Source organism: Marmota monax, unplaced genomic scaffold, assembly GCF_021218885.2.
Source record: "Marmota monax isolate L192 unplaced genomic scaffold, Marmota_monax_Labrador192_F-V1.1 WCK01_AAM20220418_F8-fsc00087, whole genome shotgun sequence".
NCBI classification, from domain to species: domain Eukaryota; kingdom Metazoa; phylum Chordata; class Mammalia; order Rodentia; family Sciuridae; genus Marmota; species Marmota monax.
In genome coordinates this window covers 88,589-160,677 of record NW_026693476.1, presented here as the reverse complement: position 1 = coordinate 160,677, position 72,089 = coordinate 88,589, and the positions used below count along the sequence as shown (strand labels likewise).

General features: G+C 38.7%; 3 pseudogenes; 1 reads left to right on the top strand and 2 right to left on the bottom strand.

The window, feature by feature from the left end:
* The first annotated feature begins 14,380 nt into the window (after window positions 1-14,380).
* LOC124101976 (ras-related protein Ral-A-like) lies at window positions 14,381-14,918 on the top strand (annotated as a pseudogene).
* A 3,861-nt stretch (window positions 14,919-18,779) lies between these two features.
* Window positions 18,780-18,872, bottom strand: LOC124102058 (U6 spliceosomal RNA; annotated as a pseudogene).
* Window positions 18,873-31,913: 13,041 nt separating this feature from the next.
* LOC124101975 (autophagy-related protein 16-1-like) lies at window positions 31,914-49,114 on the bottom strand (annotated as a pseudogene).
* Window positions 49,115-72,089: the final 22,975 nt, after the last annotated feature.

The following is a 72,089-nucleotide window of genomic DNA, read 5'->3' as shown; positions in this document are numbered from 1 at the left end:
ACACATAAATATATGGGTATGTTTATGTGTATATAAAGTATACACGTGTATATATATATATATATATATATATATACTTTATATAAACACATATATACACATATGTACATATATATGCGTATATGTGTGTATGTTTTAAAAGATTTTTTTAAACTCTAAATGCCTTTTCTTTTTATTTCTGGTAACTTTTCCTAGTGACATTGACTGAAGAAGATATGTCAGCTGTCTTTTTCAGTGGTCTACATTTTGCAGTTGTCTGATAATTTTGTGCTTGAATTCAGGCTAAACATTCAGCAAAAACACTCATGTCTGTGCCTATCTGGAGGCAGAGTGTCCATCTAGAATTGTGGTCTCCTTCCAGTTTCTCATGTCTTTAGTTTTATGCAGGTTGAGATTGGAGACAACAAGAATTAAGATTGGTCAACAGAATATGTAGATCTAGGCTTTGGAATTCTTATGTCACAATTAATGGCTAAGGGAGTGGAATAACTAAAACTGGACATTTGGAGAAAAAAAGCTGTATACATCTGAGAAATCCATTGTTCATAAATGATCCCTCCAGTGTTCACTTTGGCCTTTAACTTAGTTTGCTGTCTATCTTTTTTATCAAGTGGAAAACTACATTTGGCAGTGCAGTTTTGTTCAAATCAGCAATATCTTTTCTTAGTTCCAGCAGTACTTAGCCTCTGAGGAAAAGAGAAATCAAATGAGAGCTTTGGTCAGGCCAGCTGACAGTTACTCAAGAGGTATGGCTCAGTGGCAGTAACAGTCAGGGGTCCCCTAAGCTCCCCTGGAAAGATAAGCTAAAGGGCTGGGCCAGCAGCTGGCTGGTGGAAATGTGAACGTGCACTTTAGCATGGGCTACAGGATATTGGGCACCTGCACTGCCCCACCCATCAGCACTGATACCAAACACCTTCCTCCTGTTCCTCTTTGACCCAACTGAGGGCTTTTCCCACCTACCAGGGAAGGAGGCTCTTAGTACCACTATTGCAGGTTTAGAATAGACTGGTGCAGGAGGAAGAAGTTCATGCTCTTAGAAATCTGTGACCAAGGTTCTAATGGCAATAGGTGGGTAGGAGGGACAATTCTAGAAGGCAAGCCAGCAGGGACCACAGACAACATCCAAGGCCACTACCACATTTTACTGAGAAATCAAAGTTGATGCCACAGGGGTTGAGCTTTAAGCTACATGACCTGTCTTAAGAAGCCTGGATCCAAAACCCAGGCCTCAGGTCCTTTCCATAAATATTGGGGGAGAGGAAGGCTGCAATCTGAAGGCTCCACAGGCACTATGGACTGTTGGGTCACTTTGGCTAGACAGAATCACCCACGGGAAACAGTTCTTCCAATGCAGATCAGGAGTGAAGAGAAAAAGGAGTCAAAGTGCCATGACCCAAGGGAGCGCAGTGGGCTTAACCATAGCCCAAATCCTTTTCTCTAGTTCCCCATAGGTGACTCTGCACCTTGTCTGAAGGTGAATTATTTTGAGGACATTCTGTCTGGACAGTTCAGCACCTCTCTGAAGTTAAAGGATGGCATTGTGGAGGATTTCCATGTTGGTAATCTGAGATCATCGTATACTCCATGCTCTTCTCATTGCTAAAATTATCTGAGAGCTTTTGAAAATTCTGATGCCCAAATTATATCCCAGACCACTTGCTTGAGAATCCCAGGTGTGCTCTCACATTCATCTTAAGGAACATCTTAAGATACCTAATGCATGGCGGCATCATTTAGATATAGTGAATGGCCCCCAACGCCCATCATGTCCTTTCATCTCCCCATCATTTTCATGGTTGGCTCTTTCCCCCTTAGCACTATAGGTGGATCTCTTCTGTCTGAAAATTGCACATAAATCCCTCTTTTGTCATTTGGACAGGTCTGAGGCAACAAGTGTCCTGTGTTCTTGACAATAATATTGGATTTTGATAGAGCCAGTCCCCAAACTTACTTTTGTCAATAACAAAGTCTGATATTCTAAGACTTCAAGATTCAATAAAGTTGCATTTTCAACTTTTAACTGGACATGCAGAGGAGGAAACAGGAATAAAAAGGGAGAACACAGAGCACAAGGAGCTCAGGATCTGAGCTATTTGAAGCACCACTCTGGGGTCTGTTACTAAACTGAAATCCATTTTATAGTGCCATCTAATGTCCTCTAGTTAATGTCAGCTTAAATGAGCCCATGATCTTTAGACACTGAGTCCTGGAAAACCCTGAAGACAAATTGTGCCTCAGGCCAGCATGCTTCTCCCACCTAGAGCCCAGTTTGTAATTTAGTGTTTGTAATCAGGGGTCTTTCTCATCAATTTTAACACTTTTCATTTGCATTTCCAAGAGAACAGGTCCAGGTTGACTCAGTCTTGTTTCTCAAGGCAGGCCCAAGAGAAGGAGCCTTGTGCCAGTGACTTATGAAGGCCATGCTCCCAGAAGAAAGAGACAGTGGAGTCAAGGAAGCTGGAAAAGAAGACCAAAAAAGCCTAGAAAGTGTGTGATTTCAGGGAGGGTAGCACATGTTTAGAAGATGCCCTTCAGAGGTATCTGACCCTAATCTGACTGAGCTTCCCTCTGGGTGCTAAAGGACATAAAGCAGAGACCCCAAGTGCAAACAAGAGATGCAGATTAAAGGGCTTGGCAGGGCAGCAACTCAAGGAAGATAGAGGTAAAACCAGACAGAAAGAAGCTCCATCAGCTCTTAGAAAAAAAAATGAAGTCACAGCATGAGAAGGAATTACAATCTTAAAGAGAGTTAAAAAGAATAAGTGACTCCCAGATCCACAGATATAATCACTGCTGTACCAGAAGGCTGAAGGCCAGGGAATCAGCATGCTATTTTCCACATGCTAAACCATAGCTTTCTTTGTAGAATCATCTGTCTCAGCACAGTTGTGGCATCAATGAAGCCAGGCACTCAAAACCCATGTTTGTTAGCAGTTGAGCCTTCAAGAGGATCACACTTCAGCTTGGGAGGGTTCTTCTTCTCAAGGCAAGCATCCAAGTTCAGTTCTGAAAGGAAAACCATAAACAACAGGATCTATTATCTATGACATTACTGTAATAAACTCTTCCACACAAGATGTTCATTAAATCAAGGAAGCTGTCTTAGACAAGGAAGTCCAGAAATGGGTTAAAGTCTAGAAAGACTTGGATATTTCTATTTTTATTGTTATTTTTACATATCCAGTGATTATAAAGCTTGCCAGGAAGCAAGATTCTCCCATTTTTATAAAAATATTCAAGTAAAATAGGATTGTTAAAAGAGGCTGGGGTTGTGGCTCAGCAGTAGAGCACTCACCTAGCACGTGCGAGGCACTGGGTTTGATCCTCAACACCACATATAAATAAATAAAATAAAGGCATTGGGTCCAACTACAAGCAAAAAATATTTTTTAAAAAAAATGGGTTTATAAGGCAAAGATAAGGAAATCATACTTGGTATAGTTTGCACTATGGGAAGGAAGGAGAAAGTAAATAATCAAGCAAAATCAAAGTAGGAGGACACCACTATTAATGAAAAGTAAACCTATAAATTTCACAAAAGTTGCATAAGAATGATATATTTCATATATAACCATTGTATATGTTACCCACCGTGTAGACATCATGTAGGTACTCATGTTTGTCTGAACAAGTATAATATAGGAATAAAGGAGAGAGACATTATATAATTATTATTACGGTCACTTGAAAAGAGAAAACCTTTAGAAATATGAGAGAGAGATGTCATGAAAAGCAGATGCCCTATTAGACAGCAGCAAGAAATCAGTGTGAAAGTATGTGGGCTAAACAGAGGGCTCAAACTATCCTTTTCACAAAATCTTGACTGGAGCTGGTTTCATGCTCTTGGCTTCTGTGGAAGTTGTGCAGGAGAGCAAAAACTCAGCCACAGGCTGAATCTTGACAGAGATTGTGGGAAACCATGGAGAAGTAGAAGGCTAATGGGAAGAAAAGGTGTTCACCACTGTATGTTATCATGTGTGTGTCAGGAACAATGCACCCTGAGGTTTACTGAGCACTTTCAAGGGAGCTGTCCTTGTGCAAGGCAGGTGCTCCTTATCTGGCGTGACCCTTGCCTCCTTCTGCAAAGAGGGTCTCATCTCTTCAGATGAGGGCACCATCTTAGGTAAACACAAGAGGCTCCAGGAGGTGATATTGAGAGTGACAGAGAGTAAGATGAACATGACCCAGATGAAGTGGGCTTGAGGAGCTGAAAGCTCAATCTTCACATCTGAGCAAAGTGGACCCTTGTGAGAAGGACACTGAGGACATGGCCATGGAGACAGATGGATGGAGAGGATGGACTCAGTGCAGAATCATCATGGAGACCAATTTGTGCACTTTCTATGTGAAGGTTGAACTTTATTTCAAAGAGAGGGGGAAAGGAGAAAAATGAGCTGATATGTCAGAACACAGAGTCGTGGGCCCAGGATTTATACTGTTACTGAAAAATCACTCTGTATTAGATGAAAAATTTCCTAGAAATTATTTTGTTTTATATTGCCAGAAAGACCTAAGGACTTGATATTACATAGTCAAGGCTTTTATTGGACAATTTTATTTACTGAATTGTCACTATGAAAATTATTTTAATTCATGATACCACAAATGTATAAATTTAGATATTATTTATCAGGACTCTGGATAAGGGAATTGAGATGTAAACACTTAGAAACTCCACCTGGCCAAGGACAGTCCAGGACCTGAGAGCAGGCCTGGTACTAAACCCAATCCTGCTCACCTTGTCATATCAGAGAATCTCAGATGTTAGTCTGACCCTGAGGGAACATGGAGAGGCCCATTATCTCCTCCATCTACAACACCCTGACAACTTCTAATTGGATTTGGGCTTCCTCTTCCCCTTTCCTTCCCTACCTTGGAAGAGTATCCATTGTTTTGCAGAATTAGTATTGGCCGAAAAGATGTTGTTGGTATAGGAAAGGCTCAGCCTGTTTGCTTTCACCTTACTCACCCAGTTGCATTCCCAGACATGTCCAACTTTGGATTCTTGATTCCATGTGTGCATGTGATGCTTGCACATCTGGCATTTTGGGGCTCACCTCTACACTCAAAGGTCTTTGGGGACAGGCCTCCTGGGAAGGAACTGAAAGAGGAAGAGGGTTCCAATCCCTGTTCTTCCTTTTCTGAGCATTTTCAGAACATCCATTTCTGATGTCTCCACCTGTCAGTGAAACCATCTGGTGACCCAGACACAAAGGCAGACATCAGGTATCTGATGTGTATGTCAAGGGATGCTTAGATGGCAAGTGCTGAGACAAAATGTTTTCTGAAGTCATCCTCTTGAGTACAGAAAGGTTTAAAGAAGCAAACTATTAATACTATCTCTATATTGTTAACCTTAGTTGACATCCCTAGATAGAACATGCTATTCAGGTTCCAGAGCATGGAAAGAACAAGATGTCTACTCACAGGGATCAAAGAAATAGAACCTCCAGGTTTGGGGATACCATGAAGTGAGGAGTTGAGTAACTGCATAACACATTCCTATTCAGGGGAACTTTTCATGATTTTAAAGCCTGTGAATTCCCTGTTGACTATGGGTCACCCATACATACACACATAGAGTCTGTTACCATCTGGAGGGTATTACCTGCTCTAAGAAAGGTAGCAGAGGGGCCTGTCCCTTATTGTAACTAAGGGATAGATGTGCTACAGATTCTCAGTGTATAGTTCTTCAGAGATTTAACAGGTGCATAATCCTTATATTATCACCACCTGCTTAGAAGGGTGTTCTCAGTTCTCCCTAATAAAAATGATTTGAATTTACAGATAGAAAAGAAAAGACGTCCTCAGAACATGGGCTAAGCAAAGGCTTCCAGTAGCCTTATGTCAATCCTCACGGGCCCAGGAAGGTACTGGGCCAGTACATTGCTGTGGGCCCGACACTTTCCTCTCCTCTTTTCTTCCTCATTCTCACTTTTCTTACACTATCTTCCATAAACCTGATCTTCATCTTCCTGAAATGACAGCACATCCAATTCTCATCACTGGTATCTAGATTTATCCACTCTCCTCACTTTCTTTTCTAATTGTGAGGTCCCCAAAACATCAGTTGTCTCGCCAGTTTTGTTTTATTGTTTTGTTTTTAGATGGGCTCTCACTTGCTTGCCCAGTTTGGCCTCAAACTCATGGGCTCAGGCCACCCTCCTGCCTCAGCCTACCAATTAGCTGGCTTGACAGCCATGTTCCACCTTCCCAGATCCATTACTATTCTCGTTCAACGTCTTCTTCTTATCATGTTATTATTCTCCTTATGATAACCTTTTCAACTGTACACTAAATAATTCTAACTCCTCACCTTGCCTTTGTATTCCCAATAACTAGCTCCCACTGGCTAACTTCCTTTCAATTCCCTTCACTTCTTTATGCAAATCCTCCCCTAGAATCAGAATGACCCTTTTCTGACTCCAGAAAAGAAAAAAATGTCTTCCAGCCTCCAGTTTTTTTTTCTACAAAGTGATGCTCTCAGCCTGGTATTCTTCCAGGCTTCCTCAAGTCTCAGTTTACACATCAATAATCATCAGTCACAACTATTTTTTGGATCTGAGGTGTTTCCCCAAATCTCCTATGTTAATGTAGAAGTGCTGGCAGAAGTGCTGACATCTATTCTTTTCTGTCTGGAAATACAAATCATTTTTATTAGGGAGAACTGACTGGATTGTGGGAGCTGCAAACTAAACAGTCCATCCTATTTTGAATGGGCTAAGTGGGACTGTAGGCAAGTGGGCAGGCTGGAAGAAGTGGTCACAGCAGGGGGTGATTGCTCCAGAGGGTTCATATTCCCTTTGGCCTCTCCCTCTTTCTCTTTGCTTTCAGCTGCCATAAGGTGAACAGCATTCTTCTACCACAACCTCCCGCCATGATATTCTGCCTCACATTAGACCCAGAGCAATGGAGTTGGATCATGTGTCACCATGGTCTGAATCCCTGAAACCATGAGTTAAAATAAACCTAGCTGCTCTCCAAGTTGTCCTTTTCAGGTATTTGGGTTGCAGCAACAAAGAGCTGAAAAACAATCACTGAAGATGCTTAGTAAGGTTTTGAGATAAACCCTATTGGGCTGAAGGGTAAACATCTGGAACCAATATTCTTACTCTTGCAAAAACTTGACAAGCTCAGATAAAAGGATCTTAGTGTTGCAAGAATTGAAACAGCTACTAACACAAGAATCTCTTTAAGGACTCTTGGCACATCAGGCAGTTTCTTCTCAAATGTCCTGTGACGTAAGTTATTCACAACCAGTCAACCATCCCATCATTTGACAACTCTCAAGGCCAGGAAACCTCCTTGGATATGGCCAACCCATGATGTCCTGAACTCTTCCTTCACATGTTCTCCTTGTATATACCCATAATGCCACAAAACAAATCTGTTCTCATCTCCTCCAGTTTCTTTAAATATTTGAAGCTGGATCTCAGTTCTCTATGATTTCTCAATCGTTAATGTTGACTTCAATTCTGGCCAAATTTCTGGCCCACCATCTTACACTGTCTATTAATAAAAGTGTCCAAATCAACCAAGATCCTGGGGAGTTTGTACTCCCATAAGGACATTCCCTATAAAAAGACCACAGGCCTTTCAGGCATTTTTGTCTCAAGGGTGGCATCTATTCCCTGTGGAATCACTCTCTGTGGCCTCCCATGCCACAGACTAAGAAAGTTATTCAGTCCCATGCAGGACTAAGAAAGCTATTCAGGTGTTCTGCCATAGATATTTTAAATCAAGGTGAGGGTTGTGTCACATTTTCTGTTGCTTGCTTTTTGTTGCTCTTCCTCCCTGCAAATATTTCACAAGACTAACCTTAGCAGACACTCTGCTATTCTGGGAGACACAGAAGATGTGTGTCAACTCCCGAACTACTGACATGGTACTAATTGAGCAAGGGGAATGCTCTCAATAAAAGTTCATGTGAGAGCTTGGGTTATATTTATGCTGTTTCTCCTGCTTTTTTTTTGTGTGTGTGTGTGTGTGCACAGGGAGGATGGGATTGAGCAGACTGTGTGGCAGGACTGCTGCGGTTGCAGCTGTGGTCTGTACATACTATTTACATGTGAGTGCTGGTGGACATGCATGGGGTCAATCCTCATTCAACTAAGATGATCTTTTTATCATTAACAGCAACTGTATCCTATTCTGGCTTTTCTATCAATGTTCTGGCAGAAATTGTCATATCATACACATCTTCTGAGACATGTCTTCACACTTCTAATCCTCCTCATTGGATTCAGTCCTCCCTGTGGGGTTTTATGAGACACAGCCCCCAATTTTTAAAAAGGCTCTAAGACAGTCAAACTCAAGGACTCACTGGGACCCTGAGATAGAGCAGAAAGCCTGGATGCAAGTGTTGAGTCAAAGCCCTTTCAGCACAGGATTGATTTTCCATAGAGACCCTCACTAATCTGCATTTCCTCCTGAAAGCATTTGATAAGGTGCTGGCTCTGCTCATAGGCAAAGTGCACTCATACTTTAATGTCTTGACATCTGTATCATGGGTCATAGGACCTCTTTGTATCTGGAAGATAAAGTTAATGCCTAAGTTTAAAATTATCTCTTAATAATTCTTTGAAAAAATAAGGAAGAAATGTTGTTAGTTTTTAACAGGTCAGGATTCAGAACAGTAGGCCCACATTAACTTTGGAGTAGGCAGACATGAGGCCCATGTTCCCACCACACACCAGTTGGGGATTCTTGGGCAGGTTTAGTGACCTTGCTCAGTCTCAGCTCCTACAAAAAGATACTACCAGATACATGAAAGGGTCTGTGGAGGATTTACTAGACTACAGTGAAGAGAGAACTTGCTTGGTACTCACTGGTCATTGTGCACAGCAGATGCAAGTAAACATGGATTTCATTATAGCCTGGTGAATTGCTGTAACATCAGTGCACCTATGCAGAATTGGGATCAGGAAACATCATGGTCACATTACAAAATGGTACTAAACAAAGGACTGGGGGAAAAATTTTCTCATGGCCAATTTCACAATAATAAATTTAGGTATAGTAAAAGACTAGTTAGAGTTTTGCTTTTCCTCCAAGTTGATTTACTGAGAAAAGAAATCTTCAGAATTCCAAAGGTTTCTCTCTTAGGAAAATTTCAACACTATCTTGAATTGGTAGATAGGAGAACTGATTTTTTTTCTCCATGAAGCTGCCATTCCATGAGATCCTTGCTCAACAAGCAGACATTTCTGGAATTTATGAAGAGAAGTGTTCTGATGGCCCATATACTAGGTAAGGGCTTCATCAACTACACTGGTTGTTGACATTTTGCATGAAAATAGAATTCTTGAGGCTAAATGCATATTTGGAACCATGAACCCAGATGGGGAAAAACCACTGGTGTTGCCCAGTGATGTATGGAGGAAAGTGAACTAGATTGTTTAATTGGAGGAAAGACACCTTAGAGGAAACAGAGAATCTGAGCTGGGACTCAGGAATCATAAGACCTCCAAGTAATTGGGCAAATGTTTTGCTAGCATATGTAGCTGTCTAGAGTGGAGGGTAGGGTCAATAAATGCAATTCACTAGAACACTGTGGGAGAGATAAGAAAACCCTTTGAAGACAGATGTTGACAGAACTCTGCTGGGAAGACAGGCTCACAGACAGGCTGTAGTGGTGACTGTGAGAATCTCATGATCCCCTCCCGCCTAACTTCATCCTACCTGTAAACCTATGGCCTGCACAGTGAGGACCAGGCTCAACAAGATCTAGGCAGATAGTAGGAAGAAGGCAAAGCTGGGGATTTCCAGTCCTCTGAAACTTCTCTAAAACAAAATGGGTCTTTTGGACCTACAGGCACATCTATCAGCTTATACTACAGAGAATTTGGAGGTTACTTGGGAGACCTGTTGGATTCTTGTGCATTATGATTAGAATACTCACTGCTTCCAGCAGGGCTGACTCTAGGCTCATCTAATGGGAAGTCTGTACTTCTGAGACCTTCTTGTGAGTCAGAAGAATCAGGATGACCAGAGGGTACATAATACTGTTCATCTGGCAGGAGTTTATTCTCTTTCTTCTCCTGCAGTGCACTGTTGAGACTAGTGAGATCAGGAAAAACAACAGATGAAATCAAGATGGATTAGAATACTAGCATCCCATCTGGTCATGGTCAGAACAACATGGACTCCTTTCTTCAAAAAGGAAGAAGAAAGCATGCTGCACTGATGCCCATAGCTTGGATGCCATGAGAACAGAGATGAGAAATAAAGAAATAGGCATGAGTACCAGTGAACTGGGAAGATCACTAGCTGATGAGGAAGGAGGCTTAAGTTCACCTCTAAGGTACAGTCACAAGAGGGAGCATGCAATGAGAAGCATAGGAGGGTTCAACCTTGTGCATAACCAAATTCAACCAAAGTTGAATTTTACACTCACCTGCCCAGTGAATCAGCTCAGCATTGTAGAGAGCTAGAGACCTTGTAACTTATATATCTTTTACTATCAATATTATGACAAGTTTCTTTTCTATCTGCTATGCTTGCTGTGACATATATATATATATATATATATATATATATATATATATATATATATCAATAACCTTGGGCAATAGTCCATAAGGAACAGACTCATCTCATTCTTATTTTAGTCCCCTTGGACAGACCCACTCCAAAATTAACAAAGAAAACCAATTATCTGGCTAAATGACTACGTCATCTTTGGGTGAGTGAACAACATCACAGCAATCAGAAGCTTTTTTCACCTTTGATTATGGAATCTGCAGCTAATTTTGACCTGGTGTATATTTCAGGACACTAAAACCCTATTACATTGCCTTTGCTTATTATCCCTGATCATTCATTGTTACCTGGAATCCAGTGACTCTCGTTCTTCTTCATCATTCTCATCATCATTATATTCTGCAAACAAATTCAGAAATATATAGAAGTTGTTAAATAGGTATATTTTACACATTTCAATACAGTGGCCACCTGAGCATGGGGACATTCTATTATGTGTGCATGAATTTAAGATGCACATATAGGATTGTACTGAATGATCTCATACAGTGACTTCAAAGAAATGAATGGTCTGTGTTAATGTGCTAATCCTTCATGCAAAATGTCACTAGTTGCTTGGATCATTATTATGACATGCTCTGAGTTAAATGTGTAAAGTTAAAGTGCATTTTGGTCTTCTGAACACTAGATACTTGGCCAGGTTCTTCTAGATATCTCTAGTTACATCTCTCTTCTTTCTACAAAACTCATTCCCAGGCATGGTGGTTCTGTGTTCCCTAACAATCTTCAAATGGAACCTATTCCCTATTTCTTATTCCTTTCCATATTGTGACTTTTGCACTGATTTCCATATTAGCTTTGATGATGTACTAGAGCCATTTTTTTCTTTGGAATCTGTTGGAGTATGAAGTGAATTTCTACCTCCTGATTCTACTCATTGTTTTTGGATTCTACTCTTTTAACTGAACCATCACCAAAAACTTATGGATTATATTCCTTCTTAAAGTGAGTTTATGAATAATCTTTCGCTCAGTAGAGCTAAAAGGAATACCCTATTTGGTTTATTTTATAGAATCAGGAAGGTATAAGTGAGCCACATCCCTACAGGTAATAAAAGCCAATGCTCAGGAAGAACTTGGGAGACTGTCATTCCTAGCCAAGGCTCTCTGACTACTGTCCTGCAGCACTGGCAAATGTTGCCTCTTGCTCCAGAGTTTGTGCACCACCAGGGAGCACAAAAACAGCAGAAATACGGTGACCTCCAATACAGTACATTTCTCCTTAGTGCTCCAGCTATTACTGTGCTTATATTGTAATGGCCTCAATTGACATGTGGAATCCAAGACAGCTGGTGAAATGTTACTGGTGAAAGTGTGGAGTGTCCTATGAGCCAGGGACTTTGGAGCATTTCAGTGTAATCAAGGTCTGTGCCACCTCACCATAGTTGAGTCTGCAGAGAAGCCAACTGGTTCTGCTGAAGTTTCAGCTGTGACTTCAGAAATGGACATATTGTCCCATTCCATAAAATAACAATGGTACCTTCTCCCAATTAAAACTATTTTTTATCCCAGTGATCAGGAATAACTTGAAGACTGGCTTCTAGAATACTTTTCAAGACTCAGAACTAACTCCATAAGATATGATGGTGCTTCTTGATAGATTTGAGATTAGATGGTGAGAATAAACTTATACATGGAATCTATACATTGTCCAAGTGAAAAGAGCTTTTGTCATAAGAAGGGAATAGGATACTTTTTATTAAAGGAGGCATAGGTGTCCAGGAATAATTTCAGGCACATGCATGAGGGTCCATGCAAATGGTATCTCCAAAGACACAGTAAAGAGTAGTAACCTATCTGAACAGTCACTAACACTCGAAGTACACTGAGTGTTCAGGATCAAAAATTTGCAAGAAAAAAAATTAGCAAGAACTTTTAGGAAAGATCAGCTGGCCTAGTTTAGCAGACAGGACTCATGTAGTCCCCTGCTATACACATGCGTCAGTAGTGCCTGTGAGTTTGGTATAATCTCTGGAACCTCCCCTTTCTGGTTAGTCCTATGTTCGCCACCCTGAATTTCTCACTGAACACCCAGAAATATGACTATTGAATTCAGTTCTCTTTTTAATGGCATACTCACGAGTTGCAACCAGAGAAGAAGTGACTTCACGTTCACCCAACAGGTCAGCACTATTTTGGGGAGGATGGTGGACAACAGGCAGTTCACACCGACTGCAGGAAGTTTTATGGCCCTCATCCTATGAGTCTGGCAAGGGTTCTCTTACTTCTTCCTCTTCCTCCTGTTCCTCTTTTCTCAGCCTGGTGGGATAAAGAGTATGATTAAACAAGAAGGATTGGATGCAAGAGTCCCAGGAGTTGATGATAGAGGCCTAAGGGAGTGGTCACAGAAGGTCAGGGGTACTCCCTTTAAAGAGAAAGAAAAGGGTACTCCTAGGATGAAGGCAGAGTATAGCTGCCTTCGTGACATGAGACCCGAGAAGAGGTTCTTTACACTGGCTGGACAATTAGCTGAGGGAGTAGGTGTCTCAACTCTCTTTGTATGCTACCACCATGACCCACAGCACACAGAGAACATAACACGAGTTCAAACTTTTCTATATGTGTTAACATACAACAGTTAAAAATGCTTCAGAGACATTGTAAAGTCCAAGACATCATAAATCTCCATTATACAATTTCATGGCTATGAAAGGCCTGCCAACAAATTAAGGTCAACCACAACAAAACAGATATACATCTCATCCTCAATTGATCAATACCCTATATATTAGTCTCATCCTCAATTGATCCAAATGTATATTCTGTGAGTTAAAAATAAAAACTTTAGTGAGATTGATTACTTCTACCTGGATGCAGACCAGAACCAGTACAATGGGTACCTTGTTAAAAGATGGACTTCTTCATTGGTTGAGGAATGTAGTCATACGAGCAGTTTTTGTTTCCCTTTGCATGTGAAATATGTGGATACTTGAACCTCTTGGTTTCCTCATGGGGGACCCTTGTCATATTCTACCTATCCTTTCCTAGGTCCTTAATATTCATTGTTATCGGGGAGCCTGTGATTCCTGCTCTTTTCCATCTTCACAATTCTCTGAAATCAAATTCAGAAATGTCCAGTCAGGCATTGAGTAGTTCCACATCACTCATTACAAACTCATGGGAGCCTCGGAGCATGGAGCCATAAGTATCAATGTGTGACCTTTGTATGGGCATAACGTTCTCCTCTAGACGCAGCTCATGAGGACTCCACTGAAAGAACTTCAATTCTACCAATCACATACTGGGGATCCACTGCAATTCATGATGGTGTACATAGGACTAACCAGATTGCAGAGGTAAGAAAAACACAAGAGTAGTTGGGAAGGTCACAACCAAGTCACAGGCTGATTAAAACCTAAGAATAAATTGCAGGACTGTTGAAAGAGTCCTGTCCTTCCACAACTCACCCACACAGCAACAGGGCTCAAATAATAACAGGGGAATTAATCTGAAAGAAATACAGTCTTAGATTTAAACAGAACAATTAGGAGAAATTGAGACACTGAAATAGAAAAAGTAAAAACAGTAGAGGAGATTTTGGTCAGTGGCATCTATAGTTACAGCATGCACATAACATAGCCTGGAAGCTGCCAGGAAGAGGGTGGATCCCCCATAGGAGAGCCTGGATCCCCTGCCTTCTCCTTCATTGGCCCACACTCTGCTGCTACCCTGCAGCCTCCTCCTTCTGACTCCCCTTAAAAGGAACCTCCCAGACAACAAAGGCAGAGCACCCTCCTCCACAGCCAATCCAGCTGAGGCTTCTGGAACCTACTGGGTGGCACACAGCTTGCTGTGCAGATCATTCTGAATACTATGGTTAAACTCCACAACAGTAGATGGCTGCACATCCCCACAAATATCAGAATTTCTTAACCTTACACAAAGTCATCATGGTGAGCAGTGCCGGTGTGGGCAAATCTGTTGGGACTCTACAGTTCAGGTATGAGGAGTTTGTGAAGGACTCTGAACCTAGCAAAGCAGAGAGCTACAGGAAGAAGGTGTGCTGGATGGGGAAGAAGAGCACATCTCCACAACTCAGACCAGATGGACAGGAAGACCAAGCTGCAATTGGAAACAACTGCTTCCATGTGGGGGAGGAGTTCCTCTGTACCTTCTCGACTGCAGAAATGGAATTGCTGGCAGCCACAGCTGGCTTCAAGAAGGATATTTTAAGAGGAAAAAAATATGATAATCTTTTATTTCTACTGGTTGGTAACAGATCAAATTTGAAAGATAAAAAGGCAGGTTTCTAAAGAAAAGGCAAAAAAGAGAGCTGGCCAGTGGAAGGATAAGTATGTGGAAACTTCTGCTAAAATATGAGCTAATGTTGATAATGTCAAAGGTGTACAGGCATTTGGGGTAACAGGTGCATAGATAAACTTGATAAAGTTATCAAAAAGAGGCTTTTTAGGAATTCATGTCTTTAGATATTACATCTAGTTTGTCATGTCAAATATTTTTGCTTAAGGGTTTATGATGTACATCTTTCGTTTCTTACTACTCACAAGCAATGTCATGCATGGAATTAAAGTGACCAATGTCACACTGGCCAGCAGGCCCAGCAGACTCCAGGTATGTTCACTGCAGCCATTAAACCAGGAATCCTAACCACAAACACTGTGGTTTTGTCTTGAGACCTTTCTTCTCCTGAGTACTAAGGAACTGTGAAGCCAAATGACAAAGATGCATCTAGTTTCTTAGACTGATGCCACTACCTGATTCATTTATTGGCAATTTGAGCCACTTAAAAGCCAATTAACTTTCTTTAAATGAAAAAAAAAATTACACAGTCTACTCACTAGGGAGGTAAACTGAAAAGGGAACTTTACCAAAATTTGAATTTACTTCCATTCATGTCACCCACCTGACCAACTGTGGCACCTAAGGTATAATTTAAAGAAATATTGGAAATAAACTTTGGAGTGAACATTATTTTAGGAGAGAGACCAAACAGATATTTTAAAGTTATTAGATCAGGAATTTAAGACCATCCACAGGAGAAAGGAGACTTTTTTATCAACTGGTGCTCTAACAAATGGACATTCACATCCCTCAAAAATGAAACTGGACACAGACCTTACACTTTTCACAAAAATTAAATAGAAATCACAGACCTAAAATATAAAACATAAAATGTTTAATAAACCTCCTAAAGATGATGAAGAAAAATATTCAACCTAGGAGTCCTTGAGTTTGCACATGACTTCTCAGGCACAACACCAAGGCATATTCCACGAGAGAAAGAGCCGAGAAGTTGCACTTTGTTAGAATCTACCTCTGCTCTGTGAAAGACACTGTTAACAAAGTTAAAAGATAAGCCACATATGGGAAGAAAAGTTTTGCCAGGTATGCACCTGATGATACACACAAAGACATGATGCTTTGAGGTTCTCAGTGAGGGACAGATGAGCAGGTGGATGACAGTGGACTCTTGCTAAACTAGCTGTGTGGCACAGCCCACAGAAGTTATAAATGCCATTACACATTTTCCAAAGTTCACAGATTCTACAAATCAGAGTAAGTCCCAATGTAATGTATTTTCTTTAGTTAATAATAATTTATGACTCTTTTCTCATCAATCATGACAAACATAAAAATTCAGTCTGGGCTGTTATGGGGAGAAATTCCCTCTATGGAAGTTGAAGGAGGTATAAAGCAATGTTTCTATCATCAGATGGTACTACCAAGGCCAAAAACAAGCTCCAAAGACTGAAGGTCTATACCTTTTTTAAAAAAATGCATTCATAAACATTCCTTTTCCACACATGATAGCTCCCACTACTACTAGATTGATTTTTGGAAATCTGGAGACAGGAATTTAGGAGAGATTAAATGATCAAAGGCTATAGATAGTAAGAATTCAGGCTGGAGAATGGGACCCTCCCACTTCTAGTCAAGAATGATATCAGTCTAACATGAGGGCTCCTGTCACTTCTTTGTCCTCCTCTTTAACATTAGATGAATTCTGTCTCCTCATCCAGAGACCACATTCTTCCAGGAAGAAAGATATAGTTGCATTATGACATTCACTTGTGTACTTGCTTTTGTGTTCCTACACAGGCAGCTTGTGTGTTCCTGCATAACATGGAAACTGACGTTTCCATGCCCTAATTTTGACATGGATAGCAAAAGACCTGATCAAAACTCACTTTAGGAGAGGAGCATCCCTTGATCCAGGGACCTTGGACCAGCTCAGTGTTTATGGCCACATTACCTGGGCTTAGCTTGAAGACAAGACACTCAGCCAGTCTACACCCTTCCTCCAACAGCTCTTGAAGGTGGTATTACTTATGGCGGTCACAGCCTTCTTGAGTAATGAGTCTTTCAGAAAATCATTGATAAAAGATGAAACTTTGTTAGAGTCTGTAAACAAGTCAAAAATAACACCTGGCATTTTGCCAGGGGAATGTTAGAGTTCGTAAACAAGTCTGGATGGTGCCTGGCAAAATGCCAGAGGGAGTGGTTTGAGAAGTAACAAAAGCAAGCCATTAAGTGTGGAGATTCCTGATTGGTTGACTGATGTATCTAGTTTATGCTAATTAGATAAGCTCTGTGGAATGTATAAATACTGCTCCTGTCCTGCAATAAACGGCTCCCACTCCTGCTGTATCAACGTACACAAGTTATTCGTCACCCCCCGGTTACTTTGCTGCAGCAGCCGAACTGCGGCAAAACTTCTCAAGTTTTTTTCTTAAGTGGGAAAGCTCCCAGGCTTGCTCTGGATTTTAATATTGGATTATCTGGGGTGAAATAGAAGGAAATTGAAGCCTGCAGAATTACACAATAGATTATATGGCCTTTGAGATTTTGATAAGAACATGCCCATGGAACCATCTAAGCACAATTCCCTTAGGCAATAGAGAAAGAAAATAATAATAAGGCCAAACAAAGGCCTCCTCTGTATCAGAAAGTGCTCTGTAAGGTTCTTAGACATCAGCCTCATCTACTCTTCCCTATTCAAAGTCAAGCACTTCCTGAATCTCCTTTATAAAGATGCCCCTTCACTTTCTCATTTGGCCAAAGACATTTCTATGTGGACGTAAACATAGTGCATTGTGCCCGGATAGTATGTGAGCCACACACATGAATGTGTCCTGATTCGTCCAGCTGGGATTAACAGCAACAATGACAGGAAAAGGAATTGGCTAGCTGTAAAACTACGAATGAGTTTTGGTCCATCATTTATCATACTATGTGGTTCCAAATTGTTTTATAAATATTTGTAATCATGTCTTCCATGTGACTTTCAGCCTTTCTTATTTTAAAAAAAATAACGCATTAGAATTCATATTATACAAATAGAATACAATTTTTCATATTCTGGTTGCACACAAAGCATACTCACACCATTTGTGTCTTTATATCTGTACTTAGGGTAATGATGTCTATCTCATTCTACCATCTTTTCTACCCCATGTCCCCTATCTTCCCCTCCCACACCTTTGCCCTATCTAGATTTCATCTAATTTGTTCATGCTCTCTACCCCCAACCCCATTATGAATCAGCATCCTTATATCAGAGAAAACATTCGGCATTTCGTTTTGGGGGATTGTCTAACTTCAGTTAGCATTCTATTCTCTAACTCCATCCATTTACCTGCAAATGCCATGATTATATTCTGTTTTAATGAGGAATAATATTTCATTCTGCATATATATATATATATATATATATATATATATATATATATATATATATATATATATATATATAACATTTTCCTTATCCATTCATCTACTGAAGGGCATCTAGATTGGTTCCACAATTTAGCTATTGTGAATTGTCATGCTATAAACATTGATGTGGCTGTGTCCCTGTAGTATGCTGTTTTTAAGTCTTTTGGGTATCGACAGAGGAGTGAGATAGCTGGGTCAAACAGTGCTTCCATTCCCAGTTTTCTAAGGATTCTCTATACTGCTTTCCATATTGGCTGCACCAATTTGCAGTCCCACTAGCAATGCATGAATATGCATTTTCCTCCACATCCTCACAAACACTTGTTTGTATTTTTAATAGCTGCCATTATGACTGGAATGAGATGAAATCTAGAGTATTTTGATTTTCATTTCTCTAATTGAACATTTTTAAATATATTTCTTGATTGATTGTATATCATCTTCTGAGAAGTGTCTGTTCAGTTCCTTGGCCCATTTATTGGTTGGGTCATTTGGCTTTTTTTTTTTTTTGGTGTTTATATTTTTGAGTGATTTATATATCCTAGAGATTAATGCTCTAAAAATATGGAATGCTTCACAAATGTGTCATTATTGCACAGGGGCCATGCTAATCTTCTCTGTATAGCTCCAATTTTAGTTTATGTGCTGCCCTTCTTCTTAAAGGTATCCTTTTTCCATTGCCATGATCCTGAGGGTAATATACTAAATCCTAGACTTTTAAAAATATGCTAAGAATGAAATTTACTTTAAGTAAAGGAAGAGAAGAATCCATTTTGGAAGGCATCTCCTATCTCAGAGAGGAAATAGGAGATTATCCATTTGGTGATTGGGATCCTATGTACAACTTTCCATATTTTTGCAGCTGGTTGGCTAGGGAGTAGTCTGTCAGCAATTTTTCATTGAGGTCTCCCAATTCTTGTTTGCTCTCTTTCAGTTGATAATGCAATTCCTGGATGATTTCTTCTGAAGGGCTGACCGATACAGCCATGATAATTTTAGGCCTTATAGGTATAGCCTGGGACTGCAGAGAAGAAACCCAAACATGTTATGGGCTAAAAACAAATCAAATAGCATTCATCAGGACTAAGGGAGGACAGTAACTGTAATCATTAACTTACTGTCAAAAGAGATTGCTCACCACACCGCAACAGTTCAAAGGCCTTAACCCCCAAAACAAGATTTTGGATTCCAGACCTCAGAGCTGAAGGCTCTTGGACAGGAGTGGAGAGGTAGGGCTGAGTGCGTCGGGTAACATTCTAACAGAATTAGAAATGTGGAGATGTCATGGAATGTGGGGAGCCCTTTGCCTTCCAGGCTGATACACAGGCCTCAGGATCTCTTCAGAAGTTCACCACAAATGAGGAATTTTTACTCATAAGGCAGTTAACAATTCTACTTCTCACTTTTCATTCTTGGGCATGTGGAAAACCATCAACACAGAAGTAGTCTCCCTAAAAGTTATATTTTCTTCAGGGCTACCCAGAAGATACCTCATCATTTCCTTAAGAACAAAGTGGATAGTAAGGCTTTTCATCAAGTCAAAAATGCATAACTTTGCCAATGTAAAGCTTTCCTGATATTCTTCTCTGAATAATCATCCATGATTTCTAACTCTGTTAAGTATAGAGTAATAAAGACCACTGTAGAACACTAAGAAAGTCCATTATTAGGTCTTTAAATTTTTTCTGTTGTTTTTCAATATATCATCACCACATTTCATTTTTATGTTTGTTTCCTTTCTCTCTCAGTTTTCAGTGTTTCATTAAAACCTAAGTTTGACATCCCTACCTCTTTACCTCCTCCTCTATGTTGGATTGCTTTGCTTTTGTTTCTTAAAATCATTAAGGCCACATTTAATATTTGTTAGCTGTGGATTTTATTCTAGCCACACACAAGATGTTTCTAAGATCAATGTGATTAAAGAGTTCATATAATCCTGAATGCATGTAAAGGCCACACACTTGGGGAGGAAGCTGTAAATGTGATGCTATTTTTGTTTTCAGTCACTTCACTCACATGCCAAATAATGCAGGAACCTGAAATATTTTATAGACATTGCTCAAAAAATCTGTGTGGCCTTTCTCAACCCACATCATTTTCCATTAGTCTATGTAATGATACTGGTGCTAAGATTTATCTAAGGCTTTAAAGAAATTTCTGACTTCCATTAGAAGTTTCTTTTGGCCCAGGAAAATTCAGGATAAATTTAGTAGAGAATGGTCGCAGATCATAGACTACATATTTAGTGTGGAACTGTACTCCATTTTCAAAGACAATCTTACATTGAGCCAGCTCACTTGCTGTTTCAGAAGCTCCAAGTTCTTTTTTTCACAACCACCTTGCCATAGTACAAACTCTCCCTCCATCTGTGTCTCCTAACCCAGGATGAGTTCCCATTCTTGGCCCTAGAGTCATAGCCTTTCTTCCTGTTTGTTTAAGTGCAGGAGAGACCTCAGGTTTCTGTGAGGTCAGAGGAAGTCTTTGTCACTGGGTATAGGGCCACCAATGGGATCACTCGGAAATGTATTTTTTTCCTGAAGCCATGAGGAGTTCTAAGTGCAGTGAATATTCTCTTATCACAGGAAAGTCATCCCCACCCCATGAATTGAATTCCTCTGGCTTCACTTTCTGGGCAGGATCTTGATCTTGTTGGAGAATCACTGCACAAACTCATATTTTTCATGCTTACCCACTCCCTCTCTGTGAGATTTCTCTTGATTTTTCTACTATCTAAATATGATCTGTGAATGGAAAACATGGAGGGGACCCATACCAAGTGTTTGTGCACCTCAACCGTGGGACACTCAGAAAATTTTCAGATTCCTTTTGTCCTGAATCCTCAATAGGTCAAGAATCCAATGTGGACTCTCTCACCAGGTTGGGTGTATTGGCGTACACTATCCATGTTCTCACCTATTGAAAACCCTGGATGAATCTGGTGCAAACATTTTAACCTCCTTTCCACAAGGACTGCAATATTCTACCTCTGCATGCCGCAGTGTAATCAGCACTATGCTTTACTTACAGGGGATCAACAAATGCATACATTGAGCTTAACTTACTTAGAATGCAAGTTTTCAAATAAGTAAAGATGTTATGTATTATATGTATGATGGTAAACAGAGAAGCAAAGCAGGTGTGTTCACTTATTTGGGTACTAAGAGCACAAAAATTATTTTTTATCAACCACTTGAATGTCAGAAACCCAGAATTTATCCCCACATTGCCCCTAGCTTTCTACTGCAAACACAAAAAATGTTTCAATCCTATCCCCCCTATTTGATGTGAAATTAGAGAAAAAATAACAAGAACTGCAATTCAAATATCACCAGTGTTTCATTTGCTTTCATGTAAAGAGATAATACTAAGTTAAGGAAGAAATAATTTGGCAAAGAGAAACTGAAAAATCTCGCTTAACTTGCTCCTTCCTTCGTCCAGCTGAACAGAACACAGTCAGTAGCCACTGATGTTATCAGTTTCATCTTTAGACCTTGGCAGTGGAGATTGTTTTGAAACAACCTGGAGCCCATGAACTCGTGACAATCTAAGAGGTCAGGAATCATTATCCCAAGCCAGGTCTCCCAGCTGTTGAAAACTACCGGGTATATTGACACAGCCATTGATGTTTTCTGACATAGCACTGACTACTTCCTCCAATGAGAAAGATGTCACTTCTTGTGCCTTGCTTGTCAACAGGTTGGCAGCAGTATGAAGGCTGATAGAATGTTTTGTTTGTCTCTCTAGACACAGGTCCAAACTCAGGACCAAGAAAAGGAGTAGGCTCTCATCAGTATCCATTCAATGAATGCATAGAAATGGTTGTAAACTCCTGTCATCTCACCTATACTCCTGCCCAAATGTCCTGTCAGGGATGCTCTGTTTTATCCCAGGATGTAACAACATCCCCTACTGAGAGAATCCTGTCCCACCTATCTATACCTCATGACTTTCCACTACGGAAACCACTGTTCTCATGGATTCCTGCTATGGGTGGCCTCTTCATTAGGAACAGATGTCTTGATCCACTTACCCGTACGCTGTGCTGCCACACAACCCATTGGGGGCACTACCATCTATGGTTAAAACTGCTGACTTTCTCCCTCCCACTACTTTACTTTCTTTAGGGAAATACTGAAATCCTAACTCCAAGTCTTTAATAGAGGGTAAGAATAAGAAATATGTGAGTGATATTGTGTGTAAACCTTCCTCTACTGAAAGTGCAGGAAAGTATGAACATCACTAGTTCTGAGGCAAGATCTTTTTAATTATGTTCTGCTTAAATTAGAGCAGAAATGTTTAAAGTACAAGTGGATACTTCCAACTTCTGCAAGCCTTCTGAATTCCCTTTAAGCTCATGTTTGCTTGGTGGGCATCAACTATGTGGATCAGCTCCAAATTCAAGGCTCTCAATATAGGGCAGGCCCCCATACTTGTATCATCTCCCTCTTAGAATTAATGCTTCCAAGTTATATCATCCTGCTTTGAGTCTACCCAGCTCTACTCCTTGGTCAGGTGCACAAATTCACTGCAGAGGATGTTTCTCTCCTAGTTGCCACTGCTCAGCTCAGGCTGCTCCTTCAGGGGTTGGGTGATGTTAGGCATTCCTGAATGTGACTTATTTCTTTTTCCAAACTCTTTGATTTCCACCTGCTTCTCTGTTACCTTCTCTATTTTTTATTATTCACAACTTCCAAATATGCTGACATTTTTATTCCACCTGCTCCCTCAGTTCTGTATTCTCAGGGAGTGGACTTAGCTCAGGATCCTGGGAGGAACACATGAAGTAGTGCCCAAGGAACATCTCAGCCGAAGTCCCTAGGCCACATTTATCACAATTCTCAGTTCTGATGGAAAATGCCAGTTGAGAAAGAATACAGGGGGCTGTGGGAGGCACACAGTATCTGTGGTTCATATAGAGGAACCTAAATCCTCCAAACACAAGGAAGTGAATTCCGCCAATATCTGTAGTAAACTTGGGAAATAATCTGAACTCTACATGAACTGTAGCCAGCTCAGACCTGGGTTTCAGCCTCAGAAGACACTACAGAGAATCCACTCACTTCATTCCATATTTCCATAATTTTTAAACCTTTTTTTTTTGCTAATTTAGCACTACATACCAATGGAAAACTAGTATAGATTCCTATCTTTACTCTCCCCTAAGCTTTTATTTTCAGATATACACATGCTAATCATTGTAAGAGAAAAAACATAAATAAAATCAAATAACTACAGTAAAAATTTCTAATCACCTTCATGTGATGGCTCTGGAACTCTAGCAAAACAAAGGAGACACGAAGGGGTCTGAAGTGACTTGATGGCCATTTAAGTCACCAGTCAAATTTCTGAAGGAATAAAGAGGATAAAATATTTAGCTCCACATCATCTTATCTACAAATTCATCATCTTCCTCCTCTTCTCATGGCAGAAATTTTTAGCATCTTCTTCATCTAAGATCACCAGAAAAGGTTTTACACCAAGTACCATTAACCAGTATAGGTAAACAAAATTGAGGACAGCAATAAACTGCCAACTTCTATCACATTAAATAATTACAGTGCAAACCTTCCTCTATTTGGAGAATTACGCAATGATCCATTCTATAAAGTCAAAAGAAAAAAGAAAAAGAATTCAATGATATTAGATATCCAAATATTTTTCTTGCTAGGTCCAGTATTGGTGACCAAAGATAGGGAATAATGACAAATGCACTCAGGAGATTGTGAGAAGGAGACCAATTGGATGCTGCTGATAGTTACATAAATCTTTTTTTTAAAAAATTTAATTATTCTTATATCTGATAATGTATGAATTATACATTTCCATTGATTAACCTAATATAAATAATTTTTAAAAAGAAATTTCAGATTTTTTTCCTCCAACATAGAAATAGTTTGGATGACATCACTTATTCTCACAATAAGAAAAATCTAAAACCCTAAACAAACTAAAAATCTCTAGTTCTTATCTTGAATTGACATCCCAGGACAGCCTGTCATATCCAAACTAAAAAAAAACTAACACGTGGAATCACAGCACACCAGGAATAGAAGATGCTGGAGCCAGCAACTGGTAGAATATTTAATTGGTAATCCACATATTGCTAGATTCTGGGATTGCCTCCCTTGAAGTTAATTATCCTCAGGGCTCAGATTTGGGAGGATCCCGGGTCTTTGTATATTTACCTACAAAAAACTCTGATTCATCTTTTTGTTAGTGACCATGAGCTAAGGGAAAAAAACCTAAGGGTAGGAAAGATTTCTTCTGGACCAGGGTATTAGAGGTTTCAGTCCATGGTCAGCTGGCTCCAATGCTTTGATCCTCAGGTGAGACAGAACAGCATGGTGGAAAGGTGTGGTGGAGGAAAACTTCTCAATTCATGGCAGCTGGGAAGGAGAGACAGAGAAAGGTGCAGGGGACAAGAAATACTATTGCAGGCTGGCCCCTAGTCATCTAATTATGCATTATATCTTCCACTACCTCCCAGTGATCACCATTCAGCCATCAATGAATTCTCCACTCAAGAGCACTCATGATCCAATCCCATCTTAAAAGCCACACCTATGAATATTGCTACATTGAGTATGATGCTTTGTGGGATATTCCAGATTGAAACTGTAACATAACCCAACCAGGTTCTCATAATGAAGAACAGAAAAACACTAAGAAGACTGACACTACCAACTTTAGAACTTACCATACAGCTAATTTAACCAAAACAGTGTGAAATTGGTGAATAAAGGAAAAAAACCCAAGAGAATGAACAATGAAAAAGAATACAGGGTTCAGAAAACAGGACTCACTCATATAAGTCGACTGATCTTTGACAAAGTTTAAAAGCAATTTAAAAGAGAAATAATAGTATTCAATAAATGGTGCTGGTACCAATAGATATCCACATGAAAAAAAGAAAATCTTGACAGAGATCTTACACCTTTCATAAAATGGATCACTGATGCATATGTGAGATGTGGAGCTATAAAATTCTTTGCTATGGTGTGGATGTGGTTTGACTATGTCCCCCAAAATTCATGTGGTGGCTCCTTGCTCCCCACTGTAACAGTACTGAGGTGATGGCGGCTTTAATAGATGATTAGATCAGGGGAACCACACTCAGCAGAAATTTTTGTAGTTCTCCAAGGATGACAGGACTATCTCAGTTCCTATGAGATTAGGTTGTTATAAAAAGAGGCGCCTCTTCTGTCTCCTGCTTCTTCTCTCACTTTATGGTATCTCTAGCACATGCTTCCACTCTGTGCTGCCATCTGCCATGTTGTGATACATCATAGACTGTAGGCAAATGTGCTTGCCCATCTCTCATCCAGAACTCTGAACCAAAATAAAACTCTTTCCTTAAAAGTACCCAGACTCAAGTAATTTGTTAAAGGACTACACCCCCATGAGGTAACATGAGAAAATCTAAGCAACCTTTGGTTTTGTGCTGACTTAAATACGAAACCAAAACACAATCCAGAAAAGAAAATTATTGGTAAGTTAAACTTCATTGAAATAAAAAGACTTCTTGTCTGTGAAAAGTAATGTGAAGAAAATGAACAAACCATTCACAGATGTAGAGAAAATGTTGGCAAAATAAAGATTTGGTGAAGGACTGGTATCTTAAATATACAGAACTTACTAAAATTCAAAAATATTAATGCAAGCAATCCAGTGAAAGATCTGGACATCTCACCAAATAAGAAATATAGATGATGTCAAATAAGCATTTAAAGGATGTTCAAAATTATGTTTCACTTTGGCATTGAAAATTAATGAGATAATTTGACAGAATTGTTAGAATAGTTAAAAATTTTAAAAAATGACAATGCCAAATATGTCAAAAAAGTGGATCATTGGATCAGTCAGTCATTGCTGGTAGAAATGAAAATGATTGGTCACTTTGGAAGTTAGTTAAGTAATTTTTCACAAAACTAAATGTAATTGCAGCCCTAGAGACTTATCAAACTAAGGTGAAAACTTATGTGAACACACATAAAACAAAACTGCACATGAATGTTTGCCACATATTTATTTATTTTTGGTATCAAGGATTGAACTCAGGGGCACTTGACCACTGAGCCACATCCTCAGCCCCATTTTGTAGTTTATTTAGAGACAGGGTCTCACTGAGTTGCTTAGCACCTCGTTGTTACTGAGGCTGTCTTTGAACCCACAATCCTCCTGCCTCAGCCTCCAGACTGCTGGAAATACAGGCATGCACCAACACCCCCAGCTTGCCACATATTTATTCTTAACTGACAAAAACTAGAAGTACTAAGATGTCCTTCACTAAGTGATGGATGAACAAACTGTGGTGAACACCTAGAATAAATGAGTGTTAACTAATAAAATGAAGTGAGCTATGGAGCCATGAAAAGACATGGAGGAACTTCAAATATATAATTTGAGAACAAATAATCCAGTCTGAAAATCAACAACTAGAGGACATTCGGGAAAAGCCAAAAGTATAGAAAGAGGAAAATGATCAGCAGTTGCTAAGGAGAGGCAAGTTGGAGGATGGACTGGTGAAGCACAGGAATGAATGTGTTCAGTGGTGAAACTACTCTGTATGATGTTGTAATGGGGTTAGTGGCATCCCACATTTGTCAAAACCCATAGGACTGTACAACACACAGAAAATCTAATTGAAACTATAAACTTTAGTTAATAAAGATCAATATTGGTTATCAGTATCAATATTGGTTAATTAATTGTAACAAATGTACTGTATTAAGACAAGATATTGAGCAGAGGTGCTGCCGTTCCTGCCTGCTGCTGGCTGGGGCTACAAGGGTCTGTGGGGCTGGTGGCAGGTAGCTGGGACAACAAAATTCAGAACTTAATTCATGTATTTATAGCCACTTGAATTTTTCACAATGTTTTTAAGAACATACATTGGAGAAAGGACAGTGTGGTCAATAAGCATAACTGGGATAAATAGACATACATATGCAAAAGAATTAATCTCCATCTCTGACTCTCACAACATACACACAAAAAAATTGAAGGACTAGGGATATAGCCTAATGGTAGAATTCTTGAGGCCCTGGATCCCATTCACAAAGCAGGAAAAAAAAATATCAACAGGACCAAGGATGAAAATATAAGACCCCAAAATGTGAAATTACTACAAGATAAAAAAATAAGAAATATTTCAACACACTGGGACACTTTCGGAGACCGCAAAAGCACAGGCAATAAGAACAAAATAGAAAAATTATATTAAACTAAGAAGCTTCTGTCCAGCAGAGGAAACAATCAACAGAGTAAATATTCTACAGATATGGAGAAAATGTTTGAAACTACTCATCTGAAAAGGTGTTTACATCCAGAATACATTAAAAAACTGAAAATTTTCAATGGAGTATAAAACAAAAATCCTGATTTTAAAAATGGTCAAAAGATCCAATATTTCTCAAATAAAGATATACAAATTGTCACCAAATATTTGCAATAATTAGCATCACTAATCATCAGGGAAAGGCAAATTAAAATTACATAGTTTTACTCCAATTAGGATGGCTATTGTGAAAAAGGAAAAGCCCAAATATATTAAATATTGTTGAGAATGAGGCTGGGAAACAAAAAGGCAGTCAGTGTAGATAATAAATAATTGGGTCCAGTGAGGACTCCTTCAAAAGGAAAGAAAATTAATGCTAATACCTCCAGAGCCCTTCCCCTTCCTCCTTCAACTGTTGCTAAGGTAACCTGCCCCCCCCCCCACTGTTCCTCCCTTCCAGGGGCTTTTAATGAATGCCCCCTGGGCCATTCCCTTCCTTTACCACCCAGGATCACACCACCTTTTTGACCCACCTTTTGGTCCTGTAGGCAAGATAAGGGGAGAAGGAGGAAATGAGAACAAAGCAAATCTAAAAAGTATAAAAGGGGCAGGACACCCCCCCACACACACACACACACACACTTCTTTGGATACCCGCTCTGGATCCCTATCTCTGCAGAGAAGTCTGCTTCTCTTCTATCCTTTAAATAAAACTTGTTCTCTAAGCTTGCCTCCATGTTTTTCAGGTGTTCAATTTTCACATCTGGGGAAACAATTCAGCCCTCATTGATTCTCATCACCTGTTGTATCAAGAATGTCAAGAATGTGAATCTTATATGCAGTGTTGGTGGGAACAAAAATTATTAGAGTCATTATGGAGACTACCATATGATCCAGCAATCTCACTAAGTTGTATAAATCAAAAGGAAATGAAGCCAGGTATGGTGGAGTACAGATGAAATCCCAGCAGCACCTGAGGCTCAGTCAGGAGGTCCTTGAGTTCACAACCAACCTCAGCAACCTACAAAGGCCCTAAGCAACTTAGCGAGATTGAGTCTCAAAATAAAAAATAAAAAGGATTGGGGACATGGATCAGTGGTTAAGTGCCCCTGGGTTCAAACCTCAGGAAAAAAAAATAGGAATTTATTATATCAAAGAGATAGCAGAACACTCATATTTATTGTGGGAGTAGTCACACTAGCCAAAAGATGGTATCAACCTAGGTGCCCATCCATCAATGAATAAATATCAAAAATATTGTAAATATACTCAAGAAAATCATATGCAGCCATAAAGGATGAACCCAGCCAAATTCCATCTTAAGATTAGGATCCCTTTCATCACAAAGTCATGAGAAGTTCATTTCTGTTTTACTGTAAATTACTGACATTTCTAAACTTGTTTGGAATTCCTGCCCATGCTCTGAACTCAACCATACCTGGCTCTCCTTGACCGTTAAATAAAAATGCTCTCTAAAACCTTAGTGGCACCTCACAAATTCTGGCTCCCCGTGACCAGATAACTACCCTCTCTGAAACCTAAGTGATGCCTCATAAATTCTGATGTTGGGATCTCAATTCACTCCCTACCTTGAAATATCATGCCATGTAGATCATTAATCTTCTATCTGCCCTTGTATTACGTTTTCCACAACACTGTTAGCTGTTAAGTCCCCCAAACATCCCCCTTTGTAACTTTTTGTGCTATATAAACCTTTTCTTCCCTGAGAGCTAGGCTGTTCTGTAGCCTGGCTTTGGGTGAGACAGCCACTGGCCAGCTCTCTTTGTGTACACAATATAAGCTTGCTTTAATTTGGTTTAAAATTGGAGTCAGTGGTCTTTTCTTTGCATCATGATTTAACAATAAATGAGGAATAAAATTGTATCATTTGCAGCAATGTTGATGAACTGGAGGACTTTTAGTTAAATAAACCAGGATCTGAGAGACAAATACTGGTTATTTTAAAAGTTGATTCTAGAAGTAAAGAGGTCCAAGCAGCTAGGAAGGATAGAGGAGGAGGGGATAGTGAGAGATCTACAATGAGCACCAGAACACCCAGGAGGAGGGGAAGTGGTTTCAATGTTAAGCAGCTTGCTTGCTTGCTTTTATCTCTTTTCTTAAATAATGAGCTCTATATCTGCTAATACACAGGGAAAGAATACAATTTACAAAAATTAAACACTGAAAACATATTTTCCTGTCACCTATTAAGGCACAGAGCTCATTTTCAACATAAAGATATAATGACAATAGCTTTTAAAACTTTCCTCAAAAGGCATTTGTGGCTGGATCTACTGGATCTCAGACTTAACACCACCTAATATTTTGTCCTTGTCATCTGTATTCCTGGTTAGAAAAATTACTTTCTAAGGATTGATATTTGAGTTGTCCAGAAATCACTATTATCTTATCAAGGTTCCAGCCTGACAGCATAGAGATAAAAAAAAAAAAAAATTTGCAGGCTGCTACAATTGTCCCATGGCTAGAGCCCCTCACCATTTATTACTTTGTCTTTAAATGATAACTACTCCACTGACTTTTCTTCAGCTAATTCTGCCAGTGAGTTCCTCTGTATTTCAAAGCCAAAGGCATTCTTGCAAATACTTAAACACCTGAGTACAAAACAAAGGCTGAGGACAATATCTCCCTATTGGAGTCATTCAGGACTGACCTCTACCTGGAATCTGAAGTTTCTTCCCTTCCTTACCTGGAAGATATCCTTCTCTTTTTCCCCCCATCAAATCTGCTCTAGCTGAAACAAAGGCAAGCTCCTCACCAGCCTCACCCTACCCTCCATCTTCCCTTTGGACAGACTCCCATTGTCCAGTAGTTCCTCTTCTGTCCCCAGTTATGGGCACTTCTAGCCACTTGTTAAATCCACTTATTAATTCTGGCACTTCAGGCTTTTCCTATTAGGTATAAAATCACCTGTAGGCTGTTTATAGGACTTTTTATCAGGTTGAGGTGTCATCCTTCTAGTCCTCATTTGCTTACCACTTAGAACATGAATGGTGTTGAATTTTGTGAAGTTCTAGTTTTGCATCTATTTAGAGGGTGAATAATTTTGTGAATGTTATTAACAGCAATATTTAATATTCAATTGTTAATAGTAATATAGTATTCCTGAGATATCACCTACTTGGTCACAAGGTATTATTATTTTTAATTTTTTTTGAAAAGTATATAACAGATTTTTTTTTTTTTAGTTACAATCAAGTTCTATTGGGCAACAACATAATTAAATAAATAAAAGATGTGCCCTGGCTGTGAATTTCCACTCCCCTCAATACAAGTTCTTTAAATGGCAGACCAAAAAAGAAGATGCAAGCAGGGAGAAGATGAAAACTGAAGATGACGTCCCTGCCAGAGTAAAGATGCCTCATCCCTTTCTCCTTTTCTGGCACTCATGTCCCTCATGTCCAGAGAACAAGTGTGGAAGAAAAAAGTGCAAATTAAAATGTGATAAAAACAACGTGTTCTGGACACCCAGGCCCAGAATTAAAATCTTACACAGGTAAAATGGTAAGGATAAATGTTTCCCCAGCCTTCGTCACAGCCCAACAGGGAACACAACACCACCATGCTCCTTGGACTGGGCTTCCTGCACTGAACTCCAAGGTCAGCGCATACAGGACTGGAGAGGGTCAGTGGCTGGAATCACCACCACCAGCTCTGGAGCAAATACATCAGAAGCCTCAAATCCTTTATCACCAGTAAGAATGTGGCAAGTACCTACCTTCTAGGCATTTGAAAAGTGATACAGGAGCCATTTTCAACTCTGCCACAAACCCACCTCACTGGAAAAGGCTGGCACATGTCCTTGCCTGTCTCAAAAAGATTTTTAACCAAATTGATATTCATTTCTTGACCAAGAAGTAGATATGTAGAAGAACTGAGCTGGAGGGAACCAAAGTTCTTAAGACCACTCAAGAGACCTCAAGTTTCAGCAATAATGAGATCATGAGAGCCCTGTGACCACCCCAGGACCTGTGTTTGGGGTTTCCTCTAATCCAATGCTTAGAGCAAGTCCACTGGGCAAAGGACCTCCAGGTGAGGGGCTGTGCATCCATCAGAACAGGATGGGAGCAGCACAGCTGGGGACCAACCCAGACCTGTGGGTGTCATTGGCATTGTCATCCAGTGAGGAGACCTAAAGGGGACCCTGTGCTCCCCAATGAGGTATGGAAGATCAGAACTACTAGTGTTTCCCACACCAACTGAGGCAAGAGCCTGAACCTTGGCCAGGTGACTTGCAGGGTCAGGCTGTTTCAGTATTTTTTCCTCTGGGCCCTTAGAGAGCTTAGTCAAAATTCTCAGAAATCCTGTCCAAAGGAAGGCCACCATGTTGCATGACTTGGGCTCTTCTCTGGAAGGACTTGTGGGAATCCCTGCACCTCTCCTAAAGGTCATCAAGTCTATGCCCTCAGCACAGCTTTGCTGCTTTTGTCCACACTGACAACATGCACATTGGAGGGAGACCACACCACAGTGTTGATGGAGGATCTTCTGGGAGAGACTAGAAAAGCACTGGAGTCAAGAATGCAAACCAGACCCAGTGCATTCCAAGTCCAGCTGCACCCACCGAAGCAGGGACTACTTGACAGCAAAAGAATTCTGGAGAACTTCTCCATGCACTATAAGTCTGGCTCCCTTAGCAGTCGGGCCTCACTGAATCCAGCCTAAGGGAGAAGCTGTGCTGTTTTTGAAATAATCTCTTTCCCTGTGAGCACAATCCAGACATAGAGAGAGTAGAGAGAGCCCTTGGCCAAGCCTGCTGCCACATAACTGCCATCTACAGTCAGACCTGCACTTGAATCCAGGCGCACTGAACCTCTGCTTGAGGGCATTTGTCTGAAAATCAATGATTTTCAGCAGGTCATCATGGGAAGAGCTCAGAAGTTCAGTCCTTTCTGGATTTAGATCCAAGGCAAAGATCTTCCCCAACAGCTCCATTTCTCAAGCCACACTCTCTGATTGAATGTCCCAGAAATGACTTTTCTTGTCAAAATGCCCACTCATCACACATTGCTCTGTGCAAACAACATCATTGCAACTGAATCCTGCAAATGCTGTCTTTATGCTTTCTTGCATAGATCCCGGAGTTTGAGGGTCAGGTCATGACTTCCTGAGACATCCATGCATTTGTCCAACAGGAAATCAGCAGAGAGCACTTCCCCACTATGTCCTATGAGCATGTGCCATAATCAATAATCATACACAGTCCAGATTCAGCTTGCAAAATTATTTGAAGTTGTAAGCTCCAGCACTATCAAATGTTATGTATAAACTAAAAAGAACCAGTAAAAAGTAAAAGAAAAAAAGATTTAAAAGTTCAATGCTTGTAATTCCAGCATTACTATCCGGAGCCTTTGAACTCACATTTGTCTCCAAATGCTTCCCATAGCTTAACATTTCCATTCACCTGTGACCAGTAATAGGGACCCTGCACTGAACTGCACAGCATTAACTTCCCCATCATGTGCATCAAAGACACATAAGGCAATAGTTGGTACCCTCATTTGTTTACCAGAACCAGGATGAGGATGCACATTGTCTTGGGGGACTGGAAAGGGAGAGACAGAGCATCTACCAAAGATCTTAGTGATAGAATCCAGAAGGCCTCCAGCAGGCTGTGAGGGTCACTTAGCAGCTGCTCTGCTGATAGCTTGCACAGGAGAGATCTCCTCTGTGTGCTCTGTCCCATCCACAATGACTTCAGTGTCATCATCCTGTTCAACTGGCAGCGGTTCCTTTGTGGCTTGGGCAAGCTCTTTCTGCAGCCAGGCTTGCTGTCTCCTGGAGTCCTTTTCCTTCTCTGCATTGAGGCAGCTGGCTTCCTGGGCCTTCTTGGCCATCTGCCTAGTGACTGGCTCCTGGTTCTCTGCAGAAGTTGTCCTCAGTTTCTCCTCCAAGACAGTAGAAGTGACCTGCAGGGCATCATATTCATTCTTCAGGGTCTGGTTGGATATGTCAATATTCCATATGTCACTGTGTCCAGGAACTGCAGGATTATCTCCCCAAAGACTCTCTCTGCAGCCAGTTCCAGCGCCTCAGCTCCTCCACAAGGTGGCACATCAGCTGGAGATGCCAGCAGCACCGAGGCCTGAAGAAGCGGCATGTTGTCACAGCGCCTAAGGGACTCCTATCCTAGTGGAGGCCTGCAACCACAGCATAAGGGGACCAAAGGAGGCGGGAAGGAGAGCAGCCCCAGAGATCAGCTCCACACACAGGTGCTCTCCCAATGCCATGTCCATTTTGTTATATTTTGAGATTCACTTTCCTAATATTTGCTGATGTTTATTGTGTCTCTGTTCATGAAGGATATTAGTTTGTCATTTTCTTATCTCAAAATGTCCTTGGGATGACTGAGGTTCTTGCTCAGCAGTAGAATCCTTGATTAGGGTTCACAAGGCCCTGGGTTTGATCACCAGCACTGAAAAAAGTAATACTAATTATAAGTTTTAATAAAACATGTAAGTGTTGTTTGGGCATTTTGTGACCAGGATCCTTCTGACCTCATAAGATGGGTTTGGCTGTATCATATCATCCAGGACATCCAAACTTTGTATAAGATTAGTATTGTTTCTTAAATATTTTACATAATCACCAATGAAATCATATTTTTAGAGTATATTTGATACGTTTTTATGAATTTAGTTACTATCATACGTATATAGCTATTCAGATTTTTCACTTTTTGCTGGTATGAATTTTGATTATTTGTTTTTCAAGTATTTTTTAAAAATCTATGTTGTCATTGTTTTAATCTATGTTGTCTATGTTTTTTATACAATAGATCCTTACAGGAAGATACACAATACTACGTTACTGTAGTACGTTAGGATCTGTTGAGATGCCTTTTGTATTTGATATTGCTTATTGTACTTTTCTCTCTTGCTTGGTCTTGCTCTCAGCAACTTTATTAAGCTTTTTGAAGAATCATTTTCTGTTTTCTTGTTTTTCTTTATGGTGTCATCATTTTCTATTTTAGTTTTCCTCCTATCTTTATTATTTCTCTTCATCCATTTACTTTGGCTTTTTTGCTTTCTTTATTTGTAGCTTCTCAAGGTGGGAGCTCAAGTCTTCATTGATTTTATCCCTGTGTCTTTTTCTAATGTAAGCAGGTGGATTTAGAAATGCTCTTTTAAGAACTTCTTCAACTACCTGCTATTGCTGTTGCTTGGTTGAATCTTAAGCTATCCATCAGCTCAAAATAATTTCCAATTTCCCTTGTAATTATTTTCTTTAACCCACATGTATTTTTAAAAGAAATGCATTACTCAATTCCAAAAGGTTTGGTTATCTTTCAGATATTTACATTGTTGACACATAATTCTGTTGTCAAATAATATACTCAGAAAAAAATTCTTAAGAAAATCTTGAAACTCACTTTACGATTGTATGACTTAACTTGCCAACACTGTGACAAAATACCTAAGATAAACAACTTAAAAGAAGAAGTGTTTAAGCAAATGTTTTGAAATGGATTCTTAGCCCCTTTCCTTTGACCTGTGGTAAAGTCAAACATTTTGGATGGGGTCATGTGGTGGAGCAAAGGTGTTCACAACATGGTGTGTGGGAAGTGAGAGAGCAGAAGGGGGTCCAAGTCCTTATTGCCCCCTTCCAGGACATGCCTCCAATGACTTTACTTCCTCAAAATAGGTCCCAGTTCCCAAAGTTTCCACCACTCCTAATAGAGCCATCAGTGAGGGACCCAACATTCACCACTTAAGTATGTGTGGAAAATACAAGATTAAAACTATAACCACGTTGTACCTTACAGTTTACTTTGGTGAATGTTCCATGTAATCCTGAAATGAATACGTCTTTAATATCTGCTGGATATAATACTCTTTAAATCTTTGTGGTATTTAAATCCTTTATAGCCATACACTTTTTTTTTCTTTTCTTGTACTTGTTCTGCCATTTACAGAGAACAAATGTTTATAACTCTATATAGTGATGGTAGATTTCCTTTAGTTCTTGTCATTTTTTCTCCATTTTTGAAGCTCTTATGCATGCACATTTATGAATTTCATGTTTTCTTAAAATATCAACTCTTGGGCTGGAGTTGTGGCTCAGTGGTAGCTGCATGCCTAGCATGTGTGAGTCACTGGGTCCACTCCTCAGCACCACATAAAAATAAATAAATAAAATAAATGTCTATCAACAACTAAAGAAAAAATTTTAACAATATCAACTCCTTTATAATTATGAAAGACCACCTTTTGTTCTGGTAATATTCCTTGTCTGGAAATCTATTTTAAGGATCTTGTATTTTGTACCCTGTCAACTCAGCTTAATTGGAACTAAGATCCCCAGAATTTCCTTTGTTGTACACTTCTCAGAATTGGCCCAAAGGGAAATTAGTTAAAAGAGAAATGTACAACCATAGAAATGAAAAGTTGTGCTGCAACTGTGTACAATGAATCAAAATGCATGCTGCTGTCATATATACCTAATTAATTAATTAATTATAAAAGAAATGTGTATGAGAGTAAGTCTACATTATAATTTTAGGACTCTTCTGGTTTAATGTGGTGATGGAGAGATGGAGAGGAACTGGTGGGTTCCAGCTTTCCCTTGCTCTCCTCCATTTGCATGGAGCTTTCTTTCATGACTGCTGCCAGCATAGACCCACAGTGGCATGAAGCCCATACCCAGATATTTGGGTGCAGAACCACAAAGAAATAACTCCCCATGTGAGTCCAGCACTTCTTTCCTTGAGGTCACACTTGAGTTAATTGACATATCAGTTCTCATACATTACCTTCATTACCTTCTCAGTGGTTCTTCTGACTCTCCAACTCCACTGTTCAGATCCTCTCTCCCCCAATTCTTCCTCTAATTTTTGAAAATGTTATTCTCTGAGAAAGTAAAAGTCTTATATTATAACTGGTATTTATAAAAAAAGAAGGAAAAACACACATTAGTATTATCAGGAATGACAATGGGATATCATTAAAGATCATAAAAATATTAAGAGCATAATATGGGAATATTGTAACATTATGAATTACCCTATACATATAAATTCAAATGTGAATTCGTTTCTGGAAAACCCCAAGCTACTAAACTAACTCAAAATGAAACAAAAAACCTGAATAGTTCTCTATTATTAAAACCATATTAATAATAAAAAGTAATCTCGAGGTCCATATTGATTAACTGGGTAATTCTGTTAACAACTTAAGAAAAAAAAATTATACAAGCTACAGAATTTTTTTCAGAAGATGGAAAAGGAGGAAATACTTCATGATGCATTTTGTGAAGTCAGCATGACCTTAATACTAAAGAGATCCCTGCCTTCTAAACAAAACCAACGAACCCCAAAACCTATAGATCAATAATCCTCATGAACATACATGCAAGTTGGTAATTAAGTATTAACAAATTAATTCCAGCAATAAACAAAATGAGCAATACAATAAAGTGGGTGTGATAATTTTTTTCTAATGTGAATTCAACTGTAATAAGGTACACACCAATAACTGGTGAGACATTTTTTCTGCCTGTGTAAAGATTAGTATTTGACTCAGGACTGGGAAAGAAGATCCATCTTCACTGATGTGGGCACATATTATTCAATTCATCCATGGTCCCATAAAAATAAAGATAGAGGGCTGAGCATGATGGCTCACACCTGTACTCCCAATTCTTGAGAGGCCGAGGCAAAAGGATCTCAAGTTCAAGGCCAGCCTGGAAAACTCAGTGAGACCCTGTCACAAAATAAAATAAAAATGGCTGGAATGTATCTCGGTGGCAGATTGCTTGCCTGTATGTAGAAGGCTCTGGGGGCAATCTCCAATACTGCAAAGAATAACAACAGCAATAATAATCAAGATGGAGGAATAACTAATTCACTTTGTCTTCTGGAGCTGGGACCATCATCACTTCAACTCTGCAGTGAAAGCTCCCCTGCTTCTTAAGCCTGTGGACTCAGACTGAATTACATCTGGTTCTCCAGCTTTGATGGCATACCATGGGACTTCCTGGCCTTCACAATTGTGGGTCAATTCTCACAATGCATCCTCTCATATCTATATATCTTATTGGTTCTCTTTGTGGGGGGAGAATCTCCCTAATTGCTGGGTTAATCCCAGGGATGCCTGACTGGCTCTCTGTAAAATAATCAATCCTTGTAATTCACTATGTAGATAGTTTAAATACTAAAACTACATAATAATATCAGTTGGTATAGTAACTATATTTGACAATATGTATTGCACTACCCAATTTTAAGACTTACTATAAAGCTATAGTTAACAAGATATTGTACTATGGGAAAGGGATAAGCACATAGATGAAAATAACAAAAAGATTAGCCTACACCAAGAGGGTCCCATCAGTATGGCCAATTGATTATTGACAAAGGTGCAAAGGCTATTCAGTGAGAGCATCTACTAGTGATAAAAAATAGCAGCATATTATGAATAGAAGAAAAAAATCCTCAAACTGATAAAGGATGTATCCATGAAATGAAAGAGCTAATATCACACTCATCACACTTCCTGGAGAAAACCAAATGCTCTCCCCATCACACTGGTAACAAGGCAAGGTGTCCACCCTCACCACTCACATCAGCATTCTATGTCAGTCCTAACAATGAGATAGTGCAGAACAAGAAAAGGCATCCATTCTGGGAAAGGCAGAGATAAAACTGTTTCTATCACAGATGATATGATTGTCCATAGAGAAGATCCCAAAGATTCTGGGTGAAAAACTCCCCAAAATATTAAAACTAATGAGTGGGATTAGCTGAGTTGTAGGGTACAATGTACATGAACAAAAATCAAATGTAATTCTATTAATAGCAATATACAACTAGAAAGCAAACTTTTAAAATCAATACCATTTAAAATGGTTTCCCCAAAATGAAATACTTCAAAAAAAAAAAAACATATTAGAGTGTATAAGTGGCAAAGAATTTAAAAAGGATAAAAGAACACCTAAATTAGGAGATATAATGTGTTTATGGATTAGAGGACCCACAGAGTAATAGCTGATAATCTCTGTACTCACCAGAGGAAGAAAAGCTGGGGCTTGATGGAGCCTGAGAAAGGGCTTGCAAATCTAGGGCAGGAGAGTTGGGACTTGTTCATTACTGTGGTTCCATGCAGTAATGGTGAGCACTCTGGACACTTTAAGTCCAACAATCAGAGTTCAATTGTGGGTGGAACCTTTTGTCTAGTTAGGGTAAAGCCCATTTTCTCTCCTTAAGTGGGACTTGGTTTCCCCTCCAAGTTCTACTTTTGGGGAGAGGTGGGATTCAGGGTTGGGAAAGAGGCTGCTCAGGACAGTGGCTGCTCCCTGAGTCCTCCGGGTCACCTGCTGTTTGCCCACTCAGCCCTGTCCCTCAGCGCTGTCCCCTGGCTCCTCATTAATTCAGGTGCCTGAGGTCCCAACCACTGGGAAACTGGATACCTTGAATCTGGGTGTCCAAGCTTGGGACATCCTGCCCCTGGTGACTCTGAGGGCTCCATGTTTGCTGGCACTGGAGGTCTCCACCCCGTGGCCAATGGGCCCCATGATCCTGCAAGACCCCCCTTTGTCCTCAGGTGACCTAAGCAGCTGGCCACCAAATCCTTCGCCAGGACACCTGCTTCTATTTGGACCTTTGTCCTATTTCCGTACAAGGTGAAAATACTTGAAATAGGAAAAGGTGTTCCTTAGCTCAGAGGTGGGATGATCAGACTCAGTTTCCAGTCCTGGGTTCAAGCGGGTTGGGAGCGGTTCAGTCAGTTACTTAGATTGTTAACTGTCACCCACGTTTGACTGGAAGAATCGCGCGCTTCCTATTGAGGCCAGTAGGGGGCGCAGGTGCCCAGGATTTTGCGCCTCAGTGTAGGGAATCCCAGCGGAGTTCGTCCTGGTAGAAGGCGAGAGGAGCCTGAGCAGCTCGAGGGGTGCCCCCCGAATCGCAGGGTTGCTCCTTGCTTCTGCCAGGCTCTGCTCTGTGAAGACGCCCTTGGAGACCATGAAAAGTTATTGCGATTTCCTCCTCTTCACGGAGAAATTTAGAAGAGGACTTGAAAGGAGCTTCCTGTCTAGTTAAAATGTTCCCCGCCTGGCGCTAGACAGCCTTTTCTTTGATTTTTTTTTTTTTTTTTTTAATTTACGTGGAAAATGGTTGCTTTTTTGAGGGACGCACTTGGGAGCATCTGAAAAGAGTTGGGAGCCTTGGACGGTCGTGTAGGGAGGGGACAGCAACAGAAAGGAGCAAGAAGAGGGTCTACCAGCAAGGAGCCAAGAGGGTAGTTTTCAGTTGCTGGGTTTGGTTTTTCTTTTGGGGGGGAGTGGGGGCTGGGTATCCGGGATTGAACTCAGGGGCACTCCACCACTAAGCCATGTCCTCAGCCCCATTTTGTATTTTATTTAGAGACAGGGTCTCAATCAGTTGCTGAGGCTGGCTTTGAACTCGTGGTCCTTCTGCCTCAGCCTCCCCAGTTGCTGGGTTTACAGGCAGGAGCCACCACTCCTGGCAGTTGCTGGGTTTGAAACACCAGATTTCCATATATATATATATATATATATATATATATATATATATATATAGTCTTATTTATGGAACATCAAAAAACTTAAATTGAGCCATAAATAGAAAATGTGTCCCCTCACACAGCTGTGTAGGTAGGAAGCCTGGAGTGTCCTATTCTGCCAATCGGGATGGTCTCTCCTCTCCAGATTGCATCTATTCGTATCCTGTGAAGACAGTGCCCTTTGGTTTCATTGTCCAGCTGCCTCCACTATCCACTACCAGCCACAGTACCAGGGCTAGAGATTGATCCACAGTTGTCCACCCAGTTGTCTTGCTTGCCTAGGCTAAGTGGACACCCTTCCTGGAATCACAATACCCAGTGTCCTCTGGGGGTAGTGAGCCAACCTCAGGACTACTGATTGATCATGACTTTTATAAAAGAACAGGCAGCAATTAGCAGGCTCTTAAGCTTTCTACAAGAGTGGGACAATGCTGGCAAAGTCCCAAGGAATCACATCCTCAACAATTTCATTCAAACCGACCAAGGCAAGACTTCCCCTGAATTGAAGCACGAGTTTTGCCAAGGATCCAGCTTGTTCCTTGTAAGCTTGATCCTGCCTTGGAAGCAGGTAGCCTTTGCTGCATGGTTGAAACAATAGGATATTTCAAAAGAAAATAAAAAGAACATTTTTAAGGGAGCTTTTCTCTTGATATTCTCTAATATTTTAGAATAGGACATTTGATGATTAAAAAAATATGTATATCCCCAAAGTCAAGGATTCCATTGACTTCTTATCTTCCCAACCTGTAAGTGTGTCCCCAGTCTGACCTCTATCTCTTTTTCCATCAGAGTTGAAGTCGGTATTCTTTCTTAGGGCTGATTCTCATTTGTTCAACATTTGAATCCCTTCCCATCTCCTCAAGGATTTTATTTTTTCTCTCCTGTAGTTTTCCCTTTTGCCTCATTACCAGCTTTTTTTCCCAACAGTATTTTGTATGCTGGAATCTCTTTTGCCTTAAAAATAAAATTAAACCCATGCCTCAAATGTAAGTTGCACCAGATCCTGCCCTTCATAGTGAAGCTTGTTGAAAAGGCTATTCACTCTCCCTGTCTCCACATCCTCTCCTGGTTCCTCCTCTGCCTACTGCAGTCTAATTCCCGTTGCCCGGACTCCACTGATGCTGGTCTTGTCAAGATTACCAATGGTTTTCTAATTGTGGAGCCCAGTGACTACATCCTCATTCCTTATACATGAGCTGAGTGGCATTTGTCAATCAAACTTTCCCACTTCTCAAAACACTCTTCCCTGGGTTTCTGTGATGCCAAGTCTCTTTGTTCCTCCCTTTTTTCTTCTTTAAGGGAATACTTTCCCTTACATGTTGTTGTTCCTTGAGACTCCATCTATTTTCCCTCTTCTCTGCTCACACTATCAAGTTCTCCCTAAGTGGTCTCATCCATTTTCATGATAATTTCCCTCTGGAATCTGGGCTCCATATGTATATATCCAGCTGCCCTCTCCACTCATGCCTCAGGACGACTCTCATATTTCTGGCTTGGGGAACGAGGTGAATGGGAAGAGAACATAAAAAAAGAAGCAAGTTTAGGTGTAGTTAAGTTTGATTTGGTACATGCTGAGTTTGAGGTTCCTGTGTTCAGGAGCTCTGTAGGCAGAGCAGGACTGAAAGCAGATTTGGACATCTTTGAGATGGTTTGTATTATGAAAGATCTGGGGATATTCTTGGTCTGTCTGCCTGTGGATTCATCTCAGATCATTTCATTTGTTTTGTTTGGCAGGACAAAGGATTGAACCCAGGGTCACCGTACTACTGAGATATAACCCGAGTCCTTTGTATTTTGTATTTTGATAAAGGGTCTCATTAAATTGCCAGAGCTGGCCCTTGGACTGTAATCCTCCTGCCTCAGGCTTTCTGGTAACTGGCTTATAGGTGTACACCACTACACCCAACTCAGACCCTTTTATTATAGAGTTTTCTCCTTGCCTGAACCCCCTTCCCTTCTGAAAACCCCCTCCTTATTTGACTAATTCCTCCTCCCATATTCAGACCTCAATTTCAGCATCAGTTTTTAGAGAGCCCTTCACCGAGGCCCAGACTACCCGAGAACCTGAGGTTCCCATTACATGTACTCACAGTCCCTCCCTCTGTCCTGATAGTCATGACATGTGATCGTTACTACCTGCTCAATATCTCTTTCACCCCCACTGAGACCAGGAGCTGCATCTGTCTCCTTCATTGTTCAGCTGTGCATTTCTATTATCTAGGAGGGCTGGCACTTGTTTGCTGAATAAAGGAGTGAATGAACCAGAGAGTCTGCAGCTAGGCAGAACTGAAGGCTTAATTAAACAGAGCTGTTTTTTTTTTTTTTTCTTCCATTTAAGTCACTGATAAAATTATTAAACAGCCTGGTGTGGTGGCACATGCCTGTAATCCCAGCTATGGGTGTGCTGGGGTGGTAAGATCACAAGTTCTGGGCCACCTGGGTGGCTTGGTGGGACCTTGTCTCAAAATGGAAAGTAGGGGCTGCTGGAGATGTGGGGATGGAGCTCAGTGGTAGAATGCTTCCTTGGAATGCATGAGGCCCTGGATTTGATACCCAGCTCCACCAGAACAAACTTTTTAAAAAGTAAAAAGGGCTAAGGATATAACTCAGTGAGAAAGGGCACCTACTTTTTAAAAAATTATTAATCAGATTCAGACCTAGAACACAGACCAAAGGGAATAGCTCAGAATATGTCTCTAGGTTTATCCTAATGTCGTCCTTTGGTGTGCATAAAAGAGGTTTAAAATAAAGGTTAAGGTTGGGGACACAGCTCCATGGTAGAGTGCTTACCTAACATCACGAAACCCTGGGTTTTAATCCAGCGCAGCACAAAATTAAAAATAACAAGTACAAATTACTAGTCTACTTCCCTATGCCCACCCACCCCTAGGGTTCTGATTTAACAGATTAAGTATAGGGCCCTGACCTTTATTTCTAATAAGTGCTCCCAATAACTCTGATGCTATGGTTCACAGATCATGCTTTGAGAAATGTCAGTACCTGTAATCTGGCTTCTCAACCCTCAAGTCATGACACTAATCTCACCATAGTTATCAGCAACCTTTGTGCAGCCAAATCCAGACTTCCAGTTTTCTTTCCTTGTCTTACTTAACATTTTCCATTTGAACACAGGGTGAGGTAAGTGAGGCAGGATCTCAGGTACAGTCAGATCCTGTTTTTATGTAAAATGTTGATATTTGGTTCATCATGAATTTTATATTAATTTGATTATTTTAAATGTTGCATTGAAATATGATTTTATTGCTGACGGGTTTTTTTGGTGCCCTTTACAGGGATGATTTACCACTGAGCTATATCCCCATCCCTTTTTTTTTTGGGGGGGGGGGTCTTGCTGGGTTGCAAGGACAAGCCTCAGGCTTACAGTTCTCCTGTCTCAACTGCCCAAGTCACTGGGATTATAGTTATGTGCCATTGCACATAACTTTTGTTCCTCTTCAAATTTGAAATCCAAGGCAAGTGCTGTGCCTCCCTCACCTCATCTAGTCCAGCCTGATGGCCACTGCCCATTCTCAGCTCTCTTCTTCTTGTCCTTCTTCTATTGCTATTTCTCTGTCTCAGCTGCAGAACTTCCTCCCACTCCTTAAATGTTAGTGTTTCCAAGGATTCTGTGTTCAGCCCACTTCCTTTCTTACTCAGTAATTGCACTTGTGCTAGGCATCATCATTCTTCCCCACACCTCATGTGATAGTAATAGTGCCTAACATTTAGTGGACAGTCAGCTAATGCTTATGCAATGACTGGATGAACCAGGCCTTAAAGGTACAGCTGTAGATTCCATTTCTATAGTCAGAATTATTCATTATTTTCTAACTTTGGGAGGTGGGAGGAGTACTGAGGGTTGAGTCTAGGGGGGGCCACATTCCCAGCCCTTTGCTTATTTATTTTGTGGTTTGGGATGGGGTCTCATTGGGTTGCAGGGGCCTCCTAGGTTGCTGAAGTTGAACTTGTGGTCCTCCTGCCTCAGCCTCCCAGGCTGTGGTATTGTGGCATGCACCACCACGCCCAACTCATAATTTTCTAACATTTGTGATCCTGTCATATAACAGAAAAATAGACCAGCTGAAGTGATAGAGTGTTTTGAATTAGAGATCCCATGTCTCCTCCCCAGCCCTGCAGTTATAGTGAATTTTGGAGGGAAACAAATCAATACAGAGTCATTAACTTTTGCACGACTGACTACCAAATGAGCCTAAACCTTTTTTGTTAATCTTGAACTTCCAGAATAGATCAGTGACAACTAAGGATTTATATATTATAAAAAGCAAAATTAAGTTGGGTGGCACATACCTGTGGTCCTGGTGGCTGAGGAGGCTCAGGCAGGAGGACTGAAAATTCAGAGCCAGCTTGGTGGCTTGGTGGGACCCTCAGCAAATTAGGGAGATAAATAAATAAATGGATATTAGAAAGGGCTGGGGTGTTTCTCAGTGATGAAGAATACCTGGGTTAAATCCTCCTCAGTACTGCCAAAATCAGTAAAAATGGCAAAATTATTAGTTACCATTTATTGAGTTGTTTTTCATTTTCTGGGCACTAATACAAATATTTATCTCATTGGAGCATAACATCATCCTAGTAGGTGATATTTATTATAGGTAATAAAAAATGAACCTTGGAAAGATTGAGTAATTTACTAGTAAATGGCAGAGATAAGGCTTGGAATGGGTCTGTATGACCCAAAGCCCATAGGCCATCTATTGTACTCCAGGGTCTCCCACTAGGTAGGCAGTGCAAACCCACAACTCCACCTGCAGCACCATACCGGAAGACTACCCACATCAGCAGCCTCACACACTCCCTATTGTCTACAGGTAGAAAGGCCCAGCAGGAAGAACCTGGGCTAGCCTGCTCAGGTTCAAATCCCAGTTCCACCAGTTCCCTTTGGTAACTTCACATTACTCTTCGAGTAAATGGAAATACTGATAGTATGCACTGAAGAGCTGTAGTGAGGATTATATGAGACAATGCGAGCAAAGCAGTTAGCACAGTGCCTGCTATTTATTATCTACTGCTGATACTGTAGCAAACTTCTAGAACTAAATGATGGAAATAATAGACCCAAAATATGTATAGCAAGTGACTATGAAAACAAGACCAGTCTAGTACCGAGAGAAAAGATGGTGACAAAAGTTGGTTGGCCTAGCTGGTCACTGAAGAAAAGGAGAATGCACTGAGTCAGGAACAGAGCAGAGGATGGGGGAACAGGGAGGGGATAAGGTAGGGATAAAGAGACTACCATGTGGCTGACAACCTGGCCCCCAGCTATGGTGGCAACATGCACGGGAGCCTAGCTCTAGAGCAAATGCTGTTTTTGCAGTAAAGAGCCTTTCCTAATGAACCAATCTGTATTTACTTCTATTGGAATCCTGGAAACCAGGGTGCAGCAGGGATAATTCGACTCATTCCCCCATCCTTCCCCCAACAAAGCATCATTACTTCCAACCCATTACATGAACTTTTATCAGTCTTGGAAGCTCTCAGTCATCCTCCATGAGCTGTAATAATTTCAGCTAATTTCTTAAAGTGTTCAAAGAGCCTGTGATATGTTATGAGCCTAGTAATTGTTGACTGGTTCCCTTTTTATTGTGTCTTGATTTTATGCCTGTATCCAAGCTGACACATGCCCTGGGTGCTATATTATGATGATACTTTTTGCAAAGGCTGATTTTTAAAAATAAACATTAAATATTGAGATTGTTTTAAATCAAAGTTTAATTTTTCTACCATCTCTTGTTATTCTTATTAGGAAGCCATACAATTCTTTATAAGGACAGTAACCTCCAGTGTAAAACTTTGAGCAAGTACACAACTGAGAATTAATGATGAAGTTGAAGTCTAGGAATGGGACCCAAATTAATGAACTATACTGAGACACAAGAGTGCAATGATCACGGCTTAGAGAGACTTGAGAAATTGACCCTCAGCTTTTTCCATGCACCATTGATTTATGCAAGCATCCTTGCTCCCTAGGGAACCTGTCAGAGCCAAGGTGGCTAAACTACCCTGGAGGAACTTCCTGGATAACAAGGAATGACCCAGCACCTATCCTCTCTATGTTGCCCCTTCCCCTTTAGCTGGTGTCTCCTCTCAGAGTAAAGGGTGCACTCCAGCTGCTTTGTTATTCTGGATCTGAGGGGTTACCCAGAATCAGGCACAGGATCTATTTCTCTAGGGAAAACCACCCTGAAAAGCATTCTTTGACTTGTGGTTCAGCTATATCACTTTACCTATGTTAAGAAAAGTTTTTCAGGTCCATAGCATCTTCTTATCAGCTGTGGGCAGGTAAGTTCCACTCTAGAGAAATTCTAGTCTCTCATGGTATCCTGGGCATTCATACCACATGGGATTCTAGGTATCTGTAGGTGCCCCATAATCTTCAAGATGGGCCCAGATGTAGTGTCCCCCAGAAGTCTGCTCCAATTGCTCCTCCATCCCATGTTCCTCATTGGCGCTTTACTAGTTAGTATCCTTTTGATTGAGAATTACAAGTAATTCATGCTACACTCAGGAAGAACAGATTTATTGGCTTGCGTAACTGAACAACCCAGAGGTGGAAATACATATTTCAGACCTGACTAGACCCAGGGTTTCAAACAATATCATCAGTATTTGGTCCCTCCCTCCCTCTTTCCCCTTAAGGTCTCCATCTGTCTTCTATGTTCATAAGGCTCTGTGTGCTGGGGTTCCCAGGAGCTCCAGACATGCACCTTATAGCTCAGCTATGCTGAAAAGAAACCAATCTTTAACATGGGTCCCAAGAACGTTCTTGCTTCTGAGCCTCATTGGATCAGCTTAGGTCACATGCCTGGCCCCACACCAATTTCTATAGCCAGAAGGATGACATACCTGTCACCTGTTTACCCCACTAAATTCACATGACCTAAGAATGGAGGAAGCATGAGTCCCCAAGGGACAACCAAGTTGCTATTACCAGAAGAAGGGGAAACAGAGTCTGGAAAGCCCCAAATAAAGAGATATATACTTCCTGCTAGAAGGAGGAATATCCAAAGTGTCATATCCCTTAACCTATGGACGTTTCCTGGATAGGAGGCAAAATGTGTGAGGAAAGGAACTTAGACTCCCTTAGGAGGTCAGTGTCAAGGAATTTGTCAAATGTTTTGTTTCAACTCTTCTATTCCCTGGACAGTAATTGGTACCTGATAGAATTTCTTGAGGTCAGAGGTGTCCTAAAATTGTTAGAAATACTTGGACTGGAGAAATTCAAGGAAGAGGGCAAGAAGGAATCCACCAAGCTTCTTCAGCTTATTTCAAACTGAGGAAGTTTGTGAAAGCTATGGTGGGTACTGTGCGTGATGAGGTGTCCAGGGCTCCCTAGGAGCCTGGGTGGAATGGTGGCAGTACCTGCCACTCTATTTTGGGCTTTCCAGCCTCTGTTTCCCCTTCTTCTGGTAATAGCACCTTGATTGTCCCTTGGGGAATCATGCTTCCTCCATTCTTGGGTCATGTGAATTTAGCGGGGTAAACAGGTGACAGGTTCATCATAGGACTGATGCACAAGCAAGCATTTCATACATGGCTCAATTAGCTTCTGTCCATATCACCACCAGAAGACCAGACAAGATTTTTTTTTTTTTCTAGCTGAGCACAGTGGTGCACACCTGCAATCCCAGCAGCTCAGGAGGCTAAGCCCGGAGGATCACAAGTTCAGAGTTGGCCTCAGCAACTAAGTAACACCCTGTCTCTAAATAAAAACACAAAAAAGGAAAACAGAAAGAAAATGTATGTAACTTCCAAAAACTATTTGTGTTTTTAGAATTCTGGTTTTGAGAAATGTAATAGGCAAATGATCACTGATGATATTGACAAATATTATTAATGGTAACGTTTCTAGTATGAAATTAGTTTTTATGTTTAGCTCAAAATAAATGCATCACACATTGCCAGAATTAAAACTAAAGATGAACACTTAGAGAAAAGGGTGGAGACACATTGTTTCCATCTCTTGGGAAACCAATAAGGCAAGTGCTGTAATTTGGCTTGTTTTTTTTTTTGAAAAAAAAAAAAAAAAACAGGACTAGTCTAAGCAAACAAAACAAACCAAAAACCTCCCCCCCACTTTCCCTCTAATGTCAGATGTATCTGTCAGGACTGTGCCTGGCTAGATAGAACCCTCAGACCCTCCAATGCAACATTAAACATAAAAGGGATTTGAAAAATTGAGAAAAACCTTTTAACCTGTTCATGTAAAAACCCTTTCTAAGGAGATTTAGTAAAGGTAACATCCATTGGCAGCTTAGTTGAGGTTTCTGCTGGGTGTGTTGGTGCATGAGCACACACAGATAATTCAAATTAGAGTCACCAGGGTGCAACTCACATCTCTGTTTACCACAGAGATGTCTTAAAGTTGAATTTCAGTTTCAGCAGCTACTTCAGATTTACCTGAGCAATATGAAAGACAATGTGTTCATTATATAGTAGGCAGGAATCGATAACACCTGATGAGATCCCAGTCCTTTATACTCTTCAGAGTAATACTAGCCAAAGGATCAGGGATAGTTTTGCCCAAATCTTTTGACACTCTGCTTGCCCTTGGGTAATTGGTTGATATGTGAAGCATGCTTCAGTTCATACATGTTCCCCAGGACAACTTCTCCCAACAGGATTTAGCCTATCTGGTCTCCCTGAGATGTGCGGAAGTAGTAGGCACTCTTTGAGACCATATCAGCAAAAAATATCCCTTTGCCAAACATGTAGCCTGTCACAGGTGCTTCAGGCAGGGCTATGCCTAGACAGGGGAACAGGATCCCGGCAAAGTTGGTGGTCCTGCACCTGTGCCACAGCAACCTTCGATTGTGAAGCTACTTAAAGGGTTTGTAGTGTTGGCTCTCCCCTTTGCACTCTACCTTAGAGATAGCCAAACTTCCAGGTCATAGGCATTGAGCGTGTTTGCCTGTGTTCCTAACATACTTCCTGATGATCTCTGCTTCTTCAGAGTCTTTGTCAACTACCTTAATGTCACTTTTGAGCTTCTTATAGTTGACATCAATGGGGTCCTTGCTACTGTCATCAGATCCACCCCTAAGCAAACTGCAGGCCATCCCAATGTCCAGGAAGTTGTCCAGTGTTTGTACTTTGGCCTGCACACTGTCTGCATTGTTCAGGAGCAGGACTTTCCCATCCCATAGTCAAGGGGCATCAGGGTGTAGAAGCAATTTGGTGGGGGGTGGGGGGTGTATCTGGGATTGAATTCAGGGGCATTTGACCACTAAGCCACATCTTCAGCCCTATTTTGTATTTTATTTAGAGACAGGGTCTCACTGAGTTGCTTAGTACCTCGCCCTTGCTGAGGCTGGCTGGAACTCCCCATCCTCCTGCTTCAGCCTCTTGCACTGCTGGGATTACAGACATGCACCACCACACCCAGCCTGCACATATAAGCCAAAGAGTTTTAAATTTTCTTTTAAGTAGATTCCTGTTTGGTGACAAGTTAACACTCCCACTAAATGAAATGAATAGATTTTAAAAGGATATTAAAGAAAAAGCTATCCTGTCTCCAAGAAAGTATACAAACTTCTCCAAAAAACATACAATTTAAGACATGTCTCCCAAGTACAACCCACTGACAGTAAAATCTGATACTTTGTACACCTGCAGAGGTACACATCTGAATGACAATAAGGCTCCAAAATTAAAAGGCTGATGCTTGCTGAGTATCCAAGAAGCCTTCCAACAACACAAAACAATTCCCACTAATACTGCCCAGCAGTGCTTGTGAGCTGGGGCCGGATGCCAAGACTGGCATGCCCAGGAGGCACAGGCACTTGCTGGAGAGACATCACTGATCATCTGGAGCGCAAGAGAGTGTGAAACAGAACTGAGCCCAGGAGAGGAAAACACATACTTTTTTGCATGAATCCCTCTGCTTGGTCATAGCTCTGAGTATCTAGCCCCCCAAGTTCACACTATCAGATTCACTGATTTTTTTTTCATGTTTTACATGAACAATTAAAAGATTACTTTTAATAAAAATTAGTAACATTTCCATAGGAAAGGTCTCTAATTGAATACAAACTATACAGATGATAAAACTGTCATAGATTGCAATATGCACAAATATTTCTACATACCCAAATTTTGGCAAAGAAGATCAAGGACAGAGATAGAAAACCCAAGAAGGCAAGTTCTATTTGTGCCCAATTCATGCAAAATAGGGGTACCATCTTGTCAGCTTTGCAAAAGACCAGGAAAGTGATGCCTATGACACCCATCCCAACTCAATCTTTAAGAGGTTAGGGAGAGGCCTGTGTAATCATGTAATATTCCTTCTTTTTCTAAAAAGTGAAAAAGATAATCCATGAAACATAAAAATATCTGATTTTGTGTTCTTTGTTTTTCTAAGCTAAGTATATATCGTTGAGTACATGCAGGGAAGTCTCATCATGTTTGACATGACATATAAAAACACTGTTTTTCTCCCGTATAAAAGAAGTGAATTTTGTAATCTTGACAGTACACTGAGATACAATACTTTGGACATGACTTACATGTCCATTTAATATCTATTTAATAAAATTGCAAACTTTCAGTAGAAAGTTTTCTGACTATATGATTGGCACTTCAATTTTGTCTTTTTTGTATAATTACTCAGTTTACCCTGATTTGGTTAATTTCTCTTCCACTGCTAATCTGCTAGCCAAAAATTCTTGTCACTTGAAAAAAGAACTCTCTTAATACTTAATTTACCTTTCATTCTTTTATTATTTATTTAGAACTTACTATATCCCTGGCTACATATATGTAAATATGTATAAGGTATGTTTTCTATTGCAAGAGATAAACCAGCAGTGGTGGTGGTGTGTGCAAAAGTTGAGAGAGAGAAGGGAAGTGAAGACAGATGCAAACCCCAGATCGCTGCCCCATGACAGCTCTGATTCTCCTTTCTGTGACAAGCGGTGGTCCTTACGCCTCAGAAGAAACATCATAAGTGAGAAATAGAAAAGGAAATTACTTTGCACGGAGCGGCCAGTGGAACCAAAGCAGAAGAGCGGAGCGCCCTTTTCCATCTGCCTGACGTGCAGGACGTGGGAACCTGCAGAGCTCTAGAGCCTTGTTCAATAAGGACGTCTGGGCATGTGTCTTCCAAGGCACAGAGTTGGCACCCCATACCCCCTTCTCCTCGCTGACCCTGACTGGCCTTCACCGCCCAGAGCTGGCGAGAGCTGAGTGCAGACAGTGAACTGCGCCCAACCAGCGCAAAGCGAGGCTGGACTCCCCAGCTGCCCCCACATGCGCTGGGTCCCTAAGGCAGGGGAAGGCGGAGGCGGGGCGCCAGCTGCGCTCCCAGACTAGCGCCTGGCACACAGCGTGGTTGCCTCCGGGATTCCGCTTTTCCCCCTTTCGCTTCTGGACCCGCAGGGGACTGAACTCCTTTGTAGAAAACATTGTCGTCTCCTCCCCTTGGCTCTGCGGGTCCCCCTTCCCTCCCACCTCTTCCCCGTGAGCCGCTCCTCCTCAGGCAGCAGGCGGGCAGGCGGGCAGCACAGCGGCGGTGGAGGCGCGGGTGTGCGAGACGGACGGCTGCAGCAGCGAGATCAAGCTCCAGCGTCCCACGTGCATCCAGCTGGGCTTCCGGGGCGCGGACTTCTGCTCGCAGGTAGACCCCCGCTCCCCGGAGCGCTGCCTCCTCTGCGGACCCTTCCTCCTCCTCATTAGGATATATTTATAATCACACATAACACAATTTGGTCAATTTCATTACCCAGTACTTCCGCTTTCTCTCCCATCCTCTCGCCCCTGGATCCCATCCTTTACATTCTCTCTTCTGTCTTTATGAGATATTGCGGTCCCCCCCCCCCTTTTTCTCTCTACCTTCCACATAGAATGGAAACAGATGACTCTCACTCTCTGAGTCTGGCTTATTTGACATTACACCATGTTCTCTAGTTTCATTCATTTTCCTACTAATGACATAATCCACCCTCCCCCCCCCCAAGGGCTCAGTAAAACTCTGTTGTGTCTATAGGTATCACATTTTCTTTTGTCTTTTCATCTGGTAACAGACACCTAGGCTGCTTGTATGACTTGGCTATCATTGATTGTTTTACTATAAACATGAATTGTGCATGTTCTGCATGTTTATAAACATGATTATTTTGCTCTATATGTGCTAACTAAGAGTTCTTCTGGATAAATACTGTGGAGTGGTGTAGCTGGGGCATATGGTGGTAATATGACTACACCATTGAAGAACCTTCATATTGATTTCCATAGTGGTTGATCAATTTAGGATTCCACTGAGGATCCCTGTTCCCTTTTTCCTGCATCCTTGTCAGCATTTCTTTCTTTCTTTCTTTCTTTTTTCCCACATTTTTCCTTGTCAGCATTCCTTACTATTTGTACTCTTGATGGTTGGCATTCAAACTGGACGAGATAAAACTCAGTGTAGTTATGATAAATTATTTTTTAAAAGGAGAAAAATTCCTGAAAATTAAGAAAGGAACTTTTGGCCAAGCTTGGGGGCGCCCTTCTGTAATCCCAGTGGCTCTGGAGGTGGAGGCAAGAGGATCTCTAATTCAAAGCCAGCCTCAGCAATTTAGCGAGGCGCTAAGCAACTCAGATCTTGTCTCTAGTAAAATACAAAATAGGGCTAGGGATGTGGTTCACTGGTCGAGTGCCCCTGAGTTAACTCCGTTGTACACCCCCTCCCTCCCCGCCCCCCCCAAAAAGGCACTTTTGCATGACCATGTGATCCTAATATCATTTTGCATTGTTATATGCAAATTTATGTCAATAAATTGTTATTCCATAGTGAATTTTTCTTCAATTAATAAGCTTATGCTTTACATTAATACTTAAGCAAAACAGAAAAAGTTTAAAATAATAATCTTTGTGATAGAATCACATTATTGAGAACAAAGCAAATAACAGTTTTTTTCCCTTGTTTTAATTTTTCAAATGATGTTAAGTATGGAATTTCATGATAGGTATTTCTATTGAAAAAAGTGACCTGTGTAACAAGATTAATTTCATTTTAATCATATGAGTCTGTATTAAACGGTCTTTGCTTGTATAGTTATATTGAATATTGAACATCATCAATTTCATTTTTGATATTTTTGTGCTGATTTATGCTTAAATAATATCTTTGTGTTCTTTTAGCTGTTAAATAATCAAACCCTTTATCTATGCTCTTCTGCAGTCAAGCAGCCACTGAAATTCCATTCAACATTTAGCAACCTTAAAAATCTCTGTCTATAACTGGACACACACAAGCTGCACAAAATGGTCATGAAGCAAGACCCACAGAAAACAGACACACACAATAAGGAACTGTGTATCTTGGAGCACATTTTATTAAAAATAGTGATTCACTGTTTTGGGTTTTGTTTTTAAATTGCTATAGGGAACTATGTATCTAATCTTGTTCTTATAGGTATAAAATGATCTCCGCTAATATACTCATCCTTGAAAGAATTACAAACTAAAAAAATAATTTATTGTGCTATAGTATAAATATAATAGTTTGTGTACTGTTATAAGACTGGTGACACTCTTATAGGTAACTGATTCACTGTTGATTAATTGTTGCCCTTATTAGCCACACAGTGAAAATAGCATATTGATTTTGTGCCTAGAATTGGAGGATAATTAATATGAGCTATATTATTCTATGTTGTGTCTAAATGAACATCTTAATGTTAAAGATAATGATTTTGTGATTCCTTATAGTATACTTTGAACATATTTTCAAGATCTAAAAATTGGAGAATTAGAATTTAATCAAAATGAAATTAAGTATGTGTGAACATTTAGCATTTAAAATAAATATAAAATTATTTCAATTCTAGTTTGTTATCATTAAATGTAATTTTACTTTTTTCCTAATTTACATGGCTATGGTATGAAGCTAATACTCTAAAAACAGTAGATCTTAAATTACTTTTTTCCTGTGCAGATTAGACATAAATTTTCAAACACAAGACTAGGTACATACTTTCCTCCTTCACCCTCTGAGACATAGAGTGTTAGTTGTTGCAGCAGTGTAGACCTTGTGACATAATTGAAGTCCTCTGAGTTCTTATGGTCCATCAGGCCATTGTGATGTAGCTGATTAATAACTCTCACAGGATGGTAGTAATCCAGAAATTCCAACTTCACCTTAACAGTCTTTTGCTCTCCATTTAATAATAACATAAATGATTGCAATTCACTTAAATAATGTGCCTTTATCCTTAACCTTAATTCTACCTATAGGCAACCAAGCAAAGGCATCATTAACTCAAAGGTGGGAAATGTAATAATTGATGAAAAGATGAGATAATTACTTGGGAGTGAAGTAATTATCAAGAAAGAAGGGAGAGATGGAAGCAGTTGTATTTTTGCAAAAAACTGCTTAGAGAGAAAACATACTGGGTTAGAACTAAAAGCTTTTTCTGAACAAAAGCAGCATTTTCCATGCAGTGCTATTTTCTAAAACAGAAGATGCAGTTTTATTTTGGAATATTTTGTTTTCCATTAATTTGTTTTGTGAACATGCTTTATTTTAATATATTTAGTCTCTTTTCTAGACATCATTGTATTACATCAATTCAGATATGTAAATACTTTTCCATTTTCATATTCCTTAAATTAAGGTGCATTTTTAAATTGGTAAATGTTTAATGTAGTTTTTCTTTTCTGAAAAACTTTTGTCGACTTGAAAGACAGTATTACAATAGATAACACCTTAGAAATCAAGACAGATAAACCTTTCAATAAACTCATTCATTTAACAAATATTTACTGATATTTCTCGTCTGTGAGAGATAAGACTAGGCGGTAGGAAATCCAGTGCAAGGAGGCAAGGTCTTAATCATCTTAAGAGTTCTTCAAAGTAAAATAAATATGTAAAACCTTAGCCTATAATCTAGTAAATTATCACTGCAGAATAATGCGGATACATTTAAAATGTTGTAGAATGGGCTGGCGTTGTGGCTCAGCAGTAGAGTGTTCGCTGGGTTCAATCCTCAGCACGACATAAAAATAAAATAAAGGTATTGTGTCCAACTACAACTAAAACAAAATATTTGAAAGAGAAAATATTATGGGGTATCCAAAGAGAGTGAGAATAATTCTGAATGTGGTTTTCAGAGGAGAAAGATCTCATCAAGTGGAAGGATTCCTGGCTGGGGAAGAACCTAAGCAAAGGCAGGGAGGTGAGACATGTCAGGGTGAACTGGAATGACAAGTGCTCTAGCAGAACACTAGTAGGCAGGTTCTCTCGAACATGAATAACAAACAGAACATTTTAAAAAGAAAAATCAATTTGAAAGATACATAAAAATCTTATTTCACAATAAATTGCAGAAAGTATACAAAAATCATGTTGTTATATTGAATGACAGAAGTGAGGTAACTCAAATTCTGTTTCTTCCTGTTTATAATAATATAATGTCTGTGCCTATATTTAATCTATTGTGTTTTTAAAGTTTTATTTTATTGTGGTAAGAACACTTAACATAAGATGTATCCCCTAACAAACATTTAGGTATAGAAGACAGTGTCATTAAGAAGAACAAATTTGTGCAGCAGATGTCTAGAATGTAATCATCTTACATTATTGACACTGTATGCCCAGTGAAGAATCGCTCATCTAATCTGTAGTTTTAATGCAGGGATAGGTAGTATCACAGGGTCTGTGGATATGAACTCTGCATGAAGTGAGTGCAGAGGACATCAAAACTTCATGACCACACTCTTGACTGTGTAATGAAGGTGTCTCAATTAACACCCACATTCAATACGGTTTTTTTTCCTCCTCAATTTAAGGATCACTAGTAAAAACATGATAATCTGAAAATTGCAAGTATACTATTAAAATTCAACAATAGCCAAAGCTCTAAAATTGTTTAGAACTTTGACAAAGATTTTTTTTTTGAGAGAGAGAGAGGGGGGGATTTTTTAATATTAATTTTTTAGTTTTCGGTGGACACAACATCTTTATTTTATTTTTATGTGGTGCTGAGGATCAAACCCAGCGCCCCACGCATGCCAGGCAAGTGTGCTGCCGCTTGAGCCACATCCCCAGCCCCGACAAAAAATTTTTGAGAGGCAATATGGTTTTCACTGAACTAGGTTAGAATTACCTGCATGCTAGTAGAGTATTTCCATTATTCAACCATTTGTAGGCCACTTAATTATGAGATAATAATAACAAATCTGAGGTAAATATACTTTATGTCCTAGAAATTCTTTGTATTTACTTCTATTACTCATGGTTTGCTTTACTACAGCTCTTTTATGTATTATTTCTTTTAATACATGACAGGAATAAAAAAAGCCATGGGCCCACAGTTCAAATCTGACCTGTTATGAGTGTTTTTATAAATAAACTTTTGTTAGAATAACCATGATAATTCATGTACATATTGCCTATGGCTGCTTTTAAGCTTCAAAGCAAGAATGTAGTAATTAATACAGATTAAGTGGACTGAAAAACCTAAAATTTAAGCTACCTTTTCCCTCAAAAACAAGTTTACAAATACCGAATCTGTTACATGTACGAAAATTTGGATATGTTAAAGTTTACTTCATATTGGATTAATTTATTGTACTGTGTTAAAGAGAAACAGGAAAGCAGATAAAATTAATCTATGTTGGCTAGGATGTATGTGCTGTCTGAGAAAAGCATTACTGAGGCAGCAGTTGTTTTAACATGACTGAGAGGTCAACAGAGGAAACAGGTTTATATTTATTAACATTGTAACAAAAATAGCATTTGTAGAAGAAAAATGATTGATGCTTTAGCATCCATACAAGGTAGAGTTACAGGAAATAATATTTCCCCAGATGATTTATAACTTTGTTATACAGAAAAAGATGTCTTTTTAGTAAAAATATTTCATGTCTGGAAATGAGTGTTACAAATGCAATTTTTCCCCTTCAGCATAAGCTGTATGAACTGCTTCACAAGTTTGGTGGTACAAATACAGTTGAATATTGTACTTGTCCAATTAATGGCATGAGTTCTCTCCTTTTTGCCAATAAGTCGAATATCAACTGTTTTGGACCCTCACAACTTCCAGAATTCTATTAGTTTGGAGGTTTTTTTCATTCTAAAGAATACACAAATGTAAGTTGATGAGCTCAAAATATGCTGCACACAAGTTACCATGTTCAAATGCTTCTGGGCCCTTTTGCTGGAAGTAGCTCTGGATTTAGAGTCTCTGCGGGCTCTGGATGTTGACCCCTGAACTCTGTTCCTTTCCTTCCCAGTAGGCTTCTTGTTCTTTTTCTACAATCATTTCTACACAGAAAGGGACTAGTGGTCAGGGAAGCTTCAGTCAAAACACTGAAGGTCAAGTATCTCTGTCCCCATTCACAGAAGGGTGATTTTTCGTCACACTGTTGCATAATTGGGAGGATCACTCAGTTGACTTCCTAAAATAATACAATTTCTAAGGTAAAACTGGGCCCAGCTAGAGAAAGATGTGGGTGACAACTTTTTGTTTCTAAAATAATATGTACTAACAACTTTACAAGTCATACATTTAAGTGTGGAATTAGTAAGAACTATAAGTAGTATATGCTTTTAACTGTTTAATATCTTCCAAAGTGTTTTTAAGTTATTTTCAGTAATTTGAAGGGAAATACTGATATTAAGCTAAATTACCAAAATAAAGGAAACCGTGTAAAGCTGAATAAGATGTATTTAATAATTTAGTCACAAATACCTTGTGTAGTCACAATTTTAACTTTGCTTCTTCTAATACATTATGCTTGATATTCTATTTAATCTCTCATTCTTAAGCTATATAAACTGTAGTATTTTCATATCATAAATGAGCATAAAGAATATTTTGTCTCCATCTTATCATCATAATATTAGATATCACTAGCTACTACTGACTGTTCGTACTTTTCTCTCCCCTTTGACTTCTGTGTTTTGTTGAAATGATATTCTTTTGGACATTCCTTTTTTTAAGTTTCTCAACATCCAGAATTGCTATGTATTTGGAAGCTTTCTTTGATCTAAAGAATACAGAGAGAGAGAGATGTATTCTGGAAATCCAGTAGGTAGAGAAAAGTTGCTGTGTTAAGTGTCCCTGGCTCTTGTTGTTGTCTGATGTTCCAAGAGCTCTGATATCTAGTTTAGAATACAGTTAGTAAAATAGAAAGACTCTAAAAGGGAAACTTTGTCCCAACACCAATATTTATATTTTCAAATTTAAGTTTGAAATTTCATATATGAAATTTTTAATATTTTAGTATCTGAAGTTTATGGCATGCAATTGGCAAACATTTATTGTGCACTTACTGTGATAAAGTGCTTGGAATTCAAATATACAAGATATAAGACCCTCAGGTGGTGTGTGGTATAGCTGCATAAAGTGACAAGCAGAAAAAGAATTTGTGCACATTCTATATCTGTTAGATGGGAATTAACAGAGTGCCATAGAATCACCTAGAAAGAGCAACTGAGGGAATTGTAAGTACCAGTTATCAGAACATCCCATTGATAGACTCACTTTAGAAAGCTAGGTAGGAATCAGTCAGGCAATGACATGGTATGAGGCAGGAATTATAAGGCATTGGAAATGCCATATTAAGGAGTAAGGGGCTGAAGGTGCACAGAAATACTCAAGCTTGACCATCTAGAGAACCCAAAGTGGTTTGCAACACTAGAATTAGCATTTTTGTTTTAAAGTGCAAAGAAGCAGGTCAAATTAGGGAAAAGGATCCAAGTCATGAAACACCAACCCCCCAAATAGAATTTTTCTAAAAACAAAGAGTGATATGGAATGATTTTAATGACAACAATGCAATCAGGTATACTTTCTGTGAAAATTGCATTGATAGAGTTATTAGAGTCCTTTATTGTATGTGTGTATATGTATTTAAGTGAATTGAGGAGGAAATTAATAATAATTATACTATTATAATAATTGTTGAAGATCTGAGCTCTGGAAAGATAAATATGAATATAAAGGAAGAATCCTATTTACGAATTGTGATTAGAAGAATCTATTAATTTATGAGGGTTCTAAACCTTTAATCTCTTCCTCACCATGAAAAAGTTTTTGAATTTGCCTTTACACAGTCCTCTCTGCTTACTGGGGCAATTTTATAGCTCCCACCTGGGTAGAAGCTGACTCAAAGCCAGTGAACTCTCCAAGGTGCCAAAGGAAAGGAGGATAGACTGCTCATGGTCAATGGGAGATGAACTGGAAAAGAATGGACAGAAGACAGAAGTTCTTGCCTAGAGTAATTTCTGGAGCCAAGCATTTTGTTATTTTAGTGCTTCCTTTTGGCACTGAAGGCTGGGGACTGTCAAATGAGAATAGAAAGTCAATGAGAATGGACAATCTGTTAATATATTTCATGGGAAATTCTGTTAATATATTTAATCTGTTAATGTATTTGAAGGAAGGAGAAAAGGGAGATAGAAAGCAGAAAGGAAGGTGGAAAGTGAATCAATTTTATTAAGTGAAAGAAAAGATCAATTTCAGTATCTTATAAAAATTCCTATTATCAGAGTTAGTCTTAAATTTTTTTTAACAATGATCTGTCATTGATGTCATAAAATCAATTTCTGAACTGAGAAATAAGTAGTCTTGCAGCACTTGTAGATTGTGGTGAGCCGCTTCTGCCGTTTCTGCAGATTATGGTCGCCATTACAAGATGACGCTGGCTCCGCTGTGGTCTGTGACAAACAACTTCTTATCTGGGAAAGTTGGCACATGATTTTTCACCACCCTGTGAGAAAGCTCCACGCGGCAGCTTTGCATTGGGGCTTGGGATGCTTTATTAAGGCTGGGAGGGGCATCCGGGAGGGAGAAGAAGAAATATCAGGGGCCTGAATAAACTGTTGAAAGAAGATTCCCGAGTTGCGTCTTCCTTGCGGGCAAGGGGTCGAGACAGTAGATTTCTTTACATTTTTTGTCTTTATTAGAACATTTGAACATTTGATCCAACATTATGTTCTTAACCCCCATCCTCACTATTTGTGAAAGTTTGAAATACTGTAAGCAAATAGCAATTTGTGTCTTCCCACTTTTAAAGAAAAAAAAAACCTTCTTACAAATAAAACACTTGTAGAAGTCACTCAACAATTATGCAGTGATATTTAACTTAGAGATATACACAATCAACTCCTTTTTAGTCTGAGGTTGACACTTGCCCAACATTACTTTATTGGATAATATCAAGTCCATCTTTTCATATTCAGTATCATTTTCTGGGGTTGAATTGAATAACAACCATTATTTATAATTCTGTTAATTACTTCCTTTGACTAAAACAACCTCATTGCAGTTACTATTGGATCTCTTCAGTGCTTATTAACACACTACCTTAAATACAACTCTCATGTCTGTTAGCACAATGCACTTTGACCTTCCTAGTACCTGATGTGCCCATCAATAGTACCTTTAGCTAAGAAAGCAAGAGGTGCTTGAACTGCTGTCTGTTTAATCATCAAAGTTTCCATAGAGCTCAATAATTTTTGTTCTTGTTCTTATCTCAATGAAACTGTCCTTTTCCAAATTGTTATTTTAAGAGAAATATACCAAGTATTAAAGAAACAAAATGATGGGCGATATTGAAAATAAGTAGTAAGATATGAGAATTATTTTTAATCTTAAATTATATTGACGAATATGATTACATTTTAACTAGTTAAGCGCTCATATTTTGCAAGTGTTCAACTATTGAATCTCAGTACTGTGTTACAATGTACTTCTTCATTGTGATTTGGGAGCTCTGAAGGAAGGCAAAGACAGCCACAAGTCATGTTCAGGGTCTAACTTTGTACTCCTGTGAATTGAGAGATTGCAAAACACATGCTCACTTATCAAAAGGAAAAAAAAAAACAAAACAAAACTACTTTTCTCGATTTGAGATTTGATGTGATTTTAAAGTAGTTTCTTTTGTACCAAATTCAGGACTACAAGAGACAAGTATAAATTTATCGTCATGTATGTAATACTTAAAACTACTTATAAAACGGAAATATGAAAGCAGATTTTCAAAATGTTGCAAATGGCTGCTTTTCAGTGTCTTTTCTAGTGGCAGTGTTTATTCTAGAATCTTTTTTTTTTGGTCTTTTACTTCATGACATCTAGCAAACTTTACTGATAATCAAGGGTGAATAACTTATAACATCTACAATCAATATGTAATCAAATATGATGAAAAAATATTTATGCATGCTTATTACATTTCTATATATATTTTCAAATGAACTATTTTAAGGATTGCTATTTAAAACTTTATTCTGTAGATGTTAAACTAGGAATGTTCTTTTTGTGATAAATACTCCACAAATAGGAATATTCAAAATTAATCTAGTATTAGTAGTGGCATTTAAAATCCAGTCTTTATATTTGATTTCGTTTTGTCCCTGCCTTCAGTCTGATGCTAATTTGTATGTTAGTATGAACATTTTCAGGAAATAACTTTGTTCTTCAGAGTCACTTGTAAATACTTGACATCTGAAATTTATTAAATGAAAATTGATTGCTTTTCATAAAAAAGGACATTTTACAAGACTGTATAATCATATTAAAATAATGACTGGACTACTAATGGGAATTAAATGTGATGCTGGGTGTTCTGACATGTGGCCTGGAAGCTAGGTCTGCATATAAAAAATGTTTCTATCCCTGCCTGTGGATTTTGAATCTCAAAATAATGAGTTCTGTCAAATAATTAATTTTGTTGATAGGACTAAGTTCAGAATATACAACCTCACACACATATATTACAATTATTCAGAATAACAAGATGATATAAGACAACAATCTTCGATTCTGGCTGTCAAACTTGCTCAGATCATTTCTTTTAGTACTTTAGCGTTTCCTGTTACTAACTTTGAATGTAGTATATAAATCATTATCACTAGTGCCATTCACATAGTGTATATTTATTGTCATTGAAGGTTGCTTTATGTGTGTAAGTATAGGAAAAACTAGTGTTTGTACAAAACACTGCAGTGATATATTCTTTTCTGAAACTAAGAAAATGCAGCCATGTAATTGTTTTGTATATTTTATTTATGTTAATTTTTTTACTCATGTAATTACAATGTGTTTTAAGCTTTTATTTATTTATTTTATTTATTTATATGCGGTGCTGAGAATCAAACCCAGGGCCTTACATGTACTAGGCAAGCACTGTACCACTGAGCTACAGTGTTTGTTTTTCTGTGTTTTAAATCTTCTCTGTATTTACTAGCATATTGAGATGTACAACTCCATAATTACTTTTTTAATGGTAGCACTGACAAATGTACCATGACATTAGAATGACACCATTCTCTGGGTCTTCTGGTGTGTTTCTAAGTATGATCGGCCTCACTTTTCATTGTCCAGATGAAGTGTATAATTCAAATTGTTATTTTTTATAATACTAATAATTAAAATATTTTGTGAAATACTAGTTATTAGATATTTGATATTCTATAAATATACTTAGTTATTTTAAGTGAAATAATGTTTTTTTTTTAGGAAATGGAACTTAATGGTTAGTTTTCACAATTATCATTAGTATAAAAACTAATTTTCAAATTTAAGAAAAATAAGTATGTTATATTGGGTCACAATGGTCACAATGGTTATTTTATTTAAAATGCATCTTATTTAGAAGATTTTGTAAATTCCACATTTATGCAATTTTACGTTTAAATAGTCTAGTTGAATTTTTCCTAGTTGAAATATCATTTTTGGATAAATTTTTTTTAGCCTAAACCAATCTGCTTTTTAAATTTTTAGGATGATGGATATTTTATTCTCTTCTCAAGGAAACAAAAATAGTAAAAGTTTCTATATGTGAAATCTGTCACAAAGCAGAGCTCAATGTAACCCTCAATTGTACATACTTATGCAATCCAAGTAGGGTTGTCACCTAGCTGGTATTTACCTAGAAAGTGCTACCTGTACTTTGACAAAGTATCTAGAACATATTATAGAATTAGGTTTCTTTTTCACTCACCTGGTAAATTAATGATGGGGGAGTTTCCATTGCTCATTGTGTTTCTATTCTGCCTTTCCCTGCCCCATCTCCTTTTCTTAAAGTAAGAAACAGCAGCAAATTCTACAGTGACCAGGAGACTCTCCCTGGAGCTCATTCATCCATCATTTATATATGATGATTATTTGAATGCACAGTTTTGCTTTGATTTTTCCTTATTGACTGCAGGTGTGCATAATTGTATTAATAATCATATCATCTTGTGAAATGCAGGTATTATTGTCCCATGCAGGACCCTATTTAATCTGTTTAATTGTTGAAGTATCAAATACCAAAGTCTAATTATGGATTCTCTAAGTGTGCAGTTCTACAAGGAAACAATGCATAGAAATTGTGGCTGGGTAAGATATACTATTAGGCTTTCAGTCTAAAATTCAGACCGTGGCATATGGTTAGCATCTTGAAATCAGGAAGAAATGAAACTATGCAGTATATTAATTTGCCATCAAGGATGGATTGTCAAGTCTCCTTAATTGCATAAGGTTTTTATTTGCCCCTTGTTGCTCTGTGACATGGGAGATAAGCCTGAGTGACTTTATAGCTGCCAGAGGTTTATTTTTTCTCCAACAGCAGGGCAGATGTTTAGCACAGAGAAGGTCTCACCCTGCATCCATAGAGGATAGCTCACAGCTGTGGTTCTGGTCATTGTTGTAGGCAATTGCAAGCAGCTTATTTGAGTTTATATTTTGCTCAGTAATTATTAGATCCCCAGGACAGTATATTTCACAGTTAACTGAACTGTGCTGTTGATTTCCCCCTTTGGTAGGCCTTATATGCATTTCTAATCTTTTCTGAAGGAAGAAAATTTAGGATATATTTCACCAGTTGATACCTGGGATTAGATTAATGACTGACATTTCTAAGAGTATGCATTGGTGAATTTAAATAAAAACTTGTTAACCTAATGCATTAGGGTTAATGTACTCTTGTTGCTATCATTGTAAAGGGAAGTGATTCAGAGGAACAATGGAGGAAAGTGGTGTCAGATGGAAAGGTCCTTCAGTACTTCCAAACACTATTTTTCAGAGATTATTATTCCCACAGGAATTCGAATACCATGTGATGTTCAAGTTAGCACACCTTGAGAAGAAAATAAGACCCCCTAATTCATGAATAAGGTAACATTAATACAATGATCAAGTTAACTCAGTTGTTTTGTACTAAGATGAACCACAGATAGGAGTTACATTTAGTGCTGAGTTAAATGTTACTGATCTTGGACTTTGCCCTGTAGATGTATGATCAGTATCACCAGACTTTCAGCTTAGTTGCTTTCTGTGTAAACCAAAACCAGTATAATAAGTCCCATCTACTTCACAAGGTTTATATAAGAATCAAAGAGATAATAATAATGAAGCATTTTGTGAGGTTCAAATTCCTATGTAAATATAAAATGTTATTTATATAAAAAACTTAAAAGGAACCACAGTATGAGATATATGCTTATCATTAACATTTATTGCATGATTACCATATGTCAAGTACTGTGAAAGCTATCTATAATTTGTTTTTTGACACAAAAAGAAATTTTCAAAGTTTGCTTTATTATTTGATCCAATTAAAAGGGCAGTCCATTCTACTTGGAGGAAATCAAGAATGCTACACATTTTGCCTTAGATCATGATTCTCAGGCTACTACTTTCATTATACCATTCCGACTTAGGACTTAGGATTCTGCTTTCATTAAAGTATCACAAGAATTTTCGATGTGTTAAGGTCTTTAAATGCTACATTTCATTTGACCTGCACTGGGTTTAAAATGTAACAATAGGTGTCTGCCTTGGACCATTTCCTCTGCTATAACAAAATAGCTGAGATCAGGTAATTAATTAATTAATTAATTTATGTATTTATTGCTCAAGACAGTACAATGATCTTGACATATCATACATTTGATTCAAATAGGGTATGAATTCTCATTTTTCCACGTGTACAGATTGCAGGGTCACATTGTTTATACATCCATGTGTATACATACAGCAATACTAGAGATCAGGTAATTTATAAAGAACAGAAATTTATTTCTCGAGTCTGGGAAGTCCCAGTCAAGGTACTGGCAGGTTTGGTTTCTGGTAAGGACCTGGTTCTGCTTCTGAGACAGCAGCTTTGACAGGGAGGGCAGGCTGGAGAACCTGAAGGGCTGAGCTAGTTCCTTCTAGGTCTTTTCTAAGGTCACTAATCCCATTCACGAGTGCTCTGCCTTTGTGACTTAATCACCTCAAAAGCTCTCACTTCTCAATGCTGTCACATTGGGGCATAAGTTCCAACATAGGCATTTTGGAGGGACGCATACTTTCAAACCAGGGTAGCACCAGTTTTGCCTCAGTCTAATAATAGGCATTACATGACTTAAGTCCAGATTCTGAGTAGGCTTTGTGTTGTGTGTAGATTGTGGCCTGCAGGTGTGGACTACATTGAAGGCATGGTTTTGCAGGTGGAGATGTTATTATAGATGAGAAAGTCATCTAGGGAGTCCTTGTAGTTCTAGTGATGGTTCCCTAGAAGTACCTGTTATATGTAAATATTTTACAGAACCTTGGGGATAATCAGACAATACTATAAATAATACTTGCTGAATATGAAGTAGGTAAGAGACTATTAGCATTCTTTAGAAATCATTTTGGTCTTTGGACTTTCATGCCCACAAAACCTACTTATATATTTCCAATACCTATGTTTTTCTATATAAATCTTTGGGAAAATTGAGGGCATTAGTGTTTGTGTTTATGATCCTAAATGATATTCAGTTTTGTCTTACTGAATAAGCCACAGCTGTCAACTAAACAATAGCTACATAGTGATAGCTATTATTTCTAAATATACTTTAGTAAAAAACTGGCTTTTTTCCTCATCCAATAGAAACCACTCCCCGTCCATAGCTTTACTTTTCTGTTTGAGTCTATCATGTATAGTAGTGCTATCATGGGTTTTTAAAAAAATTTTAGTTGTATATGGACTCAAGGCCTTTATTTGTTTTTATGTGGTGCTATGATCAAACCCAGTGCCTCACACTTGCAAAGCAAGTGCTGTACCACTGAGCCACAACTCCAGCCCTAAAGGAATGTTTTCATAGGTGGTCATAAAGTACTGAATTCCATTTGAAATAAGAATTGAATATCCCTTAATTTGTTATTGAGTTTATATTCCTTTTAACACTGTTCTTAAAAGATTATGAGAGATTTAAAAGCATACCATTATCAATTATGTAGTTCAACTTATTGACTGTGTATCTGTGCTTCTCAAAATTGTGCTTCTCTTCCTTCTGTAAATATGATAAATCTCTGCCACGTTGTATAATCCAGCCTACTTAATGTACATAGATCCTTCTATTTGATTTAGATTGTTAGTCATGCTAGAAAGGGTAAAAATCACTCTACACATGAAAAAAGGACAAGAAAAATTATCCATATACAGTCTATAAGATGGAATAAATTTTGAATTGACACAACAAGGGAAAAAAATCGATTTCCTATCCATACGGTATGACAAAGCCTCTTACAAAGGTTAATCTATCAGAAAGATTTTCTCCTCTAGCAGAATCTGACTGCTTCTTGTCAAGAGTTTGACTCTCAACAAAATTCATCATATTATCATTGAAAGCAATGGATTTGCTGATGAGTACTGTTGTTATAAAATTATTTCAAAAATCTGAAAAGAAAATTTTATTGTTATCTGCTTGATTGGTAGTGGTGGGTGGCAATATTGATACAGATGTATCTGTTGAAGTCGGTTCATAATATCAGTGAGAACTAAAAATAATGTTAGACATCTACCCATGTTCTTATTTATATTTTGAGTAAATCAAATGCATAATCAGTTTATCCCTATTTGCAAAATTTATAGAGCTCATTGACCAGATATTTAAACTTCCTAAGTGCCTTAGTCTGGAGAAGCTATTTTGTTTCTTCTGTTTTGAAGCTGCATGATCTATCTCAGCATTTCAATTTTCAGCATTTTAAATAATATGTTCTGAGAATAATTTATATGTAAATTTCATTTTGAAACTTTCCAGAGACAATTGAATTAAAGCAAAATTGATGTCAATAAGTCAAGGAAAAGTTGTAAGTCGCTTTAAATATGAAGAAAGAAGACTCCAAGAGCAAGTAGGAGACTCAACACCTTTCTCCACTTCACTGGGGTAAATGTCCCTATTTTCAAGTACATATAAGATATTCCTATGCAGATGGGGAAACTCTCCTGAGTGGAGATCTAGGTTTCTGTTCATTCTCAGAGACACAAATGTGTTCTGGACATTCTATTTTGGTTTAGTGCAGATATTTTTAAACCATAATCCATCATTATGAATGTGCGAGTGCAATTGACCGGGTGTCTATTAATGGCTATCTGTGCCATCCACTTGGATGCTAATAGGAGCTAGTAGGAATATACCTGGTAAACAGCTGATAAATGCAGTCTGCAGTGTGTTGGCCCAACTCTGGAATCTGCCCTTCTCAAATGTCACCCCTCTACACACACTAATTTCATTACTAGTATATCAAATTTGTAGAAAAATGTATAAATTGTTTAAAAAGAGCCATAACCAACATGTTGCCTGAGCACATACAATGTATACTGCAGATGAAGCTTAGAGCTAGCTATATAATCACCCTGGCCCCTGGAGAGGTTATAAAAGTCCTTGTATGTAAAATCAAAGATGCACAGAGAATGTGAAAGTCATCCCTAAGAATATATGTATAAGCCCAAACATCAGAGCTTCTGTAACATCATGTCCGTCCTATGTATATGTCAGTATTGTCCAAACGCTAGGCCATAAAACCAAAGCAAGGTACCTGTAGGGTCCTAACTGCTCGTGAGCACAAGGTCAATCAATATCAACCAATGCTGTGATACATGTCTGTAAATTAAAACATTCTCTGGTAATGTTGATTTACAAAAATTTTTGTTGAGATTAATGTATTGCAATGACCTCAGACCAAATATTATTGGAGGTTGTGTGCCATATCTCCAAAGAACTCAGCTAACTCTTTTAGAAAGAAACAGATGTAAAACACTGAGAATCATTATCTAAATCTAGTTTCATAAAAGTCATCAGATTATCAGATAACTGCCTGAGAATGTGGAAATTGTCAATGGAGAAATGTAAATCATACTTGAATTGACTCAGTATCCCTGAAAGTTGGTAAATATCATTTTTGTTGAAGAAAAATAATCTAGGGCATGAATTTCTAACTTGTGCATATATTCTAAATAATAACTAAGGGTTTTAATCACTTCCTATATGCTAAATACTGTACATAATGTTATACTACATCTCATTTAAACCTCTCAAAGTCATATCAGCAGTTCCTATTGCCATTTCTAAATTATATATAGAAAACAGAATCAGAAAGGCTACAAAGTGCCCAAAGTTACTCGGCAAGAAAAAGGCAGAGCTGGAATTGGAATCCTTGTTTGCATAACCTTGATTGACATCCCTTTTAAAAAATGAAAGTAGATTTTTTTCTCTCCAAGTTGGAAAATCTTCTATGTTTTACTAGTTATGCTTATGTTAAAATGATTACAAAGTCTGTGTGGGGACTACAAATGTCCAGTGAATGAAGACACTTAAATGGCTTAATTATCTCATACCTGTAGTCACTCTCCTTGCTATTATTTCTAGAGTAGGATCTTATCAGTTCTTAAATTTGACTAAGCAAAGGAAGGTATAAACATTAATTGCAACTCTGTAGTTAATATCCAGAGGAGGGAATATGCAGTTTTTAATTTCTTCATTTCTTAGAATTTTCCAGTATTTTACAGAGTCTGCCTTATGTGGTAGCTAAAGCTCGGGAAGATGTGGAAAGTTTTTATATCATAATGAACTATTGCATCCACAAGGATAGGATCTTTTCCACTGAGAAATTATGTTCTGTGTCAGTTATTTGCATCACCTGCATTGCTAGATGGTATCATATATGACACCACATCTACATTTATAGCAGTTGAATTGAAGAAATTTGTAAATAGGGACTTTACCTGATGTATACATACAAAGGAATTTTCACTGTACCATTTTTATTTGCTATTTATTACAACCTCACATTTCAGTTTGCTGAAGGAGATTCACCACAGCACCTCTTGTGGACATTTATTTATATTTTAGGGGAGTACAGGAAATTTCAGGGCAGTGGTTGTGGGATTTAAGACCTTTCACTCCGGAACCAGTCTGCCAAAGCCACATCAATCATGATTGACAGTTATTTGTCTCTGTGGGCCATTTAGTAGCCTACATGAAATCACTTAGTGGTCTAAATTTAATTCCAGTTTGAAAAGGAGAACAAGAATGGAATGTACCTGTTAACTCAGGGTGAATTTCTCCTGTGGACATAGTGAAGTTTACCTTTGGAATTCTAGTTTTAAGTGACCTAAGAGTTTTAAAAAGAGAAAGATGTTTTATTTAGTGAATGAATGTAGTGAATAAGGCAGATTTTATTTCAGTGAGTACACAAGGGTAATTCTCTTATAATATGCACTTAGAAGTGAATATCGTGTGTCTGCCTTGATTCTCCATATTTGTCTGATTGAACTTTGTTAAGGTGAACTATGTCATAGTATTTATTACCAAGTGACTCAGAAAAAGTTGAATACAAGCTTTCGTGATTTCTACTTTATTTTATATGATTTCAGGAGTCTACTGTTTGGTGGATCTTATAATTTATTAGGAAAAATTAGAAGAACAATTTCTGGGCATTCTCCAGATACTTTATCAGGCATTTGTTCTCAATAAAAATTATAAACTATGTCCTGGCAGTTTGTGGCTATTCCCTTCAAGGTGACATTAGTAATGGTGGTGACAAGGCCTCTCAATGTGTAGTTCTTGTGCATTGTAGTGATTGACACCTTCGTTAAGTAACTTGGAACACTTTCTAGAAATACTCCAGATTCCAGAGGAAATAAGTGGGGAAAAAAGGAAAAACTAGTGTCAGCAAATGAATATTTAATAAGTACCTAGCTCAATGGCAGTAATGTTCTAAGTGCTCTCTGACTATTAAATAGAAATTGTTGTACAACTTTTTAAAGATAGTTTTAATGACTTATAGATAGTCTTTTAAAATACATAATCTCCTACTTAGAACCATTTCAAGCATTTTCTACAATAGGCATTTAAAAAATGTGAAATGAACAAAGAATGAATGTACCATTGATTACTTCTTCTGCACTTCTGCTGACTGCCTATTCCCAGCCCAGGAAAGGGGCTGTTCACCAGGTTGTCATTTCTACTGGATGTTATTGACAGTCACAGACTGAGATAATGATGTCTCATGGTTCATGGCTCTTGGACAAATAATGGTTCAAACAGTACTCAGTGGCATAGAGTTGTGTCTGCTCTTAATGCACAATCCCTGATAGTGTAGATATAGTGCCAATCACGAACTCTTCAATGATTCAGAGGAAGCTTGTTTTTTACTAGTTCCATTTTAAGACCCTTTTATCACAAGTGGGTACTGACCCTGATTGACCCATTTCCCCCTGTCTAGTAAGAGAGCCTCATGATTGTTGGTTTGACTTCTTTATATAACTCAAAACAATTTTCTGACTAGGTCATGTTAAGCAGTGGGAAGTTATCATAAAGACATAATTATAATCTGCATCTTTGACAGCTGATTTACTACAGAAAGTTCCATTTGCAGAGGAGAAAGTGTTCAAGACTAAAGTGTTAAAGACATGCACCAAACTTCCTAGAAGTATATCAATTTGATTATATTACAGAGGATATGAATGTTCTTTGATCTGTTTGAAGTGAATACTTCTGATTGACACTATAATGTGGTTTTATCTCTTTGAATTTTATTGTTGTTAAGAAAGTATATTTACTCATTGATGGATGAAATACTCCATATATTTATATTCATTATAAATTGTTGATTGTATTATTTAGTTGTGTAGTTTCTTTTTTTCAAATATTTTTATTTTTTTTTTACAGCTTTGTTTTTCTTTCTTTGTAATCAGGCATTGAATTGTTCAGTAATCATTCACACATACTGTTGTAACACCAACTTATTGAAAAGGTAATCTGCAGTTTTAACAAAGCATAGTTTGAGCAAACAAAATCCAAATGACTTTTTTGCATTTCTAAATAATAATGACTGAATATATGCCTGGGAAGCTCCAATCTCTACTTTATTTTTCCTGGAGTGCAAAGGAGTTATGCTTTTTCCATTTCTGGAACCAGCCTAACTTAATCTTGAACTTCATTCACCATTACAAATCAAAGCATCTGTTATGATCCGTCCATTCCTCCTACTCAACCGAATGAATCTGAAATTTCTTTTAGGGAAGAGCTGACAGGTGACACATCTGGTTTGAACATGCTTTTCAAAGAGGTAGTTTCTACTCTGCTGGTGCTAGTTGGAAAATGTTCAGTCTTTCAGGAATATAGTTGAGCATTGATGACTAATATTCCCCATCCTTTGACCAAGGAATTTGAATGCTGGGACTTGTCATTAATAAATTTTCAGAGTTCATCTAGAGGTATTTTTGTGAACTAAGAAAATTGGAAATGAGACAAATGTGCACCAAGCACACAAAGAATATGATGGTGTAACTTTATTACTATGAACAAATTTAAGTTGTGTAGTAAGTTATTTAACAACATAATAAAATGGATGTTCAAATAATAAGTAATGATACTTGGTGTATAGATTGTGATAAAATTTTTGATTCTAAATTATAACTTAGTTTGTAACTATTAAAAAGAATGAAGAAGTATACAATTTTAATTGCAAAATGTCTTCATGTTGTGATTATATATTTTTTCTTACATGTGTATACATATCACTTCAAATTTCTCAAATTTATATATTTCTCCAAATTTTACTCTCAAAAGCTTACATTATTTATTTCAGAAAGCAGTTCAGTGATCAAGGCTTCAGTCTTCATCGTAATTGTAAATAAGAGGGATAATAACAAACATACTGTGGTGATTTCTTCATTACAAAATGAAGATCACATTTTTTTTCACAGTGTACTTCTACAAATGGATTTTTAAAATTTTTGACAGGCAGTTTTTCTTAAGATCCATTGAAAAGTTGTCACTGTTGTGGTGGATATAAGTTATATTTTTCT